At 37.9% G+C, this 63,688-nt stretch overlaps 1 long non-coding RNA gene and 1 pseudogene across 2 annotated transcripts; both read right to left on the bottom strand.

Moving 5' to 3' along the window:
* Positions 1-11,643: 11,643 nt before the first annotated feature.
* LOC112608316 lies at positions 11,644-31,559 on the bottom strand. Its single transcript, XR_003115975.1, has 2 exons — positions 31,426-31,559; positions 11,644-11,896 (listed from the first exon to the last, which is right to left on the bottom strand). It is a non-coding gene; the product is annotated as an uncharacterized LOC112608316 (long non-coding RNA).
* On the bottom strand, positions 20,469-21,112 carry LOC112608315 (annotated as a pseudogene). Its single transcript, XR_003115974.1, has one exon. The product of XR_003115974.1 is annotated as a breast carcinoma-amplified sequence 4 pseudogene (transcript).
* Positions 31,560-63,688: the final 32,129 nt, after the last annotated feature.

The following is a 63,688-nucleotide window of genomic DNA, read 5'->3' as shown; positions in this document are numbered from 1 at the left end:
CTTCCTTCCTTCCTTCCTTCCTTCCTTCCTTCCTTCCTTCCTTCCTTTGTTATGGCACACCTTTAATAGTTCTTGAATGAATGAGTAAATTTTCTCTTTCTTAGTCCTAATTCTTCACTGCAAAATGGTTATGATTAATAATAGCTCTCAATAATGAAATATATCACAATTTTGTGAAAGTAGACATTATTATCATTCCTATTTTATGATGACACTGAGACTGGAAAAAGGTTCAGCCATTTCATCAAATGTACTCATTTAGGAAAAGATAGAACCGAGTCTCAGAACTGGCCTTCACTGTCCAAGTGCTCTGTGCCTCGCCTTCTCCACGTTTTCTCCTCTGAAGTGTGGACTCTCTGATGAAATGTTCTTGTGTACTGGATGTTTTGCGACTGTAGACTCATGCTTTTCCGTAGACTACGTATTTCTTTATTTATTATAACAACTTGGAAATAAATATATCCAATTTAGTATTAGATAGAGGTAAAAGGCAGAGAGCTGAGTCACTGCAATGTTCAAAAGATTTTAAAAGCCATTTGCAGCTTGCAACATAGAAAAGTACAGGAAGAGAGACTTGACACATTGAAATTCAAATGTATCTTTCTGGCAGCAAACTATCTCTGGGTCCTGGGAAGCCTGAGTCTGGGTGAGCTGAGAAGTAATGAAGCCCTGCGTCTCATGTCATTGACTCTGGCATTTCAAGTACCACATTCATAACAGTAGATGCAAACTGCTGGGTCCCTCTCTACTCCACTAAATTGAAATGGTTCCACAGGGGAATATGGCAACAGGGAAGAAAGAAAAATAACATTTCTTTTTCCACTGTAAAAAGAGAAGGTGCGGATGATGTTTATTCAAAAGAGCAATGTCTGGAAATGGTGCTGGGACATGGTGACATTATGCCTAGCCATGCTTCAGTAAAACGTTCAACATCTTAGTGCAGACGCATGCTATCACGAGGTTGCTAGCTTGCTTGCTTCCTTCCTTCCTTCCTTCCCTCTCTTTCCTCTTTCTCTTTTTCTTTCTTTTCTTTTTTCTTTCTTTCTTCTTTCTTTCTTCTCTGTTTCTTTTCCTTCCATCCTTCCTTCTCTCTCTCTTTCCTTTCATTCTTTCTTCTTTCTTTCTTTCTTCTCTCTTTCTTTTCCTTCCTTCCTTCCTTCCTTTGTTCCTTCCTTCTCTCTCTCTTTCCTTCCTTCCTTCTTTCCTTCCTTCCTTCCTTCCTTCCTTCCTTTCTTTCTTTCTTTCTCTTTCTTTCTTTCTTTCTTTCTTTTTTTCTTTCTTTCTTTCTTTCTTTCTTTCTTTCTTTCTTTCTTTCTTTCTTTCTTTCTTTCTTTCCTTCTTTCCTTCCTTCCTTCCTTCCTTCCTTCCTTCCTTCCTTCCTTCCTTCCTTCCTTCCTTCCTTCCTTCTTTCTTTTCTTTCTTTCTTCTTGTAATGAGGACATTCTGGACTAAAGATGTTTCTCATTCCACCCCAATCATTCCCGCTATGTAACAGCATGGTCTTTTGGTTTCCATTAACAGAAACCCAGAAGCAAATTAGCTTAATTTAGGTTAAAAATATTTAACGGATCCCATGTTCCCAGAACCAAGGTTAGTATTTTCTGATGATGCTGGATATAGACGCACAAATCATATGATGAGAATTCATTATTTCCTTCCTAATCATGTATTTTTTCTCTATTTTGCCTCTATTTTCTTAGAGTTTTGTTTTCCCTTGGTTCTAATATTGCTTTCAGTATCTTCTGGGGTTACCTCTCTTTTAAATCTTATCTAACAGGAAAAAAAGGGTGAGTCTGCTTTTCTGATAGCTTAAAAAATATCCCAGAGTTTAGTCTCTTGTCTCTGATTAGCTTGACATAGCAACATATCTATCCCTGAAACAATCTCATTAGCAGTATGCAGCATTTTATTTCCTTAAACTCCCCTTAGAGCTACAAATGGACTCAACTGCAACAGAATATAGAGATTGAGAGTGGAGGAAAGATACCACTCTTCAAATGAAATCTGAGATTTTTGCAAAAGAAGAGTAAATGAATACTGAGTAACAAAAACAAACTATGTTCAATGCACAGGTCCTTCTATTAGACCCCAAAGACATAATAACTAATTAAATTCTAATCAACCACAGAACTGAAAGATCCATTACATCTCATGTAACACAGAGATTGCAAATTCATGGTTCAAGGAGTGGGTTTATTTTTAAAAATGTATATTTCTAAGATTTATATAGGTTGTTTCTTTATTGTAATGTGACTTGATACATTTTTTTCTGGAGATAAATAGTTGCTTTATTCTTTAACCAAAGATACATGCTTCAGTTCACCATATCTCAACTATTCTATATTGTCTCCTCAACACAGGAGACAAATTTAAGTAATCAGAATTCAATATATTTGTCCTGTTAACATTTTTGAAGAAGAAAAAAAAAAGTGTCTCTATTAAAATCGTGGTGGTGGTAGAATGAGTGTTTTATGTGCATCGAGAAAATGGAAGTAGATATGTTCTTTGGGGAAGTAAAGAATAGCCTTAAAAGTTTAATAAGCCAACACTTAAGGTACATAATTTATTTACATTTTAAAAAGTAGGCTTTTGCATTGGAACCCCATGTCAGTTTTATTCATCATTTTACGGAAGGTGAGACTAAGACTAAAGATGTTGGCATCTTGACAAGATCCCATACAGAAGTAATGGAGCTGAGATTATTGGGTCCACATGTTTTTCTCTCCTCCCGCACTTCTCAGCCCCCACCACATGCACCATGAACACATTGTAGAAAATTGGGAAAATAGAGGAAAAAACATTTTATTTAAGCTGTAAAATTGATGTAAATATTTGCAGGGAAAAGAATCTTGCTTATAATTTTACCACACTAAAAGCAAAAAGTTATTTTTTTCTTTTCTGTTACTCTTAATAACTATTATTTTATATTATAATTATGGTATGTATGCAACACTGTGTCCTGTTTTGTTAAAATGTTTTATATGCATTTATTTTTGTCATGATATAGTATTCATCACTATGAAATGTGCATATAATGATCCAATAACAAATGTGCTACAATTTTGTGACCCTTCCTTTTTTATTTCTTTGCACATTCCCCAAACTTTTCTTTCTCTTCTATTTTGAATTCCATTCCAACCACTCTTCCAATCAAATGAAAAATATTTCACAGGAATTCCCCAAAGCATTTAGACGAGCATTTAGTGGCAGGCTTAAGGAAGGGGTAAGAATCTTAATCTAGGATTCAGAAATTGGTAAATTAAGAAGGCAAATCCAAAGGGAACATTCCAGATTGGCAGGGAAGTAGGAGGGTCTAATGGTTTTTATTAGCAATAGTTCCATAATATGTAGAGGAACCCAAAGATATTACAGCCAGTTCTTGAGATTCTCATATATGGGAGATACAGAAGAAATACAGAGAGCAGGCATGCCCTGATTCAGGGCTCAAATGATTTGTCCATTAGATTCCTTCTCACACTTGTTCTTTGTCTATATATTGACTCTTCTATATCTTTAAACGGGTCCAGTCACAGTGTTCTGAAGAATGCTACTGCCAGTCCAGTTGACATTTTTGTATTACCATGACATCCAAGGAAAGAGCAATATTTCCAGGCAGAAAAGTCCCAGGGAAGCATGATAAGGCTTGGTTCATGTACCCATTTCCAAAATAATTATGGTGGTCAGGAAAATAGACTATTCATTCATTCTTCATTTATGCATTTGTTCATTTGTTTTGCACAGACCCATGTTATGTATTCACTCTCAGGAGATGAGTGTATGCAATCCATTAGCAGATGAAAGGGAATGAGATAGAAGCATGCTAGTATCTACTAGCTAGCACAATAGCTCAAAACTGGAGTGACAAGAAGAGTTAGAATTTGAGGGCTTATGGTAAAGGCAAAATATTAGAAATGGATAAACCATTCTACCAATATTTATTGATCCCTTGAGATTTTCTAAATCCATTGTATGAATTCAAATAATATTCAAATGGACTAAATTTTATTCTGGACCAGAAGGAATTATTTGCTCTTGAAGGCAACAAGAGAAGGAATGCAAGGTGTCACAAAATTGGATTCTGAAGGTGTCAACTAGGAGAGGCACTGATGGAGAAGAGATTGAACTGGAGACAGAAAAGCTTTATGGGGCAGATGAGCTTTTGAAGGATAAATAAGTAATTGTCAAATAGTTATGATGAGCACAGTGTGTGAGAAAGATGGGAAGGAACGTTCACGCTGGAATAGTGAGGAAAAGCAGGGAGTAAGTTTGGATAAGTGAGTAAAACTTACGTTGGGCATGAATTATTTTCATTGTGATGTCCGTTCAAAAGACTTAACCCCAACGCTTTTAAATTGTTTGGAAAAACTTTATATTGAAAGTTAAAATGCATCAGAATGAGAAAACCTAAAGGTATTATATAGTTATCAAAAGTAAACTATAAATAACCAGAAAAATATGAAAAGATGCCTACCAGTACTAATTAAAGGAGAGAAAGAAAAACATTTTTGTCAAAAGATTCCTAAGTCTAGTTTTAGCAAGGATATGGTTAAACAAGCATCCTTATACACTTTTGTTCTGACTATAATTTCCTAAAAAAAAAGAAATATATCCACATGACTTTAAATAAGAATTTTAATTTTAAGAATTTACATTAAGTAAATAATTAGTAGATGGGTGAATATGTTCAATATAATATTCAAATAAGAAAAAAAAGCAGCTAATATATCTAAAATCGAGGTGCCAATTTCATAAATGAATTGAAAATAATTCAATAGGCTATGACACAAAATCAGAAAATAATGTGGTTCTATATGTACTTTCTTAACAGGTGATTATAATTTATCAAATTTTAAACAAAAATTTGAAAATTTCAAAGAAATATATGCTGAACTGTGAACAGTGGTCATCTTAGAGGCTTGTAGTGTAAGAGAGTGAAATCATTTATACCTTACGTTATAAATGGTGGTGCTGTTTAAATTTTTTTGTAGCAAGAATTTATTTATTTACAGTCAACAAAACATGCACACATACGTTTAGCAAAAAGAAAGGAAATTATTAAAGAATAAGTGAGTCAGGCAGAAACTGATAACATGACTGACTTGAAAGAAGCAGTGAAAAACAGTAGAAAATGAACTGGCTGTCAAAGTCAAACTGATATGGTGGCAATTAGCTGATGAATTTGAGCAGTGGAAACATTGACTTGGACAGCTGAGATAAAATTCCACTTGAAAAAATATGTCTGGCTGATCTGTTTGGAAGATATCAGCCTGCATATCAATTCGTTCTATAGAAGAAATATCATAGAAGTATTTGACTATGCAATACGAGTAGGCTGAGTATTAAGAACACTGGAGATACCCAAATTATAATTTGCAAAACATTAATTAAGCCATTAAGATTCATATTACAAAGGCACTTTATGTATGTGTGTGTATATTTACATATGTATGTGTATATGTATATATAGAAACACATATATATGTGAGTCACCCTGGAGTTTTTTTAAATAACAAGTATTTCTAGCATAATTAAGAAGCAACTAAATTTACAAAACTTTCACTTACCAAAAGCTTGCCACAATCACAGCAGCTGCATGAAGCAAAGCTTATCTGTTGTTCCCCCTTTGATGATCTTTGATGATGTTTAACAGGAATTTCCATTTGGCTGTGACCTTGTGGATCTGGTCAAAATGTACTGCTAACCCTGGTTAGGTCCATCAGTGCAAATAAAATAAAATGGTTGACATTTATATGGTGAAATTGATCAATGTAGACAGGCACTGTGAATAAATCAACCTTTAAAAGTCATAAAATCTTGTTTTGTGTAATTTTATATACTTGGCAAAAGCATTTTTATAGAGTCACAATCTTTTAGAATTAGAAAGGCCTCCAATACTCATGTAACCCAGGTTTCTCATCTTATAACTTTAAGAAACAACGTCCGAAGACTTAGAAAACTTGCCTCAGGTACCCATTTCCATCAGCTGAAAATGGAGAACCAGAAATATGTCTGCTAAGTTCAACTGCAAAGTCTTTTCCCAATAAGCAATGTGTTATCTCATTTGTTTCTTAAGGTTACAACTTCAGTTCAAAATAGGTGAGGCAGAGAGTATGTTTACTACTGGTTCCTACTAGTAACTACTACTTACTCTAGTCAAGGGTCTATTAAATCTTTCCCTGGCCAGATAGACACACACACACACTCATACATACATTACAATATAAAAGTTTTCATCCTGCAAATCAAGACTTCCCTGTGACTTAAATGTCTTTTCTCCTTACTTGGGCTGTTATCTTTTTTAAAGACCTCACTCATTTCGCATCTGCAAAAAATGATCTGTCTCTATGTAGATGATCCTTGGACATTCATCTTCATCTCTGGCACTTTTATTCAGGCATCTGCTATGTATTTACAATTGTTTTATGTTTCTTCCCAGTTCTAGAGAAATTCTGAAGCCAACATACACAAGGAAATGTAGGTAAAAAAGAAACTTAGGTAGTAATAAAAGTGTTCCAAGGCATCTGATTGCCTGGACTCAGTTATGATTAAAATGAGCAAGATCTGTCCCTGCCTCTTCTGCACTTTGGATACTGAGTCAATGAATACTATCTTTCCCTTTAATTAAAATTGGGATTCTGCTATGTATACAACTGACTGGGATGAAGTATTATCTAATAAATACACATACAAACTCAACTATAGATGGATACAGCTACCTATATCTATATTAGTCTATCTAGCTATCATGTTTTGTATCTGATTCCAACTAGATATAGATATAAATATAGAGATAGAGATAAAGATACAGTGCAACTATCGATAGTGAAATATTGTGTTGTACAAAGGTGGCACAATGACACCTCTCATTCCACATGCTCTTCTGCAATGGAAACTGCCATTACTCCCTCAAAAGGTGGGGCCTATGTCTTCAACACCTTGAATATGGGTTGGTCTTGTGATTGTTTTGACTAATAGAATATGTTGGAAATGATATTGTGCCAGTTCTAAACAAATCTTTTAACTCTTTAGGCAACTTCTGCTATCTGTATCTTGGAATCCAGTCACCATGTAAAAAATATCACTGCCCTGAGACCACCCACCATGCTGTTCAGAAGCCCGAGCAAGTGAAGACACCGTATACTAGAACAGTAAGAAGTCATGTAAAGGCAGAGAAAGAGAGAGAGGGAGAGAAAGAAGGATGAGGAGGAGGGAGAAGAAGAAGAGGAGAAAAAAGTTAAAAGGAGAGGGGACAGGAGAGAAAAGAAAGGCAGGGAAGGGGAAGAGGAGGGGAAGGAAGGAGAGAGGAAGGGAGGGGAGGGGAGGGGAGGGCAAGAAGCACTGAGGTGCCAACCTGTGAGTTCAAAAGCCCTTGGACAGGCACGGTGGCTCATGCCTGTAATCCCAGCACTTTGGGAGGCTGAGGCGGGCAGATTACGAGGTCAGGAGATCGAGATTATCCCAGCTAACACAGTGAAACCCCATCTCTACAAAAAAAATACAAAAATTTAGCCAGGCGTGGTGGCAGGCACCTGTAGTCCCAGCTACTCGGGAGGCTGAGGCAGGAGAATGGTGTGAACCCGGGAGGTGGAGCTTGCAGTGAGTGGAGATCTTGCCAGTGCACTCCAGCCTGGGCAACAGAGCGAGACTCAGTCTCAAAAAATAAAAAATGATAGTAAAAAAAAAAGAAGCCCTCATCTTGGAAGTGCATCCTCCACCCTAAGCTGTCCCCAGTGGGTATCACATGGATCAGGGAAAAGCTGCCCAACCAAGCCCTTCAAAATTTCTAACACACAAAATTGTGAGAAAAGCCAATTGGCTGTTTTGCAGTATTAAAAGTTACAGGATAGCTTTTACACAGAAATAGATAATCAGGAAAAAATAATGTGGAGAAAATCACTTAGGCAAGAAACTTCAGAAAATGTTAAAAATATAGGTGGAAGGTTTTTTTCCTGGAGTAAGGAACATGGAAGGATGTTGTAGAAACAAAGCCTGCACGGGGCCGATTTGAGTGCCCTCGTGGATACTAAGTAGTATGGACATTGCTGTACCCGTAAGCTAGATCCCTGAATATTTTGATTATTGCAGTGGTTAACATTATCTGAGCTATGAGAGTTAACAGTCCAGACTGGAGAGCCAGACTGCCTCTGTTCTAACCCCATTCTCCTTCATACAAACTGTTAGCTTTAAGACAATTGCTTTGCCTCTATGTTTCAGTATATCCATCTATAAAATTGGTGTAATAATATTACCTACAGCATAAGGTGTTAGGAAGATTAAATGAATTAGTATTTGCATAGTGCTGAGGACAGTGACCAGCATAGAGATGCATTCAGTTTCAGTTAATCATTCAAAAATGATTGATTCAGACATCTCAGGATACATATATAGGACTCATTCATTTATTTTCTGGGGGAAGCGGTTGGGGTAGTTTTTATTTTTTGTTGTGGAAATATATATAACATAAAACTTACCATTGTAACCATTTTAAATTTATAGGCCAGTGGCATTAAGTATAATACATTTTTGTCATTGTGCAAACATCACCACCATTTATCTCCAGAACATTTTTATTTTCCCATACTGACACTCTATACCCGTTAAACAATAACCTCCCATTTCCTCCTCCCCTTCACCCCTACAAACCCCTATTCTATTTTCTGTCTATGAATTTGACTATTCTAAGTACTACATACAAATGCAACCAGAAGTATTCGCCCTTTTGTGACTGGATTATTTCACTTAGCATAACATTTTCAAGGTTCATCATGATGTAGCATTTGCCAGAATTTCTTTCCTTTTAAAGAATGAATAATATTCCGTTGTATGTATATATCATATTTTGTTTATTCATTGATCTTCATCCATCTGTGGACACTGGGTTGCTTTCATCTTTTGACTATTGTAAATGATGTTGCTATGAGCATAAGTGTAGAAATATTTTTTTCAAGTGCCTGCCTGTAATGTTTTTAGGTATATACTCATAAGTAAAATTACTTCTTTCATGGTAATTCAAGTGGTAATTCTACCTTTATTATTTTTTGAGGAAACACCACACTGTTTTCCACAGTGGCTGCACCATTTTGCAATATCACCAGCAATGTGAGATTGTAACAAGGGTTATAATTTCTCCACATCCTCACCAACATTTGTTATTTAATATTTTAAGTTAATAGTCATCATAATGGATGGCTATTCATTCGTTTAACAAGTAATGATTCGAAATCTACTATGTAAGAGACAATGCATTAGGAGCTAGCCATACAAAAGGCAGACCTGGCCAGCTTGGTTGGTGAGACAGAAAAGTAATTAAGTGTTAGAAAGCCATGTAATAAGTGCCATGAGGCAGTAACCTCTCAAAAGGCATAGAGGAATGACAGCAGGACACCTAACACTACCCAGAGGGTTTCTTATAATAGGTGGTATTATTCGGTGGAAAATCAACCAAGGGAGGGCATTGGCTATGTGACAGCCACAGTACACAGCCAATGAAAAGGCTCTGAGGAAGCAGAGGGGTCATGGAATCATCAGCTCACTAAAAATACTCTTATAGCCAGAGAGAAGAGTGTGGAGAGACTGGCGAGGAATAGGGCCTGAAGATAAACTGGGGTGGGTTCTGAAAAGCCACGTTTTAAATGTCCTCTTCCTGCCTAAATATATCTAGAAGTCCAAATTGCCAGTACCTCAACATGAGACCTTACTTGGAAATAGGATTATTGCAGATGTGATTAGTGAAGATGAGATCATACTGGAGGAGAGTGGGCCCCTAATTCAACACACATAGTGTTCTTATAAGAAGATGGTCCTGTGAAGACAGAGACATACAAGGAGAATGCCCTGAGATTATGAAGATTGGAATGATGCATTTACAAGCCAACCGTCGCTGACAACTGCTGGCAAGCTCCCAGGAGGTAGGAAGAGGCAAGGAAGTATTTCCCTAAAAGTTTCAGAGGGGCCATGCCCTGCCAATACCTTAATTTCAAACTTACAGCCTCCAGAACTGTGGAAAACATAAACTTCTGTTGTTTAAGTCACTAGGTTTGTGGCACTTTGTTGTGGAAGCTCTAGGAAACTAACACATGATGTAACAAACAGTGGAAGTTATCCTAGAAAAAGATGATGGGCCAGTGACGAAAGATTAGGAACAAGACAGAGAAACTGGTGAGGCTAGTTGGAAAGTCAGAGAGGTGTTTTACATAGTGAGTACAGGGACCGTGGACTCAGATAGACAAACGGAAGAGCTGTGAGATGTTTAGTCCAACAAACACTAGGATTCAGCCATAATAATAATACCAATAAGACTAAAATGATGGTGATGATAGTTAAGAACAAATATTTACTAACTACTTGCTCTTTGCCAAATACTGAGATAAACATTTAATTCTGAATTATTTATTTTGCAAAACACACCTACAATGTAGCACTATTTTTTACATCTGCCATTATAAGGAAAGCAAGTTTATTTTTTCCTTTTCATTTCTTTTATTTTTTGAGACAGGATCTTGGTCTGTCACCCAGGCTGGAGAGCAGTTGCTTAGTCATGGCTCACTGCAGACTTGAACCCCTGAGTTCAAGTGATCCTCCTGCCTCAGCCTCCTCAGTAGCTGGGATTACAGGCTCGCATCACCATCTCTGCTAATGAAAGCAAGTTTTGAAGAAGGCTTGTCTAAAAATAAATGGAGATGGATTCTGACTGAATCAGATTTTCTGCAGAGCCTGCATTCAGAGCCATTTATCTCTACTATTTTCATCAAAATGAATAATAGAGGGGCGAGAAAAAAGAATTAAGAATATATTTATATGGATAAATTAAAAATTGCTAAAGCTTAGAAAATTAGGTGAAGAAGAAATGGATGGTGTCATTCAAACAAACAAGAGTGTTGAAATTTGGAGCAGGTGCAGGCCCATGAAGAAGGAAACTGAGTCCTTCTCTTTCAGGGACAACAAATTGCATCATGTCCCCACCCCTGAATGAGCCTGCTCATTTCGTCTGGGTGTTGTGCCCCATCCTGTTTCAGCCACTCCATGAATGACGTGCAGCTGCACTCCCTTCCCCGTGTTCCAGGAAAGCATCTGGAAATAAACAGCACTTAGCCCTGCTGCAGAGACAAAGGCATTGTTTCTTTAATAACACGTCTCTTTGGAAACCGTCTCCAGACCTACTTCACAAGCCCGGCAGTGCTGACCCCGACATGATGTAGCTTGCTCAGTTCTTCTGGGAAAAGGAGCCTGTGGGAGACACAGCGGCTCCCTAAAGAGAAAGCAAGTTGAGATTTGGAGGGGAATTTGGTCCCCTTAGAATGCAACAGGCAGGTACTTACTTAAGAATGCAGATGGTGAGATCCACAGTTTATTTAACCGTGTGTGTGTGTGTGTGTGCGCGCGCGTGTTTGCAAGCATGCTGTTACCTGGAAACCCAGGAGAAGTGAAACATCACTCCAACCAGTGTAATAATGACAGCATACTCTGAAATAACACCTGCTGATATTTATATCATACAGGTGACACTGTTGGGAAGGTAGGAGGTACTGTTTATTGAGTACATGCTAGGCACATTGTTTATCTCATTTCCTGTATATGCTTCAGTTAACTGCTGCAAAAAAAAAAAAAAGAAAAGAAAAAAAAGAAAACATCAACCATGAAACCTCAGAGGCAAATAAAATAAACGCTCAAATTTATTCATGAGGCTAGAGTTATCTGGTCAGTTCTACTGTTCTGAGCTGATCTCGGTGGGGCTCAGTCAAGAGTGGTCAACAGTGTTTGCGCCAGGCAGCTATGCAGATCGGAGGAGGGTGCTTACATGTCTGAAGGCTTGGCTGGGATGACCAGGCTGATTGAGCACTGCTCCACTTGCCACTTTCTTCAGCAGTCTGTCTTAGGCATGTTCTCATGGGGAAGGCTGAGAAGTAAAAGAGGAAGCATTAACACATGAAGACATGTTGGAGTCTCTCCTTGTGTGACATTTTCTATGTCTCCATTGACCAAAGAAAGTTAAAGGGCTAAGGTAGAAGTCAGCATGGGTGGTGTGGTGGTTAATACTGAGTGTCAACTTAATTGGATTGAAGGATGCAAAGTATTGTTCCTGGGTGTGTCTGTGAGGGTGTTGCCAAAGGAGATTAACATTTGAGTTAGTGGACTGGGAGCGGCAGACCCACCCACAATCCAGGTAGGCACCATCTAATCAGCTGCCAGAGCATCCAGAATAAAAAGCAGGCAGAAGAACCTGGAGAGATTAGACTAGACTGGCTTAGCCTCCCAGCCTCCATCTTTCTCCCATGCTGGATGCTTCCTGCCCTTAAACATTTGACTCCAAGTTCTTCAGCTTTGGGACTCGGACTGGCTTCCTTGCTCCTCAGCTTGCTGATGGCCTATTGTAAGACTTTGTGATAATCTGAGTTAATACTCCTTAATAAGCTTGCCTTTATATATACATCTGTCCTATTAGTTCTGTTCTTCTAGAGAACCCTGATTAATATAGGAGGGCACAAAAGGTTACAGAGTGGGTCCAGATACCAGAGGCTGTGGATACATAGATGTCTTTAGTGGGATCACTGATGCAATCAAGCTACTGCTGTATAGTTTTACAATCAATCCTTACAAAAATTATGACAATTTTAGAAACAAGAAGCTCAGAAGCCATTTAATGTCATTATTTAACACCACACAGCAAGGATGTTAGAGAGCTGGGACTTTAAGTCATGATAATGCTTGCCTATCTGTCTGTCTGTTTGTATATTTGTTTGTCTCATTCCACGAAATGATAGGAAACTAGGATCTGACAGAATGAAGGTAGAGATGCTTGAAAGCAAGGGATACCAAGCCAGTGTGATGACCTGTAACCCAAGTGTTAGTTACGTCAGATTTGGTTAAATGTCATCTCCATACCCTAAGGTACTTCCAGAGCACTCTATACTTCTTCATAATACTCTTCATATCTGTACATTTTTTTTTCATTGTCTGTTTTCCCTCTAGAGCAAGGATTAGCCCACTTTTTCTAGATATGGTTGGATAATACCTATCATAGGCTTTGTGGACCACACAGTCTGTGTTGTTATTACTCCACTCTACCCCTTTACCAAAGAAGCAGCATTGAAAATAAACAAATGAATTTTTTTTTATAACACATGCCTGTATTATAGAAAACTATAAAAACAGGTGGTGGACTGAATTTGATTCATGGACCATCAATTGCTGACCCTTGTTCTAAGGTACAAACTCCAGGTGGATAAGGATTTTGTCCATGTTGTTTTCTCCTGGATTCCTGGAATCAGCATAATAATGGTACATATTGGGTATAAAATAGATATTTGTTCCACAAATCAAGAAGTGTAGTCTTACAGGCTGGGCCATTCTTGGACAATGAATGTGGAATGTCTATGATTTGCAGATGTCAGCATTTAAACTTAAGACTGTTATCACTTTACCATTCATGGAACCAAGGCTGCAGCATAGACAAGTTTTGTTTAGAAACTGTAGCAGACTTAAACCTCAGTTTAGGTGCCATAAAAAAAGTGAATGTAAGGACATCTAGGGAGAGCCGGGGATGGGAAATCTAGCATAGATTTCAGCTTGTCTGGATGTCTAAGTAGTCAAACTTATTGTATTTCTTTAACTGTCATAAAACATACCACAATGTCAGTGACTTAACACAAACATGTTATTCTACAGCTTATAGGTCAGAAGTCTGACATGATTTTCACTGGGTTAAAATCAAGATGTCAGGAAGGTTGTATTCCTATCTGGATCTGGCAGAACATCTGTGTCCTTGTTTTGTCCAGCTTCTAGAGACCACCTAATTTCTTAGTTTATGCCTCCCTTATTCCATCTTCAATGCCAATGATACTGCATCTTTCTGACCATTCTTCCATAGTCATAACTCTTTCTTATCACAGTCAGCAAATATTCTCTACTTTTAAGAACCCATGTAATTAGATTCGACCTACCCAGATAAGAATCTGATATTCAATCAAAGAACATAATTTAAACATTTTCTATAAATATGTAGCTACTAAAAAAATCTTACTTTCTGAAGATGCAGTGGTATTGGAATTTCCATTATTGATTGTTTGCTTTTTGTTAATATTATCCTTCCCTTGCAGAATCTAGGGTTATAAATCCCTTCATTCTCTCTCAAGAGAGCTCCCTGACACTTCTCTTTACTAACAAAACAAACCAGATATAGCACAACAGTACTGAAAATGCTGAATAGAAGAAGGAAGGATAACTGGAATCCACAGCTTTCAAAACACAGACTTCAGTGAGCTGAATGCAATGGTGCTGGCAGACTGAGCCTAGATAATTCCTGCGTCTCAAGATTTCTTAGCTGCAGATTGTGAGCTGCAGATAAGCCCAGTGCTTATACTGATGATTCCCTAGAGATGGAAGAGGCTGCATAGACATGAACTAGGATAGACAGAAATCAGAACTTATTTGATTGTATAAAATTTCCTAGAATTAACAGGAAATATTGAATGAAGACATTCAATATTTGTCTTGATGTTCTTGATTCATTACCTATAGTTTTGAATTTAATGTAGAAATCCATGGGCATTTTAGGAATAAGAGAGGAGATACCATTTGAAACTGAATTCCTAAGAAAGCTAGAATATTTTTTTTAAATCAAGAAAAACTGGGTTACTGTGTTTAAGTCTCAGTTTCTGCTTTTATTATGATTGGATTTTTATTATCTCTACTGACCTCCATGGATCTTAGTTCCTTCAATAATCAAATAAGAATAATACCAATACTTACCTCATAGATTTGCTATAAAAATTAAATTATGTCTGTTAAGTATTTAGCATCAAATCATTTTTCAATAAATATTGGTAATTCTAATTACATATTAATTAAAAGGACCCAGGGTACCAGGTTAGCATAAGAGTGCATCAAATTCAGACATTCAGGTTTCCCAGGGGTAGCTTGAAGGTATTTGCATTAAGAAAGTAAGCCTCAGAAGAAAAAAGCTGAGAAAGTGGAGTGAGCACATTGATAAACAGTTCTACATGGAAGCAATTCCAGCTTGAGAGCCCTTAGGCTGTCTTCTCTCTCTTTGGTTGACTATCAAACACCAGAGATACGGCTTTTTACAGCAACAGACAGAGACAAATTATGCTCTGGATGAGGTAGGGTTTTCTTTAACTACAGTTGAAGTCAAGGTGGGTCAACTTACTGTCAGAATAAAGCCCAAGAAAACTTGATACATTTAAAGTAAAAGACAAATTGCAGCATGTGTGTGCACACGTGTGTGTACATGCATGTGTGCACAAATACATGCATGCATGTTTGTATATAGTCCAAGTAAAACAGATGTATTTGTGGAAGATAAATCCTGCCCTGTCTTTCCTTTCTAGTATGTATTAAGTCAACCAGGCACTTTTCCAACTCACTTCATTCTCCATTGCCCATTTATTCCACTTATTGAATCTTTAGGGGATCTCCAGAGAGCACCCACCAATTGTGTCGATCATGCCTAGGGCTGCACAACTGTCTATTAAGAACGTAATACCATAAACTCCATTCAGATCCATTACAAAGTACTTCTTTCTTCTAAATGACTTATGGTGGTAACTGGTTTGAAAAAACAGCTTAGGAAAGGTATTTAGCCAATTTTTGAGATTTAAATTTGAAACAATAAAATAAAGAAAGCATAAAAAAATTTCCTGCATTAAAATAGTGTACTTTTGGCACACACTCTAAAAATTTATCAAATCAATTAACACATTTTTAATTGTAATAGTTCTTAGAATTTTATAGTGGTTTTCTCATAAACATAAACCTAACTGAAGAGAAAAATAATCCCAACTCTAGGTAAGACAGATGCAATTATACACATTTAACAAATGAAAAAAATTATAACCATACCTATCTAAATATTCCGAGGGTACTTTGTACTGACTTTATATTTTCTAAATTCACCTCCTCTATATATGACTCTCATGAGACCAAGACAACCTAAGAATTGAATCCAGGACACTGGAGCTCTAATTACAACCCTTGTAGTTATTTCACAAGGTAGTTTCACTGCAAGAAAGGGCTATTAATGGCTGTCAATTTAGGTGGTAAATCTCTCCCAAATGCATTTGGAAATGCATACGGGTGCCTTCTCCATAGTTATGCTACTACTATTCAATAGGAAATTAATATTGGGGGACCAAAAATTGGTAAGTTATCTGCAATGAATGACTTGTACAGTACAAGCTGGAATCACCCTGCAAAATTTGCCAACATCTCACCCAGTGAGAATCTTTGGAGTAAGTCATGCATATGGTGATTTGGAGTGCTCATATGCAACTCCGTGACTTGAGCACTTGCTTTTAACAACAGGGAAAAGGATTACTTCATAAAATGGGCCTATAAGATACAAGCAAAAGGTCAGGGTGTGAAGTCCAAAGAAAATGCATACTCAGAATAGCCTCTTGAGAAAAGTGTTAATTGTAAGGTTCACAGAGGTCAATTCCACATATTAACACTGGTAGATGTTAATTAGCACATTCAGATTTCATGAGAATTTTACTGCCAATGCTACTTTGAGTTTCGTTAGTTTGGTGGAATGTATGTGTCCAGAAAGTAATGGTTAGTAGAATAGCTGGGAGGGGAGGGCTTGTTGAAATCCTTCAACGCACCTACTGAAATATTTCATGGGAGCCCTCTGTAACTATGGCATACTGGAAGAACCAAGCACTATGGTCCCCACAGTAAGAGGCAGTGAATTGAAAGAGTGATTTAGGGCCTGTTAACACAAATGAGAGAAGACAGCCTGCCCTATGTGTGACAGCCTCTCTACAAAGTTTAGACAAGGCAAAGATGTTTCTTTTCTCTCTGTCATCCTCTCTCTGCAGCCAGCAGATGAGTATTTCATAGTGGAATAATTCAAAGTGAAAGAACCCATGGGTAATGCACCAACAGTCATCGAACGTTCCTTAAACCACTTGATCTCACTGGAGCATCCACATGCCACATCTGCCCTTTTGTAGACAAATTTCAGGCATTCAATTGGATTTAAATCTTTCTCTCCATCCTGTCTTTCTCTGTCCCTAGATCCTGATAGGATTATCTAGCATTGGGCAAGGCACTAGCATAAGTTTTAAAAAAGACTCTTTCACATTCTGCTTCAGTGCTTAAGTCAGAATCTGACCAGTCTCACACTCAGAATTTCATATCCCTTTATTCATCAAGGCCTAAGTAGTTGTACATATACTTAAGGATGTTGCAGCCAAATGCCTTCTCCACAAAAGTAAACTTTTAAAATAAATGATATTGACACGTATTATAACACTTAAATATGTATTGCAAAAACATATAGTATACAAGACATTGTGCATATTAGGTCTTCAACAAATGCCTTTGCAATAAATAAAATTTCTTTGAATTTATGCTTTATTTGACTAGTAAGTAATGAGCTAAGAAACAAATCTCATCAGTTAAGTAATAGAGAAAAATCTGAACATCCAAGACTCATGAAGAAACATCTTCCTAAATGATGGGAATCAAACATTACATCTGTTTGTATTACTTAAAACATTTCCAATTATGGAGGCAAAACAATGAATCAAATTGTTATATTTTAATGCTGTGACATGCACTCTACTTTTAATCTATATGCATTCAGTTTTCTATTATACATTCCAGACTGGCTCATGTGCTTGGTAAAAATCAAATTCTATTTGGATTCTTGGACAAGCCATTAATGCCTTACCATACCCACAGAAAATCACATTCAGCACCATGGACAACACAGAATTGCTCCTTTCTGAACCACAGCTGTTTGCTGAATGATTTTTTTTTCTCCTACTAAAACATCCAGACACACGTCTGTCTCTTAATTGCAGGAGGGGTTGTTACAAGACATCTTGAATTTTAACAACCAATTTTAAAATGAAGAAAATGCACTAAAAAGAGAACTAAGGGAAATCTTAATTACTTTTGCAGAATTCAAAAATTGACACCCCAGAAAGTATAAAAAGGCCTTCCGAGGCAGACATCGATACTTTACAGATGGAAAAAAAAATGAGGGGTGGGGGCAGATAGTTATCAATGACTAACAAACAGAAGATATTAGAGGAGGTACTCAGACAATTATGAAAGAATGGGAAAACGAGACTGACAGTGTTATCATTGTAAATGCATGAAGGCACACTGGAGGAAGTAAAATTTACATATGGGGTAGCAAAAATAGTTTGAGAATTTGGTCTCATAAGGGAAGAAGGAATCCCCATGGTTTTCTAATACAAAAATCATAAATAGTAGCAAACTTGTGGTCAGTTCTTCAGTTTTTATTAAAGAGACAGGAGGCGAAAGACAACTCAATAGTAGAGTTTCTTCATGAATAATGCCTTAGAAATAGTAATTACAAAATATTTCAGATTAGTTTGTAACAAACATAAAATCTTGATTTTAAAATGTGTGATGTTCACTTCCTCTATCCATTCCATTCCCTGTGGATAAGGTAGTCACTTGTTTTTAGATTTCTGTTGATTTCTTTATGAATACATGCATTTGTCAAATATTTATTAAATGCTTCCTATATTTTAGGAAGTTTGATAGGTAATAAGTACACAAGAGTGTTCAGGACATAGTGCATATCCTATAGAAACTCAACTGTTGGAAAAATGCAGACAATCATGTTGGTCAAGAGCAACACATTCTCATGGTAGAAAGTAAATAAATACTGATTTTCTTCTGATTTTCGTTTGCATGCATTATGTACAAAATGTATGCTGTGCCTAGTTTCATTGAATTGTATAACCTCCTTCTGCACACCTGAGTAGCTTTTTAATGTCTGTATAGTTCAAAGTCCCTCTCCCTGTTTCAACAGAATTGATTTCTTTTCTACTTTCTGCTAAGAATAATATGGCATCCTGCTTTCTGCTAAGAATAATATGCTTGTTATTGTTTATTTTATATTTAATATATGTTTAGATATGCTTTTTTGTTTATGATATCAATATATGATGAGAAATTTTTAAGAGAAAAGATGATCAACTGAGGAAGAAGCTTTAAGTTTTATTAAAATACAAAATACTGCAAAATATTTTTAAAGTTTATTAATTAAGCAATTCCTTCCAGATAATTTGTGCTTTTTATGAAGTCTAAAAACCTTAAATTCAAAATAATTGTGGTGATTTTTATAAATAGTTGTTATTATAGTGGTACTATATGAGGATATTCTTGCATTGCTATAAAGAAAAACCTGAGGCTGGGCGCCGTGGCTCACGCCTGTAATCCCAGCACTTTGGGAGGCCCAGGAGAGTGGATGACGAGGTCAGGAGATCGAGACCATACTGGCTAATACGGGGAGAGCCCGTCTCTACTAAAAAATGCAGAAAAAAAAAATCAGCTTGGTGCGGTGGCGGGCGCCTGTGATCCCAGCTACTCGTGAGGCTGAGGCAGGAGAATGGCGTGAATCCGGGAGGCGGAGCTTGCAGTGAGCTGAGATCGCACCACTGCACTCCAGCCTGGGCGACAGAGCAAGATTCCATCTGTCTCAAAAAACAAAAACAAAAACAAAAACCTGAGACTGGGTAATTTATAAAGAAAAGAGGTTTAATTGACCTCACAATTCTGTAGGCTTTATAGAAAGCATGGTGCTGGCATCTGCTTGGCTTCTGGTGACGCCCAGGGAGCTTTCAATCACGGCAGAAGGTGAGGGCAACAGGCACATCACTTGTTGAAAGCAGCAGCAAGAGACAGGGCGAGAGATATCACACACTTTTAAACAATCAGATTTCCTGTGAACTCAGAGCAAGAGCTTGCTTATCACCAAGGGGTTGGCCCAAGACATTCATGAGGGATCCACCCCCATGATCAAAGCACCTCTCACCATGCCCCACTCCCAGCACTGGAGGTTGTATTTCAAAATGAGATGGGAGTGAGGACAAATATCCAAACTATATCAGGTAGTAACAGGTAATAAAAAATACCCTTTGACCGCTATATGCAATGTAATATATTAAGTGCTTTACTTGCTCTATCTTACTTAATTTTTTTTTTTTTTTTTTTTTTGAGTTCTCGACACCTTTATTGGAAGGATCCTCAAGGCTGTGGGCACCGAGGTCTAGAGGCAACACATCCAGCACCCATCCACCCATCCACCCATCCACCCACCACAGTGGCAGAGCGCACCCCGTGCAAAACCCCATCACAGAGAGGACCATGGAGCCGCTACAAAGCCATCATGGAGAGAAGGAAAGTCCCCGCTGTCCATCAGCCCCGGCCAGGCCTGGCCCCTCAACTCCTGTAGAACCCCAGGCAGGCCAACGTGGGAGGCACCACACGTGGGTTCCAACTGCTTCTCCAAACCCTGTAGTCTCACATGAGACAGGGAGGAAATCTGAAAATGGCAGCAGCCTGGGCACGGAGGATGCTGCCCGTGATCCCACCACTTCGAAAGGCCGAGGCAGGTTTGGATCACTTGAGCCCAGGAGTTTGAGATCAGCCTGGACAACATAGTGAGAGCCCATCTCGACATTTAAAAAATATCTTTAAAATATAAAATAAACAGCAATACAAAGAAAAAACCCCCCAAGCTGCAGCATGTACACAATGTCACTTTTCCAGCATTCCTGATGGGAAGACCACAAAGCTCACAAAGGCCGAGGGCAGGTGCGGGGGTGGTGCTGTGCCTCCCTGGCGTTCGCAGGAAAATAGTCCTCCGTCCTGTACAGTGTGGGCAGCTCATTCGTCACGGGTACTGGTGCAGGCGACTTGTTCCTGAAGGAGGGGAGCCCTGCGGATCCCAGCCACCTCCGCAGGGCCTGCGGGAAGGCCCCATGGTCCCGCTCAGTCTGAAGTACGTCCGCTTCCAGGAACGCGACATGGTGTCCGACCATCTTGACGAAGGCCTCTAGCCGGTCCACTTTGGCGTAGATGCCACGCATTTCTGTCAGTTTGGCCTTAAGGACTGGGATGTTTTCCTGCAGGATCTGTGACGTATCACTCCTGATCAGGTCAGCCAGGCTGCAAAACTCTTCCAGCCTGAGGAGCATGCCCTCGATGGTCTCCTCCACCTCCTTCGCCTCGGCCCCAGGCTCGGGGGTCAGGAACAGCGCTAGCTCCCGCGCTCAGCTGCGCACGGGCTCGGATCGGCGTTCACGAGCAGCATCAGGAGGGCGGCGGGGTCCGGTTAACGCAGGCTGCCTGGGAGCCCGTGGTTGCGCCCGGGCCTCCACTTAATCTTTATTTAATCATCACACTTTGTGAGGCACGTATTTTTCTATTTTTATGTCATAAATATGAGAACTGGGACTTATAGAGCTTATGTAATTTACCCAAAGTCAAGCAGTTGGTAAATGTCTCAGTCCATTTGAGCAACTAGAAAAATATACCTTAGGCTAGATAATTCATAAACAATAGAATTTTTTCTCATTGTTCTGTTGGCTGGAGAGTTCAAGATCAAGGTTTTGGTAGATTTGGTGTCTGGAAAGAACTTGCTTTCTACTTCAACATGGAACTGTCTTGCTGAGTCATCTGGAGGAGAAGAGATGAACACTGTGTCCTCAAATGGCAGAAGGGCAAAAAGAAACAAACTCACTTCCCCAGGCCCTTTAAAAGGGGACTGGTCCCATCCATGAGGGCTTTGCCATCATGGCTTCATCATCTATCAAAGGCTCACTTCTGAATACCAACACCTTTGGGTTTAAGTTCTAACACAGGGATTTTAAAAAGATGCATCTATTCAAACCATAGTGGTATGGATGTTATTTTAAAATTATTATTAAATACTTTATTTATTAGATCAATTTTAGTTCCCAGCAAAATTGAGATGAAGGTATATAGATTTCCCACATATCCCTTGACTCCATACATGTATGGCCTCCCTCATTATCAACATCTGCCACCAGAGTGGTACATTGATGACAATTGAACTGTTGTTGACACCATGAACATTCAAAGTTCATAACTTATATTAGGGTTTAATATTAGTGTTGTACATTATATGGGTTTGAACAAATGTATAATGACATGTATTTACAATTGTAATATCATACAGATCATTTATGTTATCTGCCCTAAAAATCACCTGTGCTCTGCCTATTTTTCCTCTCCACTGTCCAACCACAACAACCACTAATCTTTTTACTGTTTCCATGGTTTTACATTCTCCAGAATGTCATATTGTTGGAATCATATAGTATGCAGCCTTTTCATCTCGGTTTCTTTCACTTAGTAATATGCATTTAAGATTTGTATTAGTCAGGATTCTCTAAAGAGACAGGACTAATAGGACAGATGTATACACGAAGGAGAGTTTATTAAGGAGTATTGACCCATATGATCACGAGTTCAAGTCCCACAATAGGCCATCTGCAAACTGACGAGCAAGGAAGCCAGTCTGAGTTCCAAAACCTCAAAAGTAGGAAAGCCGACAGCGCAACCTTCAGTGAGTGGCTGAAGGCTCCAGAGCCCCTGGCAAACCACTGGTGTAGGTCCAAGTGTCCAAAAGCTGATGAACTTGGAGTCCAATGTTGAGGGCAGGAAGCATCCAGTATGGGAGAAAGATGGAGGCCAGAAGACTTAGCCAGTCTAGTCCTTCCACATTTCTCTGTCTGCTTTTATCCTAGTTGCACTGGCAGCTGATTAGATGGTTCCCACCCAGATTGAGGGTGGGTCTGACTCTCCTAGTTCACTGACTCAAATGTTAATCTCCTTTGACAACACCCTCACAGACACACCCAGGAACAATGTGTGTCAAGTTGACACATGATATTAACCATCACAAGGTTCTTCCATGTCTTTTTATAGCTTGATTGCTCATTTTTTTTTTTTTTGGCACTGAATAATATTCCATTATCTAAGTGTACCATAGATATAACTCCCAAAATGAAATACTTAGGTATAAATGGAATAAATATGTATGTGATCTATATGAGGAAAACTACAAAACTACAAAAATTGGAGAAAATAAATCAGAGAACTAAATAAATGGAGAAATATTTTATGTTCATGGATAGGACAATTCAATATGGCCAAGATGTCAGTTCTTCCAAATTTGATCTACAGATTCAATGCAATTCCATTTAAAATTCCAGTAAGTAATATTTTTAGATATTGACCAACTGATTCCCAAGCTTAGATGGAGAGGGAAAACACACAGTATAGCTGATCCAATATTGAGTGAGAAGAAACTTGGAGGACTGATACTACCTGACTTCAAGTCTTACTATGAAGGGACTTTAGTCAAGGCAGTGCGGTATTTATGAACTAGATAAATAGATCAATGGAACAGATAAGAGAGCTCTTAGTCAACTGGTTCTTGAACAAAGGAGAAAAGGCAATACAACGGAGCAGAGCAAAAATAATGTTTTCAATAAATGGTGCTGGAACAACTGGACATCTACATGCAAAAAAAAAAAAAAAAAAAGAGACAAACTCTCTCCCTCAAGCCCTTTTATAAGGTCACTAATCCCATCTATGAGGGCTTTGCTATCATGGCTTATCAGCTCTCAAAGACTCACTTCTGAATACCAGTACCTTTGGGTTTAAGGTTAAGACCTAACAATTTTCACAAAAATTGGATCATATATCTAAGTGTAAAATCAAAACTTGAAAACTACTAGAAGATATCAAAGAAGAAAATTTAGATGTCCTTGGATATGGGGTTAGCTTTTGAAATACAATACCCAAAGCACAATTCATGAAAGAAATAATAGATGATCTGAATTTTATTAAAATTAAGAACTTTTGCTCTGCAAAAGATGTAAAGAAAATGAGAAGACAAGCAACAGACTAGAAGAAAATATTTGTAAAAGACACATCTGATAAAAGATTCTTATCCAAAATATACAGAGAACTTTTAAAACTCAAAAATAAAATAAAAACAAATTAAAAAATGAGCCAAAGACCTTAACAGATACCTCACCAAAGAGGATATAGAGATAGCAAGTAAACATATGAAAAGATATTCCACATCATATGCAAATTAAAACAACAACGAGTTACCACAACACATCTATTAGAATGGCCAATAGCCAGAACACAGACAATACCAAATGCTGATAAGGATGTGGAGTAACAGGAACTGTCATTCATTCCTGCTGGAAATGTAAAATGGTACAAGACACATTGGAAGAGTTTGGGAGTTTCTTGCAAAACTAAACATACTCTTACCATATGATTCAGCAATTGTGTTTTTATATATTTACCTAAAGGAGCTGAAAATGTCCCCACAAAAATCTGCACATGAATGCATAAACTTTATACAAAATTGTCAAAAGTGGAGAGCAATCAAGATGTCCTTCAGTAGAGGAATGAATAAATAAATTGTGTCATTTGTGTGTTTTAACAAACGCTTTTGTCAAATTATATTTACTATTTGTCAAGAATTGTTTTAAATAATTTATAATTATAAAATTTCTTATTTTGTTAGTATTGTTGTTATAGTCTTTTTTTTTTTAAGATGGAATCTTGCTTAGTCGCCAAGCTGTAGTGCAGTGGAGCAATCTCAGCTCACTGCAACGTCTGACTTCCTGGTTCAAGCCATTCTCCTGCCTCAGCCTCCCAAGTAGCTGGGATTACAGGCATGCATCACCATGCCCAGCTAATTTTTTTGTGTTTTTAGTAGAGATGGGGTTTCACCATGTTGGTCAGGATGGTCTTGATCTCCTGACCTTGTGATCCGCCCACCTTGGCCTTCCTACAGTCATCTTACAGATGTGTTATAGTCATCTTATTGAAGGATAAGACCTATACTTCTATACATCCATAGATGTATAGATTCTATAAATCTGTATATTGAAGGATAAGACTTATACTTCTATACATCCATAGATGTATTTATAGAATCTATTTATAGAATCTATACATCTGTACTTATACTTCTATACATCTTATAGAAGTATGAGACATACTTCTATACATCTTATAAGTATAATCTTATACTTCTACAGGATGACTATTGTTGTTATAGTCATCTTAAAGAAGCAACATAAGGTTTAATTAACTTCCCTAAGACCCATATTTGCAAAAAGATGAAACTGAAACTCAAATCTAGGCAGCCTGTCTTTAAAGCTCATTCATAGTCCTAAGTAATATCCTGAGCCTTCGGGAAAGGTTGTTTTATTTTATTTTTTTTAATTTTTTTATTTTTTTTGAGACTGAGTCTGGCTCTGTCGCCCAGGCTGGAGTGCAGTGGCCGGATCTCAGCTCACCGCAAGCTCCGCCTCCCGGGTTTACGCCATTCACCTGCCTCAGCCTCCCGAGTAACTGGGACCACAGGCGCCCACCACCTCGCTCGGCTAGTTTTTTGTATTTTTTAGTAGAGACGGGATTTCACCGTGTTAGCCAGGATGGTCTCGATTTCCTGACCTAGTGATCCGCCTGTCTTGGCCTCCCAAAGTGCGGGAAAGGTTGTTTTACATAATCTCTTAAACGACATGAGTTAACTAATTATTTTTTGGTTTATATCCATCCTATATATCTCTTTTAATTTTGAGGACTTTGAACCATTACTTTACCATTGTGTATAATACATTTTCTGTCACATTAAATTCTCATTTTTTTTTAGAAATTTGCAAATTCACTTCATTGCTTTCAAAAGGATTTGGAATCTCAGACTGAATTGTCCTGAAATCTAAAGGGCAGTTGACACAGTTTTTGCCTCTCATCCTGAGCATCCTTATCCACCATTAAAATACAAGTCTTTTCACCCATCTGTACTCTCACAACACAGACACACATAGAGTTACACATCCCACCTTAACTTGTCATTTAAAATCTATGCTTTCTGGTTTCTGAAAATTTCCTTGACCTTTATTTCTGTGCCAGTTATAACCTAATCTCCATTATAAATGCCTCCTTTATATCAGGAACCTTGTCACCAAATGTTCCTTCTCCTCTTGTCTTTATAAAGCCAAGTCTCCTCTGACAACTGTTTCTTAAGCCTGCTTATTCTTTCCCACCTCATGGTCTCTGAGGTTATGTCATGATTCTCTAGTATGTCTTTGCTTCTATTACAAATATTTTTCATGCATTCATGTAAAAACAAAACTCTTCTTTGTGTTTCATAATCTCCAGCTGTACATTTTATTGAATTATGGACCGCTTTTACTATCTTAGGTGAGAAATTGTCCCATTTCTTTCCAAAATGCAAAAATATCTTTTTCTTTCTTTTATCTTTTTTTTTTTTTTTTTTTTTTTTTTTTTTTTTTTTTTTTTTTTTTTACATAGGGTCTCAGCTCTGTCACCCAGGCTGGAGTGTGGAGTGCAGTGCTGTGACAATGGCTCACTGCAGCCTCAACCTCCAGGGCTCAGGCAATTCTTCCACATTAGCTCCTTGACTAGCTGGGAGTACAGGTGCATAGCACCATATCTGGCTATTTTTTATTTTTTATGGAGATGGGTTCTCGTTATGTTACCAAGGCTGGACTCAAACTCTAAGGCTCAAGGGATCCTCTCACCTTGGTCTCCCAAAGTGTTGGGATTACAGGTGTGAACCACCATGCATGGCCCAGAAATAATGTTGTTTTAAACAATATTTGAGCTTCTAGTTATAAATTCAAAAGTCTCACAATATTTCCATGGACCTTTGAATAGACCACTTGAGCACTAAGCAACCCTTATCACTCATTAATATCATATATGGAACACTGTTTCACTACACACACTTTTTTAGCATCTGAATTCCTGTTTTCCTTTGAACTTGCCTCCCACCTTCAACACAAGCACACTAGTACAACCAATACAACTTCAGTACAGCCACGCTACATTAAGCATTTCTTTATCTGCTTCACATAGCCTTCAAAAACACTTCCTTAAGCAATCCACATTAGACCATAACAATATCCAACCATTCCAACATCAAATACTTATTGATTTCCAATTATATATGGGAGATATGTCAATAATAACATTTATTGATGCAAAATAAGACCAGCAGCTTAAATCTATTAACTCTTAATCCTCATCATGATTTCTGTTACATTTTCTAGTTTTGAACTAAGAAGTTAAGCCCAGATTGGTTAAATTATCTGTCGAAGTTTATACACCTATTCATAGAACGAAAGTTGGAACTTAAACTAAAAAATATGGCTGTTGCACCCGTGTTCCCAAATGTCAGTATTATACAAGCTTTGATTCTTAGCCCGAGGAAACATGTGGTTTAATAGTAAATTCAGATAAGTAGAGAAGTCAATTATGCTAGATAAATAAACAATCTAATCACTATTCAGGGTGCTTGTAGGGCGATATGCCTAATACAGCCTAAAAGATAGAAGGCAATCATAAATATTATTTACTTTTCTTTCCACATTCTTCAGGGCAATCCACATAATAATTAACTGAGGGGGAAAAAAAGGAGCTATCAGTAATTATTTGGACACTGAAATATGGATTTTGGGTGTTTGAAGATTTTTGACGTGCATATTTTAGGTCTTCAATTCTATGTGCAGAGATTTATACACAGTATATCATATCTCTGCCAGATTGAAATTTCTCATCCAAGCCCCATTTGTTGAGAATCTGAAACACTGAAAATGTTTTCTTTGACAAAAATCCCAACAGCTCTTAAATTACCTATCCTCAAGGAAAGTGAAATAGAAGGGACACATTGGAGGCATGAAGGAGAAATAGCATTCTGAGAGACAGAATCCCCAAGGATATTGGACTGCTCTCCTAAAGTGAATGCATCAGCCCCTTGCGATGCTCCTTTTGCTATCATCATATATTGTTTACTCTGCTCTTCTATTCCTTGTCCCCGGCAGGAAATTTGGTATTGTGCTTACCTTTTAAATGATTTCAAAACTTCTATTCACTAGCACTCTTAACTGTTCCACCTACTACTGCCTGATGTGTCATCTGTAAGTACCACTCTACACTGCCACTTTTTTTCTCACAGGCTCTCTAAGACTTCAGAATACATACAGAAAATAAAATTACTTAGCGTGGCATTCAAAACCCAGAAAATCTGAAGACTTCCTATATTTTCCAAATGTTCCAACATAACAGAATATAAATTTACCACAAAAGACAGACTTGCTTACTCATTTGTTTCCATCTTTCTTTACATTGTTTGACCAATAGAATTACCAAAGCTTAAAGGTTATATTTTTTTCTTTTTTTTTTTTGAGACAGTCTCACTCTGTCACCCAGGCTGGAGTGCAGTGGCACAATCTCGGCTCACTGCAACCTTTGCCTCTTGGCTTCAAGCAATTCTCTTGCCTCAGCCTCGCAAGTAGCTGGAACTACAGGCGCATGCCACCGTGTACAGCTAATTTTTTTTTTTTTGATTTTTACTTTTAGTACAGTCGGGGTTTCACCATGTTAACCAGGATGGTCTCTATCTCCTGACCTCGTGATCCGCCCACTTTGGCCTCCCAAAGTGCTGGGATTACAGGCATGAGCCACCATACCCAGCCTGTTTCCATCTTTCTTTACATTGTTTAGCCAATCATATTACCAAACCTTAAAGGCTCTTTTTGTTATTGTTGGTAATACTATCTTTCTACATGGACTTCAAATCTCAACCATTCCTTAAATATCGCAACTTAAGATTTGCAGCCTGGAGCTGCAGTCTGAATTACAGATTCCTCTACATAACTTCCTTGTTCGTATTTCCACTTCCATGATACTTGCTATTTGCTCTAAGCTTTGTTACTTTAACTCTCTTTACTTTGGTTTCCTCTTTTTTCAAATGGAGAGACTAGTCATATCTCACATATGAAGCTGTTTTGAAGATTAAGACAGCCAACGTCTGTAAAATGCAGAGAATGTTTGACATATAGTACTGTGTAAGCATTGCCACTATGGCTATTTTCATGTTTAATGTTGCAATTATACTATGTCGAACTGCAGTATGTGACCATCACCAACAAAACATACAAGCATCATTTCTAATCCAATCATCTCTTGAAATAATACTCTCCACAGTTAGGTATTGTTTTGATTTTTAAATTTTTTTCTCTTGCATTTATCTTTTCACCAATTTTTGTCTATGATAACTTAGAAAACCATATCACATTCATTTACTTCTTCCATTCTCCACTTCTACCACCATATGAAAGTCATCATCACCTGGCCAGGTGCAGTGGCTCACGCCTGCAATCCCAGCACTTGGGAGGCCGAGGCGGTTGGATCACAAGGTCAAGAGTTTGAGACCAACCTGGCCAACATGGTGAAACTCCGTCTCTACTAAAAATACAAAAAAAAAAAAAAAAAAAAAAAAAATTAGCCGGCCACGGTGGCGCATGCCTGTAGTCCCAGCTACTAAAGAAGCTGAGGCAGAAGAATTGCTTGAACCCAGGAATTGGAGGTTTCAGTGAGCCGAGATCATGCCACTGCACTCCAGCCTGGGTGACAAAGCAAGACTCCAACTCAAAAAAAAAAAAAAAAAAAAAAAGAAAGAAAGTCATCTTCACCTGTCATATGGACCACTGCAATGCCTCACTAGTAGTTTTATCTGCTTTCATTCTTTCCACTTTTGTTCATGAGACAGCCAGAGTGACCATTTAAAACATAAATTTTAATTTTAAAAAGTCCATGTGGATTTTCATTATTTTTAGAATAAAAACTCATGCATTTTGCTATGACCTAGGTAATTATCATAGATTTTTTAAAAAATCTGTCTCTGACTTCATTTGATGCCATTTTTCCCTGAATCTCATAGAATTCTAGATTCATCAACCTCCTTCATCTTCCTGCATTATTCAAAGGTCTTTTTTACATAGGTTACATATTTTGTTTAATTTGTTTGGAAAGTGAGTTTATATATCTTTTTGTACATCTGCCCAATTTGTAGTATTCAAACCTTATGCAAAATACCATGTCCTCAAAGGTAATTTCTCTAATTATTCCCTTTAAAGTGGACTCTTTCGGCTATACGTTAACTCATCATCTTATCTATTGTTTTCAGAGCACATAGTTCACCTGTAGTGATCTTGTTGATTTGCAGTGTTCCTTTTGCTGTATGTCTTTTCCTTTAGAATATAAATTCCATTAGGACAGGGGTCTTATTTGTCTTCTTCATTGATACATTCCAACATTTGCCTTCAATGAATATTTGTTAAGTGAATGAAGGATCCATGTTACTTTTTCTTTTAAACATCCTTTGTGCCACTTCAGTAAGTAAACTAATTTTTTATACTGTGCAGTGCATTACAACTTTCCCAATTTCAATTGATTGCTCACTTTTTCATTCCTCTTCCATATTCTAAGGCTCCTGATAATATGGACTCTTGTCTCATTATAGTATCAATGGCAAATACATGGCCTGATATGCCATTGACGCTCAGTAAATGATAAATCAGTAAATGATTAGCCTGTGTTTGTAATAAGGAATATGTGTTCAGCCAATCAACATCTATTAAGCACAATATATGTCAAATAAAGTCTAGGCCCTGGGGAAACGGAAATGTTTAAAGAAGGCATGGCTTCCACCTAGATCACGGTGCTTACAGTCTAGGCCATGGTTTCTCAAATATTGACACTGTTGCCATTTTGGTTTGGGTAATGCTGTATTATGAGAAAGTGTCTTGTGCATTATAGGATGTTTATAAGCATCCCTGGCCTCTACCAACTAGATGCCAGTAATATTCCCTTCCCTGGCATACAATTTTAACAGCAAAACATAACCTCAGACATTGGCAAATCTCCCCGGAAGGAAAATTCAACTCTGGCTGATTCACTAGTCTAGTGAAAGAGAGAAATATGTATATATCTGCAGATATACATATAAGTACAAATTGTGATCAATGTTATAGAGAAAGGTAAAAGCTGAAATGTCAGCATATAACTGGGAGACTGATTTATATTGGTGTGTAGGGGTTGTCAATAGAATGAAATGTTGCTGACAAAAAAAGTGAAATTTAGGCTTTAGTCGATAGAATAAGCCAGATGTCATGTGAAGGTGGGAGGAAGAAGGTTTCAGGCAGAAAGAGTAACCTGTATGGAGGGCCTGAAACTCGACAAAGTTTGTTTTATGTTGAAAACTAGTGCAAAGTAGAACAGAAGGGGGCTAGAAAGTTAAACAGGGGCAAGGTCATGCAGGGTACCATAAGCTATTGTGCCTTCGAATTTTATCTTAAAATTAATGGGAAAAAGAGTTTAACCAACAGGGATGTTAAGTGGGAATACAAAATGGACTTCTATTTCTATAAACCAATTGTGGTGGCTGCGTTCTGGAGAAGGAGGCTGTTAAAGCAATTAAACCGAGAGACCATGGTGATTTAATCTAGAGACATGGTTTTGAACATGGAGGAAAGTGGATGGCTGATGGTCACCTTCTTGTATACATGGATAGTTGGGTGGATTTATATATTTCCCAGTGGAAAATATCCTCTAATGGGAAGAAAATCTGTGTTGAGAATGCCATGGTGATGTTTTCTTGGGAAGCTTTATAGTATATTTATTGGCTTACCTACTTGGTCTCTTTCACATTCAGTCCAACTCCTGAGTCAGCCTAAGGGGTTCTCTCTGGTAAACATCCCAGATGATTCCTACCTTTTCTCTATTCTGAAGAGGCCATTCCTTCATGCCTCCTCTTCCTCTTCTGCCAGGTGTGAACATGTGTATGTGATCAGCGTGGAGAGTGGGGATCAAGTCGAGTAGAATGAGTCCCAAAGTCCAGGGACCTGAGGGAGAATGAACACAGGAAGGAAACATTGAGGGCTCTTTCCTTTAACCATCCACCTGCTTTGAGTGGTGAGTTAGTTAGCAATAGGAGTGGAAGTTGACGGCCCTGGAAAGGAGCAGTAACGCAGTGGGAGGTGAGGTAAAGCAGTCTTGCTGGGAAAGCTGTTTCTGATTTATAGATACACCTGGTTATTACGATGGTGCCAATTTGAGATTTCATAGTGAAGGATCTGTCAGTTGTCCTCATCTAAACCCCTTGTTTTCACAGGTTTCTAACACAATGAAAGGAACTCACCACAGCACCAAACTCAGCATACAAATCAGGTTTTGTTTTTAAACATTAAAAAGAAAAAAAAAATCTGTTAGATTCACATTCACAAGGAAATAAAGCCAGGTTATTGAATGAGTTCATCTGAAGGTTATTTATGGTGTTTTTGCTTGTTTGTTTTAAATCACAGACCATATAGTGTCTTAATTGGAATGGGCAATAAAGACGAACTGCTTCAGCCCTCTTGGTAAAATGGTGGGTGGGGTGATACTCATAGCTGAGATTTGAAGAAATACTTTCATTCATTTTCATCCGGCAATCATTTGTCAAACGATTATTCACCACTGAACCATGGACCAGAAAAGGGGCAGACAGAAAGAAGAATAAGGCAACGTTGTCCTCTTGAAGTAGTTTGAAGTTTAGAGGGACACACATTTAATCATTAAATCTTCAGTAAGAAAAAAACATAACATGTCTTGGCTGGGCGTGGTGGCTCACGCCTGTAATCCCTGCACTTTGGGAGGCCAAGACGGCCAGATCATGAGGTCAGGAGTTCAAGAAAAACCTGGCCAGTATAGTGAAATCCCATGTCTATTAAAAATACAGAAAATTAGTCGGGCTTGGTGGCGGATGCCTGTAATCCTAGCTACTCAGGAGGCTGAAGCAGGAGAATCCCTTGAACCTGAGGGGTGGAGCTTGCAATGAGCCGAGATTGCATCACTGCACACCAGCTGGGCAACAGGGCGAAACTTCGTTTCAAAAAAAAAAAAGAAAGAAAGAAAAAGAAAAGAAAATAAATAACATGTCTTGTAGCACAAATTAATTTCTACAAAGGTTGCAGTAAATTTTACTTGGCTATTTTAGCTTGTTAAATGTGAGGTTTTTTTCTGTACCAAATCAAACTTCAAATACAACCTAAGGAAAAGGGAAATGTGTGTACAATATTGTTGAGGGTACCAGAGAGAAAAGCGACTGACATCAATGGGACTTCCATGGAGAAAAAGAGGAAAATGCAAGACAGATGTGAAAGAAGAAAAGAAAAAGAAAGGCAAGAAGGAAAGAAAGGTGGAGTAATCCATATTTTCTTTTTCTTTCTTTCTTTCTTTCTTTCTTTCTTTCTTTCTTTCTTTCTTTCTTTCTTTCTTTCTTTCTTTCTTTCTTTCTTTCTCTCTCTCTCTCTCTCTCTTCCTTCCTTCCTTCCTTCCTTCCTTCCTTCCTTTCTTCCTTTCTTTCTTTTGTCCTTCTCTCTCTCTTTCTTTCTTTCTTTTTTGTGGTAAGAACATTTAAAGTCCACATTTACGATCTAAGAGTAAACCAATTTTGCTTCCATATTAATGCGCTCAGCGTAATAATAGTGAGTTGAGATTCAAATTTTTATCCTGATATAGAAACTTAACTGTTTCCTTATTGCCCTAGAGTAGAAATCATGGAGAAATAGAAATGGGCAGAAAACTGACTTAGAACAGAGTTCAGAACCCCGTCACTCCCCCGAAGAAGCAGAGATCAGACTGCTTTTGGTTTTGTTTCTTATTTCTTCTTAAGAGTAACTCCTCCTGTCCCTGAAAGAAGGGGAAAGACATTTCAGCTATTATTGATTATTTTAACTTGGGTTATGTCCAGGCTCTTTTTGATTACTTGCTAAAGGTAATATTGAGAAATAAAAAGAAAAAATATACATAACATTTTTGAATTTATAAAATCTCTTGGCCAAGAGGCTTGGTGAAGACAGGGAGGGATATTTAGGAAGTCTGAATATCAGGCAAATGTTCAGAATTGAGACAATAGATTCTAAGTGGAATGGCTGTCCAGGAAGAAATGAGCTTGGAGGCTGGGCAAAGATTTCCTAGAAGCCCAAGATTTAAGATCAGTATCCGTATTGGCACAATGACCTTGTTAGCTGGTGGCTCCTTTCTTACATGATTTAGGGTGCTTACAACTCAAAACCCTGCTTCTTGTACCAGTTAGATATTTAGACTAATCATGGGAGCATCTCATTCAATTTATATCAAGTATACTTACTATTATCCAACGGCAAAGAGGATAACTGATGCCCAATCCATGAGCTTTAATCTACCACCCTTGGTCTAGCTGGTAAAAAATATCTCCCTATAATGCTTCCAAATATGACAGTAGATTAAAAGGAAGCCCTGGACGTAAAGTGAGGAGGAATTCCTACAGTTAAACCTAGGAACAGGAGGTAAAACTGAGCATGCCAGAATACCTGAGACTGCGGGGAAGGTTAGAATTTTTGCAGCTTTTAATATTAATCAAGTTCTCACTACTTACCAGGCACTGTTCATCATTACAAGCATTATCTTATCTAGTGCTCTTAAATTCCTTTGTTATTCCAACCATATACTTAAGAAAACTGAGACACATAGAGATCAACTTTTCTAAAGGTCATATACCCATTTAGGAATAGATAATTCAAATTAAATATTCTACTACAATATCAATATTTTTCCCATTTTCTTTGCAATAGTTTAACTTTCTGTATCATTCTATCTTCTTTTTAAAATGATAAAATTAAGTATTCTTAGCCTTTCTTTGAACAGCTTCCCTTTTCTTAGAATAATGCTTTCCAAAAGTATATTCCTTAGAATATTTATGCAAAGGAATATTAATAACCATTCTGTTGGAGGTTAGAACAGGTACAAAGGTATCTATAATCTCAAAATCTTAAAACGTGGTGGGTCAGGGAAGGCAAGGAATCATATTTTTGTAACTGCAGAACTCCTCACAACCTTTAAGTTTACTGTTTGTTTGTTTTTGAGACAGAGTTTCAATCTGTCACCCAGGCTGGAGTACAGTGGCATGATCTGCTTCCCGGGTTCAGGCCATTCTCTCTCCTCAGCCTCTGGAGTAGCTGAAACTACAGGTGCGAGTCACCATACCTGGCTAATTTTCGTATGTTTAGTAGAGAACGGATTTCACCATGTTGGCCAGGCTAGTCTCAAACTCCTGGCCTCAAGTGATCTGCCTGCCTTGGCCTCCCAAATTGCTGGGATTAAAGGTGTGAGTCATTACGCCCAGCCACAACCTTGAAGTTTCTAGTGTGAATTAAGCATGTTAGAAGTGGCAGATGCTAAGAATTTAAAACAGCATTGACAAACATATTTGACCACAGAATTCTCATTTTTATTGTTTTCTTGTGTATTTATGATATGTGTTTGCTGTGGAATACATTTGGGGGTAGACTGGTGGAAAAGATGAAGTTCATATTTATAATTAACAAAGTTTATAAATTATACTCTCTTCCCTCAAACTCTAGTCTCTGCCATCTTATCTTTCCTTATCATTTACTGCAAACACAAATACACACATGTGTACAGCCCTCCTTCTTTTATTCCACTCTCTCCAACACAGATGCACACAGGCTGTCTGAGCTCCTCGAAGGCTTTGGTCTGTTTATCATGCCCACATGTTTTCATAGAACACACTCTTCCTAGACTCTGCCTTTCAGTCTCCTATTACCATCTCTGTGACAAGTATTTGTTCAGCTTCCTGTGACTCTGATCAAATGTTATCTCCTCTTGAACCTGCTTTTGAGAAATATTGACATAATCTCATGCTGTCTCTTTTCCCAGTATGCATTTTTTATATTTTGGTAACACGCCAGTGAAAACCACACTCTGCTAGGAATTAATGGCTTGGCTTGATACCTGAACCCTTAGTAAGATGTTTGTCAAGATCCTACATAAATTTTGGAGGGTAATTTCTATGTATAAAGGCACCAGGGTATTAGAAGTGCTAAAGATGCACAGGAAGTCTAATTAGATACTTGTTTTCTCACTGCCATTAAACAAAGGACACTTTTTCAAACAACCCCATAACCTGTCTAATATGATCATAACTGACCTGTTTCCCAAATCTAATTCTATCCTTATAACCTTGCCCCCAGTCTAATGTTATCCTAGACATTATATTACTAAATCAATCCCATCCTTATAACCCTTTGGCCCATTAATATACTTCTAATCATCCATTTATAAAACATAACCCACCCAAACAGCCCTATAACCTTTCTAATGGATTCAGAACCAGCCAATTACCAAACTTGATCTAATCTGCATAGTTCCCATCACCTTTTAATGAGCTCTAACTGGCCCTGCAAGTTTCACCATTAACAAAAAACTATTTTATTCAATTTGTGGCCTTTTATTTGATTTTTTTAAAACATCAAATACTGTACCATTTATTAGAAGTCCATTCTTTCCAACTTAAATTATCGTATTTCTTGTTGGAGAAAATTGTAGTATTTCCCAGTATTTTAGTTCATTATCTTTCCCAAAAGAATTTGAGATGGGTTTTACAAAATGCATAATGTTTTCAGCTTCCACTACCAAATTTACATTCCCCATTGGGTTTCATAGAGGCTTTCTCTGTGTGACCAGGGGAAGGCTCTGATGAATTTACTTCAGTGAATGCTTATAAGAACCCTACCTTAAGGTTGCACACAGACTTATGGACCTTTCCACACAAATGGATCTGAGCTCAGAGCATTGCATGAGAAATATTCTTTCCATTGCTATTATAACAAACCAGATAGAGCTAGGAAGAAGGAGGAGGAAGAAGAAAAAGGAAGAGGAGGAGGAGGAGAAAGAAAAGACAAACCTGCATATATAGGAGGCAGATGGCAAGTTAGCATCTTCATTAAAAAATTTATTTTTTTACAATTTTAATTAACACTACGGACTTTCATTTATGGAGGTAAGGATTGGCATGTGGTACTTTTATTCATGTGTTTATCTGACAAACATTTACTGAGTATTTGCTGTTTTAGTCAGCTCATGCTGCCATAATAAAGTACCATACGCTAAATGGCTTAAACAACAGACATTTATTTCTCACAATTCTAGAGGCTTGGAAATCCAAAATCAACATGCCAGCCAAATCAATTCCTGGTGAGGTCCTTCTTCCTGGCTTTTAGATGGTTGCCTTCATATTGTGACTTCTTTACGTGGCAAAAAGAGAGAGAACTCTGGTTTCTTCTTCTTCTTCTAAGGATACAAATAACATGTTGGCCCCAACCTCATGACTTTATCAAAACCTAATTACCTCCCAAGGCCCCACCTCCAAATCCTATCACATAGGGGGTTAAAGCTTTAACATACGAATTTTAAGGAGAGACAAACATTCAGTGCATAACACCTGTGTTATGGTGATGAGGCTATGTGAATCTGGGGCAGTGAATTCTATTCATCTTGTGGCACATCTTTATTGCTTTGCCATGTTTTCCATAACCTCCTGGACTTTTGTAGGGGTAAAAGTGCACAAATGTAAATATTTGATTACTTAATCGCATACATATTGGTGTGTATTAAGTTATACATGTAAAAGTTCAGTTATGTAGCAAATATGTACTGAAGACTGTGTCCCAACTAGCATACCCAGTGCCCTGTAAAGAATGTGTTATTATTCTCACTTGTTTTTAGTTGAGGGAAGCAATGCTCTACAAACTCAGGAAGCTTGTTCAAGACCTCCCAAATGGCTGAGCAGAACTTGAATCCTTGGGTCTCTTAATTAAAAGCCTAAATTCTCTCATTCCACACTACATATCAAGCAGAGTCATTTCAGTGACATTAGACTATTCAAAATTTTTTATATTATTTGTGAAAACACTAAGGCCAGAGAAAGGAAACGATTTTCTCCAGGCTTCATATGTACATCTGTACATAGAAAGATGGTTCATCTGGAGAAGAAGACAGTTTCCCTTGTGAGCACAGCATCCTGTCATTTCAGACGGGCTCTGTCCATCAGCACAGCAAGAAGACAGAGTGAATACCCCAATCCTCAATCCCTGCAAATGGCCCTTCAGTAATTGATTTGCTGAGGCCTAGGCCCCCTGGGGGAAGGATGCATTGTACATGATATGGACCCAGCCATGCTATGTTTACAATTATGAAGTACCACACATCAAAATTAGCATTTGTGCAAATGATCACACAATTCCATCAGGGCTGCTCTGTCCCTTTAATAGGCCCATCTTTCAATTATGAAGTAAAAATCAGTCAATGTTCTTCTAAAATCTCATTCTGTTTGTTATTTTGACAGTAAAGAAGGAGGTTGTTTTTTTCTTTCACTTGAAGTCAGGCCCATCAACATGAGATGGTTATCGAATCTATAGCAGAGAAAATAGATATTTTGAATTTGTACTTATATCTCAGAAGTGGAACACCTTTGAAATGCTCATGAATAGGAATACAAACATCCATATTTAAGACTTTATCTCCTTAAGTACATCTGATTAGTCTAATTCTACCTTCCATTGCTCAGGGAATCATAAAATGTTAAGTATTCCAGTTCGAGGAGAATTTAGAAATCAGGCTTTCCTTCATTTCTACTTCATCTATCTGTTTTCCCACATCTTTAACAGGTTATCCCACTGACTAGCTCAAGCAGATCTTACTATAGGGAACTCACTATCTTACAAAGCAGTATTTCTCTTAGGCAACTATCTCTTTTTGAATCAAAATTGAATATAAATATAATCTTCAATCAATTGGTTTACCATCTGTGCCTAGAGAAATAAATACAATCACTTTTTCATCAAAAAGAACTGCAACTATTTGAAAATGTAACTATTATCTGATTTGTAACCCACATTAGGCAATCTTAATGATATTTTGGTAGTTCTTTTCCTGTTTATTAAATGACCTGTGCATTCAACACATGGCTCAGTACTCTTATGGCATGGCTCACTAATATTTGTATATCTAAAATCAAACAAATTACCAAAGCACTCTGTGCATATGAATTAGCTCATGCATATGGAGAGTCGAGAAGAGTTGATCAATTGCCTACTGCCATCATTCTGTAACGGATACCATCAGGCAATGCACCAGCTGAGTTGGAAAAATGTGTACTTGATATTACCAGAGAAAGTAATTTTTAACTTTTACTTTTTTCTCTACTGTTTTTTAAAAATTTGAAGTAATTTTAAACTTCTTAAAAAAATCATAAGAATAGTGTAAAGGTATCTTTATTTTCCTTGAAGCATTTGAGAGTGAGTTGTGGATATGATGTCCCATCACTCTTAAACGTTTTAGTGTGTAAAGCCTATGAACATTAATATTTTGCAACATAACCACAATACTAGCTCCAAAATTAGGAAATTAACATGGATACATTACTAATACCCAATTCTGCAATCCCTCTCAAGGGTATTTACTTTCCCAGAAATGTTCTTTATAGAAAGATGGCCCAACTCAAAATTATGTGTTGAAGTTAATTTTTGTATTTTTTTAGTATTGTTCAATCAGGAATGGTTCCTTGGCCTTTACTTGTCTTTAATGACTCTGACGCTTTTGACTATCATAGACCAATTATTTGGTAGAATGTCACTCAATTTGAATCTGTTTTGATATTTGTTTATGATTAGATTTAAATTATGAATCCTTGGCAAAAACATAAAGCAAGAGGTCCTGTGTTCTCATTGTATCCTGTCAGGTGGTACACAATTTCAGTTGTCTCACTGCTAACTTTGATTGCCTGATTTAGGTTGTTTCTGTCAGGTTTCTCCACTATAAAGCTACTTTCATAATTAATATTATATGGGAGTCATTTTGAGACTAGGCAAACATTCTATTCCTTATCAAACTTCCACTAATTTTAGCATCCATTGATATTAGTTGGAGAAATGAATTATTACAATGGTTGCCAAATGTTGATTTCCTGTGGCCAACCATCTTTCTCCATTTATTAGTTGGTATTTACTTATCCCTATTTATTTACTAGCATATCAGAATGTACTCTCAAATATCTATTTTATTCAATGGGTTATAATGCATTACCATAATTATTTAATTTGACATCAGGCTTATTTCACTGGGAGGTCCTTGAGGCTGGTTACTTTGCTTTTTGATACCACACCACTGTTCTTTGCACTTGTGTATTTTCTGGTATACTGAGATATATCAGGCTTATTTGATACTTTTGCTCCCACAACATTGAAATCAGCAATCATTTTAGGAATCATTACTTTCTCCTTTCTTTCTTTTTCCTTCTTTCTTTCCTTCTCTTTTCTTTTTTCTTTTCTTTTGAGACGGAGTCTCGCTCTGTCGCCCAGGCTGGAGTGCAGTGGCCGGATCTCAGCTCACTGCAAGCTCCGCCTCCCGGGTTTACGCCATTCTCCTGCCTCAGCCTCCCGAGTAGCTGGGACTACAGGCGCCTGCCACCACGCCCAGCTAATTTTTTGTATTTTTAGTAGAGACGGGGTTTCAGCGTGTTAGCCAGGATGGTCTCGATCTCCTGACCTCGTGATCCGCCCGTCTCGGCCTCCCAAAGTGCAGGGATTACAGGCTTGAGCCACCGCGCCCGGCCCCTTTTCTTCTCTTCTCTTCTCTTCTCTTCTCTTCTCTTCTCTTCTCTTCTCTTCTCTTCTCTTCTCTTCTCTTCTCTTCTCTTCTCTTCTCTTCTCTTCTCTTCTCTTCTCTTCCTTCTTTTGTTTGTTCTTCTTTCTTTTTTCTCTCTTTCTCTCTTTTTATTTCCTTCCTTCCTTCCTTCTTTTGTTTTTCTTTTCCTTTTCTCCTCTCCTCTCTTTTCCCCCTCCCCTCCCCTCCCCTTCCCTTCCCTTCCCTGTCTTGCTCTGTTACCCAGGCTGAAGTGCAGTAATGTGATTTCGACTCACTGCAACCTTGACTTCCTGGGCTCAAGCGATTCTCACACTTCAGCCTCTTGAATAGCTGGGACCACAAGCACAGACCACCACAACTGGTTATTTTTTTTATTTTATTTTTTTACAGACATAGGATTTCACCATATTGCCCAGGCTGGTCTCAACCTCCTGGGCTCAAGTGATCCACCCGCCTCAGCCTCCCAAAGTGCTGGGATTAAAGGCATGAGCCACTGTCCCTGACCCTGTAGGGGAAAATATTATTGAAAGACAAAGATGTACATCTTAGATGTGTTCATTGCTATGAGTTTTCTCTGTTTCTAAGACCTCTCAATGAAGAGATATAGAATATGTATGTATATACATACAGAAATTACATACATATGCATTCTGGCACCAGCCACTCTCCCCTAAACATTCTTCTCACTCGTTCAGGTTCCAACACACCCCTCAGGCATTGACCTTCCTTGGAGAATGTAAACCTTTTTACTAGATAATTTATGCAGGAATAGATGCAGAAAAAAAAAGAAAAGGAGGGAGAAAATGAAGAAAGTTAACACTGAAGGGAAGGAAGAAAAGAAGAAAACTGGAAGGAAGGCAGGCTGTCTATTCCAGTTAAATGTTATTAAAATTTCTTCATGAAACTAAGGCACCTTGAAGCATTTCTTATACAAGTAGTAATGAATCATTCAATATTCACATGCTGAATGTCGGAATTTAAAAAAAGCGATTAATACAGTTATATCAATCTTTTGGCTACCATTATATTGGCTTCATACTATTAGGCCTAATATTGGAGAAATAAATTAGATGTTTCTATGATCTAAGCTCTTCCTGAAACCTCCTCTCAGAGAAATATTCAGGTTACCAACCCTCTTCTAAAATATATCGTCACAAACTGCCCATATATCTATATTTTTCCCTTCCCTTCCGTTCCCTTTTCCTTTCCTTCTCTCCTGTCCTTCCTGTTATTCCTTCCTTCCTTCCTTCCTTCCTTCCTTCCTTCCTTCCTTCCTACCACCCCTCCCTTCTTCACTTCCTCCCCGCCCCCGCCTTTCTTTCTCTTTCTCCTCTTTCTTTATCTTCCCCTTCCTTGACCTGCTGGGCTTAAGTGATCCTCCCATCTCAGCCTGCCTGGTAGCTGGGGCTGTAGGCACATGCTACCATGCCCAGCTAATTTTTTAAACAATTTGTTTTACTTTGGGAGGGGTAATATGGGGCCTTATTATGTTACCCAGGCTGGTCTTGCACTCCTGGACTCAAGAGATCCTCTAGCCTCAGCCTTCTAAAGTGCTGGGATTACACTCATGAGTCACTGTGCCTGGCCCTGTTTTTCGTATAGGTGAAAAATACAATACAATTACAGCAATTTCAACTTGACAACGAATCTTTTACTTTTTAACAACATGGCTAGATATTATATTATCGGTTTTATATATGTAATAGAATGTTCAAATGCAAATTTTGACTGAGGCATATTCTCAAATAAGGTTCTAAACCAAGAAGCGCACATTTCAAAATAGTGGATTAGAATCTATCTGACAATACTTCAACCCTGATCTCTCTTTAAGGCTATAAAGTACTCAGTAATTGAAGACTAAAGAAATAAGTCTGGAGACAGCTCTGTATAAGTTCTAAGTCTCACGCTCCTGCCAGGAAACAAGTAAAGGAAGCTTCCCTATTTATCTCATATCAATACACATGATTTTAGGAAAACCATTTGAAAAGTTTATTAAATATTTTTTGTAATCTGACACCTGAGTCATATCTCAGAAATATAAAAGTCAAGACCCTGGATAAAGTGACCTATGTTCTCAGAATGAAGAGCTGTGGTTTGAGAAATAACCTTCCCCACCAAGTTTATTAGAGCAAAGGATATTTGGCCTTCCCTACAAGCCAGCTCTGGGTCATGAGATAAAGAGCACAGATTTAGAATTGCCTAGCAGTGTCTAAGGGTTACATGGAGAAGCATGAGGAACAGAGGATAGCTGAAGGTTGTGCACTGAGTCAGAGGGGGTAATCTAGAATAGAAATGCATCATGAAAACTTTAAATGAGAGACACTCAGAATTGGGGATGTTAGAATCAGAAAACCTAAGAGAGACATGGACAGCATTAAACAGCTTTCACGCACAAAGAGCACTGAAGCTAAATCCACAGCCAGTGCAATGAGAACTTTTATGCTTGCTTCCTGACATAGCCTCCTGAATGCTTGCTCCAATAATGGAATGTTTAGAAGTCAAGACAAAAAGAAAGGTGTGCCACTATCCACATGCTCTCTTTCCCCTACAGACTACTAGACTGAAGAGGGCCTATATGAGAGGCGGAGAGAAGCTTTCACTTTATATCTAGTTACAAGTTGTGAGACTGCATTGGACAGAACATAATAATTATTAAATTAAAGTAGAGTTTTATAACTTAGTTACCTTAGAATATTTTATATGATGACCAGGGTAGAAAAGGTACCTGTTTAAAGGCAGAGAAGCAGCTAATCTCTTAGAATAGTTTGGAAGTTGCTTTGTTATTACATCTCAAAATATATACATGTTTAATGTAAGACTATCTATGTATTTTATCATTTAATCTAAACAGAAACATCCCAATTTAATAAAATTAAATGTTATCAATTTAATAATAAATTTCATAAATTATAGTACATTTATGTAAATATATAAATGCATTAATAATTTACGAACTTATTATTTTATTTATTAATGTGGCAAGTAACTCTCAGAAAGGCAAATAATTTTTATTACATTGCAAAGTATTTTAGTGGCAGAATAAGAATTTGAATTTAGGTAGTAACTGATACTTCAAATTCAAATTCTTGGGCCCAACACTAGGCCCAAATTACATTTAGCTGATACTTAAGCCCAACTACTCTGAGCTACTCCGTATGAATTTGTGTCATCTGAACACAGATAAATATGATTTGATCATTTCATCAAATTTTTGAATTAATACATGAGACAGACATTACTGAAACCCAAACCTTTAAGAAACGAGAAAATCCTCTTTCTGTGGACATAAAATAAACAAACAAAAACCTTTTAGGAACTCCACTTAATAATAAAACGTTCAATTGCTTAGGAAATCTATGCCCTTTCCAAAAATCCTAAACATTTACTAGACCAACTATACATAAGTGTACTAACAGTATTATACTAATTATACTATACTACCGAAATATAACTATAGTAACATTCAGTTGTTACAATTGTTTTTGAAATATTGAGGTGCTTTTTAAAAATGTTTCATTGGAATCCACATGCATCCTCTCCTGTCACCCCTTGGTCAATTAGTAAAATTCAATTATGTAAACAAACCACAATCATAAAATACAAATGAGAATTCATCCTCTACTCAAACTAGATTGGAGTTTTTAGTATCTTGTACTCTCCATTTAGTTTCTATCTCCACAGCATGTCCTTCCTCGCTCCTTTCTCTTTCCTTCATTTTTTCCCTCAAATCTTTTCCTATGCTATGGAAATCAAAGAATTCTTGGTGTCAGAGAAAGCTATATAATTCTACCTTGGGAAATGATGCAATAGTTATTACCCAATCACATCATGCTTGTAAAGTAACCTAAGTGCCTAGCCTAAAACTTGTCCCTACGTTCACAACAAAAGTCTCTACAGATAATAAATGTTGTAATATATGAAAATACCTGGTACAAAGTGGGTGTTCCAAAATTGCAGCCCCCATGAATACATATTCATATGTCTTACTATCTTATCTATCTTTCAATGTCAAATTTGAATCGTATGTTCTCTATGAGGCCTAGTCTGGTAAGTCCTGTCTCCATGAAGAGATCTCCCTCCTGTTGTTCCCTTTCACACTTTTATCAGTCTTTCATTTGTTATCTTTCAAAATAAGCTTTATTCTGCATTATGTTATTTTAAAAATTCACAAGACCTTATAGAACCATTTTTTCAAGCTCCTCAACAATTTAAGATTTTAGGCCAAAGGAATTAAGACACTTTCCCCTAGTCACACTAAGTTAAAGGCAAACATTTGTTCTAGTTCACCATTAGTGCTTAATTATCTCATTGAAAGCTCCACAAGGACTAAAATTATGCTATCTCCTTTTATTATCTTTACTCCCTGAAGCTAACAGTTAGTGGTAGCATCACCAAGTAGGCACTCAATGCACTCTTGATACATTAAATTATACTGATTTTACATCCAGGAGGGATTTCTGAATGTGGCCAAGCACAGGATTCACCTGAGGGCTTGATAAAATATATAGAATCTTGTCTTTACTCCCAGATTCTGACTGTATCTCTGCAGTGGGCCCCAGGAATCTGTATTTTTAACAGATTCTCCAACCGAGTAGATCTTAATGGTTCAAGAAGTAGTGCTTAAGAATCACTGACTAGGACACATACCCTATTCTGGAATGTTTCCAGAGGAAAAATTCCACAGTTTTGCTTAGTAACATGTTTGGTGTCTAATAGACCTTATAGTTAAAGAAAAATTTTTTTATAATGCTGTTAACTAAATTCTCATGACTGCAATTTCTTCCCTACTAACCTGAGTGGAAATGGGTAACAGCTGGTCCTTCAATAACCCTTGAAGATTGTTATTAAGTTACTCATCCACCTTCTCTTCCCTCAGCTAAATAGTTCCAATCTTTCTCAAATATCCAACAGGCACTATTTCCCAAGCCCTCTTTTCTCTCAGAGTTGTCTAAGTTTTGAATTAACACTAATAGCCTATGATTGTGCTGTATTAGATAAGATGTAATGAAAAGCATTTTAAAAATTTGGAGAAGTAGCATACAAGTGGTAGGATTTGGTTTGCGAGGGATATTTTTATATGTCTTGTCTGCACACATCTCTATAGCTTTTTTTTTTTTTTTTTAAATATTTCTAAGCAGATACAGAGGCAGTACAGTGCCAAGGACTTCATATAGCCAGGGCAGGGCACTAGGGCTTCCACTAACAGGGTATGTATCTTGGAACAAGTTATTTTCCCTTTAATATTGTTTGTTTCCTTACAAGGAAGACAATCTATGCTCTACCTAAACTCTAGCAGTTATCGTGAAGCTCCAATCAGAGCAGCCGAAGGAACTTTGAAACATACAGAGTCCAGTCTGTATCTAGACTTCAGGATTAGACACAAAGGAGGCTGGTTTAATGGAAAGTGATAAAGAATTGATCCATTCATGTTCACGTGAATGCTAGAAAGTTAGTAGCACGGGGATAAATATTGCAGGATTACTCAACAACGTCAGCTGTCTGAGATACAGCTCAGACAAGTCAGCAGGCAAATTCATGGCTAGTTGAGCCAAAGTTCAAATGGGAGTGTTCCTCCTCCAACAACTAACCAGTGATTTTCTTGAAAGGCAGATGGTTTTCTGAGCTCTGATAATTGTATCTGCCCACCCTGGACCTAATTTCTCAGCAGGATCTTCCTCATGATGGCCCAGCTGTGGTATCACTCCTGCTGTGGTATCTCTATTGCAATTCAGCCAAAGCCATTCTATTGTAAACTGTGATGGTTATACATGGGTTCATAGCAGAGCAATACCCATTTGCAAAGAAGAAATCGGATGTAGAGTGTCAGCTGTAGGAGAAAGACTGATTCAGCATCATCATCACCTACCACCCTGGTCAGTCATTATTCAATAATAGCTATCATTTACTAAGCATTATTAAATAGCTCGTTGACCTAGGTGATGATGATGCTAGTTCTCTGTTGTAAATGATGCAGTATATTATCTCATGTAATCATCATATGGTAATATGAGTTAGCAATTATCCCACCTTACTGATTAAGAAACTGAAGTAGAAAGAGATGAAATCATTTGACTGAGATGCCATAGTCACCTGATCCTCAAAATCAGACTACGGGATATCTGAACCAATGCTCTTGAACACCAGTCTTCATCAGTTTGGCCTGCTATAGCAAAGTGCCATAGACTGGGTGGCTTATAAATAATAGAAATTTATTTCTCTCAGTTCTGGAGGCTGGAAGGCTGAGATCATAGTGCCAACATGGTCGGGTTCTGGTGAGGGCCCTCTTCTGGGTTACACACTGCCAGCTTCTTACTGTATCCTTGCATGGAGAAAAGAGGATGTAGTCAGTCCATTTCAAGCATGCTACACAATTTTAAGGTTGGACATGGAACTAGGGCCTGATAAAAATAAATGATGACATTGCATCCTGCTTGAGGAAACCTTCTGGTAACTTTATTATTAGAGATTGAAGTCATAACTTATTGGCGAAGCATCTAAGACTTTTCAACCTCTAGATCCAAATTTTTCTCAGTCATATTCCCTGACAGTACCCCCATCACACCCCATATTCAAAGACAAACAAAAATGTCTCCTGCCTGCTGCTCCACTTTAAGCTCCCCAACCTCACAACCTTTGTTTTCACTGCTCTCCCTAACTCTAATAGTCTTTACAAAATTATCATGGCCAAATACTAACCTTTCTTCAACAAACAATTTCAGCATTCCTGCTTCATTTCCTTATTTCTAATCTAAACAAGCAGATGTTATTTTTGAACTCCTATCTTTTTTATTCCTAGAATTTTCTGCTCTATAATGTTGCGTGATAATATCTTATCACTCTCAAAAATCAGTAATTTTTGAGGGCATGTACTGGGGGCTAAAGACAATGTCACATACTTTCCTAACCTTCACATCAATCCTATGGTGCTGGTGTTATCATTTTCATTTTATGAGAAGGAATTCAGATTTGCATAAGGAACACAAGGTCTCAACACCTGGGTTTACATCCAGATATCTCTCAATGTGAAACCTGTGTTATCCATAACCACACTGTACTATCTCCTTATTGTTAGTAAACTCATAAAAACAAAATCTGCATCTTGCTTATATTTGATTCCCTACACATTGCACATGACAGGCACCATGCTTTTTTTTTATTCCTTTGCAAATTGATTTAAATTAAATTCTGCCTTAGAGCATAAGCTTTCTTGAAGCTGTATATTCACTCCAAACACAAAACAACCTGAGACCTTCTTCGCCTTTGTTCATCATTGATGAATGTTTGCTTGTTCTTTTAGTTACATTAAACTCTTTTATTCATTTTTACTTTATACTGGCTCCCCACGTTCTTGTTGCTGAACTGACAATCCTTCATTTTAGCTGTTTGACAGCTTTTACGCCCTGCCTGCCAGCATCAATATTTACTAATGGACCCTTTATCTTACAAAAGCTGTTTTCAATCAAGAAAGATAATGAAGAAATTACGTGACCCTAGACATGTAGCGACCAGTAACCACGGCCTGTGTCATTTGGCTTTTTTGCCATCTGTGCCCAAGCAACAGGGCAGGGCAAGGAAAGGATAGAGGAGCAGAGATAGCAGAGGAGAACTCCAAGGAGAGAGAAGATTGATGATTCAGAAGCAGGAAAGGAACAAGTTTTTTGAGTCTGTTTCTATCGCCCAGACATTTTACATGCATGTTCCTATTTAATTCTCAAAACAATGCTAAGAGATTATGGCTAGCCCTTTTAATTTTTTCTTAAATGAAGAAAAATTGAGGATCAAAGACAAATGATTGGCTCAAAGGAAAAGAAATAGAAATGAGAGAAACTGTTTATTATGTTAATTTAAGTCCCTGAAATTTGGAACTGTCCAGAACAGATTTGAATCCAGACATTATCCATAGGATTAGGTAATCTTGAACAAGTTGTTTGTGTGTGCATAAGTGTGTGTGTGTGTGTTTGTGCATGCGTGTATGCATGTACAGCAAATTTCCTTTTTCCCCCCCAAGGCTTATAGTTTTGTATTTTTAAATTTTTCTACTTTTATCTTAGGTTCAGGGAGTAATGTGCAGGTATATTACATGGGTAAATTGGATGATGCTGACACTTGGTGTATATGAATAATCTATCACCAAGGTAGTGAGCATAGTACCTGATAAGTAGCCTTCTAAACCACACCTGCCTCCTACCCTCCCACTTTGTTTACTGTTCCCATGTTTATGTCCACATGTATTTAATGTTTAGTTCCCATTCGTAAGTGAGAACATACAGTATTTCATTTTCTGTTCCTGTGTTAGTTCGTTAGTTCATTTAGGATAATGGCCTCCAGCTGCATCCATTTTGCTGTAAAGGACATGATTTCATTATTTTATATGGCTATGTAGTATTCCACAGTGTATATATATCATTTTCTTGTTATCCAGTTCACTGTTAATGGGAATCTTAGATGATTCCATGCTTTTGCTGTAATGAACATATGAGTGCACGTGCCTTTTTGGTAGAATGATTTGTTTTCCTTTTGAGTATATACCCAATAGTGGGATCACTAGGTCAAATGTTAGCTCTGTTTTAAATTCTCTTAGAAATCCCCACACTGCTTTTTGTAGTGGTGGAACTAATTTTTATTCCAACCAGCAGTGTGTGTTTCCTTTTCTCTGCAACCTCACCAGTATTTGTTGAATTTTGACTTTCATAACAGCCATTCTGATAGTTGAGAGATGGTATCGTATTGTGGTTTCGATTTGCATTTCTCTAATGATTAGTGAGTATGAACAGTTTTTCATGTATTTTTTGGCCACAAGTATGTCTTCTTTTGAGAAGTGTCTGCTCATGTCTTTTGCCCATTTATTAATGGGGTTATTTGTTTTTGTTTGCTGATTTGTTTTAGTTCCTTATTCTGACTATTTGACCTTTGTCAGATGCATAGTTTGCAAACACTTTCTCTCCTCTGTAGGTTGCCTCTTTGTTGATAGTTCCTTTGGCAGTGCAGAAGTTCTTTAGTTTAGTTTGGTACCACTTGTCAATTTTTGTTTTTATTGCAATTGCTATTGAGGACTCAGTCATAAATTCTTTGTCAAGGCTGAAGTCCAGAATGGTATTTTCTAGGTTTTTTTCTAGAGTTTGTCTTGTTTTAGGCTTTACATTTAAGTGTTTAATCTATCTTGAGTTTATTTTTGTATATAGTGAAAAGAAGGGGTCTAGTTTCAGTCTTCTGTATATGGCTAGCTAGTTATTCCAGCACTGTGTATTGAATAGGGAGTCATTTCCTCATTGCTTGTTATTGTTGACCTTGTCAAAAATCAGGTGGTTGTAGATGTGTGACTTTATTTCTGGGTTCTCTATCCTCTTCCATTTGTTGATGTGTTTGTTTTTGTACCAGTACTATGCTGTTTCAGTTATGGTAGCCTTGTAGTATAGTTTGAAGTCAAGTAGTGTGATATCCTCTGCTTTGTTCTTTTTGCTTAGGATTTCTTTGGTGAATCAGGGTTTTTCGGTTCTGCATGAATTTTAGAATAGTATTTCTAATTCTCTGTGAAATATCACTGGTAGTTTGATAGGAATACCACTGAATCTATAAATAGCTTTGGGCAGTATGTCCATTTTAGCAATATTGACTCTTCCTATAAGTGAGCATGGAATGGTTTTTCTTTTGATTGTCTCGTGTCTGATTTCTTTCAGCAGTTTTTCCTAATTCTTGTAGAAATCTTTCATCCCCATTGTTCACTGTATTCTGAGGTATTTTATTCTCTTTTGTGGCCATTATAAATGGGATTGTTTTCTTGACTGAGTTTGGATCATACTAGTATATAGAAATGCTACTGATTTTTGTACATAGATTTTGTATCATGAAACTGCTGAAGTCATTTATTAGTTCTAGAAGCCTTCTGGTGGAGTCTATGGGGTTTTCTTGGTATAGAATCATATTGTCTAAAAAGAGATATTCTGACTTCCTCGCTTCCTGTTTGGATGCCTTGTATTCTTTCTCTTGCCTGAGTGCTCTGGCTAAGACTTCCAGTACTATGTTGAATAAGAGTGGTGACAGTGAACATCTTTGTCTCATTCTGATTCTCAAGGGGAATGCTTCCAGCTTTTGCCCATTTGGTATGATGTTGGCTACTGGTTTGTCATAGATGACTGTTATTATTTTGAGATATGTTTATCCAATTCCTAATTTGTTGATTGCTTTCAAAATGAAGGATTATTGAATTTTATTGAAGGATTTTTCTGTATCTATTGTGATGATCATGTGAATTTGGTTGTTAATTCTATTTATGAGGTAAATCACATAACCAATCCTGCATCCTAGGAATAAAAACTACTTGATTGTTGTGAATTAGCTTTTTGATGTGCTGTTGGATTTGATTTGCTAGTTGTATTTTGTTGAACATTTTTGCAACTGTGTTCACCAGAGATATCAGCATAAAGTTTTCTCTTCTTTGCTGTTTCTTTGTCAGGATTTGGTATCAGAATAATGATGGCTACATAGAGTGAGTTAGGGAGGATTCCCATCGTCTTGATTTTTTTGAATAATTTCAGTAGGATTTGTACTGGGTCTTCTTTATATTTCTGGTTGAATTCAGCTGTGAAGCCATATGGTCCAGGACTTTGTTTGTTTGGTAGGCTTTTTGTTACTGATTCAATTTTGGAATTTGTTATTTGTCTGTGCAGGATTTTAACTTCTTCCTGGCTTCATCTTGGGAGGTTGAGTCCATCCAGGAATTCTTCCATTTCTTCTACGTTTTCTACTTTTTGTGTATACGGTGTTTGTAATAGTGTCTGATAATTTTTTTTTTTTTTTTTTTTTTGGTATTTTTGTGTGGTTGGTGGTAATGTCCCCTTTGTCATTTCTGACTGTGTGTATTTGTATCTTTTCTCTTAATTTTTTTTATTAATCTAGTTAGTCCATCAATCTTGTTTAGTCTTTCAAAGAACCTACTTTTGATTTCACTAATGTTTTGTATAGTTTTTTTTTTATTTCAATTTTGTTCAATTAAGCTCTGATTTTGTTTATTTCTTTTATTCTGCTAGCTTTGTGATTGGTTTGCTCCTGTTTTTCTAGCTCCTCTAGGTGACACAGTAAGTTGTAAATTTGAGATTTGTCTAACTTCTTGATGTTGGGGTTTAGTATTATGAATTTTCCTCTTAATATTGCTTTACCTATGTTCCAAAGATTCAGGTATGTTGTGAGTCTGTTTTCATTAGTTTCAAAGAATATTTTTATTTTTACCTTAATTTCATTCTTTATCCAAGAGTAATTCAGAAGCAAGTTGTTTAATTTCCATAAATTATTGTATGATATTAATAGATCTTTTTGGTATTGATTTATATTTTTGTTGCTCTGTGGTCTGAGAATGTGGTTGGTATGATTTTGATATTTTTGAATTTGCTGAGACTTGCTTTATATCTAAGCTGTGATCAGTCTTAGAGTCTTATATGTGTCATGTGCAGATGAGAAGAATGTATATTCTGTTGTTGTCAAGTGGAGTATTCTGTATCTATTAGATGTAACTGTTCAAGTGTTTAGTTTAAGTCCAGAATATCCTTGTTAGTTTTCTACCTTGATTATCTGTCTAATGCTGTCAGTGGGATGTTCACGTCCACCAGTATTGTGTGATTGTCCATATTTCTTAATAGATGTCTAAGAATTTGTTTTATGAATCTTGGTGCACTAATGTTGGTTGCATATATATTTAGTATAGTTCAGTCTTCTTGTTGGTTTGAGCCCTTTATCATTATGTAATGCCTTTTTCCTTTTTGATCATTGTTGTTTTGATGTCTATTTAATCTGATATAAAAATAGCAACTCCTGATCTATTTTGTTTTCCATTTACCTGATAGATCTTTCTCCATCCCTTTACTTTGAGCCTATGGGTGTCATTACTTGTGAGATGAATCTCTTGAAGACAGTAGAGAGTTGGGTCTTGTTTCTTTGTTCAATTTGTCACTATATGCCTTTTAAGTGGGGGCATTTAGCCCATTTACATTCAGGTCAATTGATATGTAAAAATTTGATCCTGTCATTGTGCTGTTAGCTGGTTATTATGCAGACTTGATTGTATAGCTCCTTTATCATGTCATTGGGCTTTGTGCTTAAGTGCGTTTTTGTGATGGCAAGTATCGTTCTTTCAATCCCATGTTTAGCACTCCCTTTATGACTTCTTGTAAGGTAGGTCTAGTGGTAAATCATCCCCTAGGCATTTGCCTGTCTGAAATTAACTTCATTTCTTCTTCACTTATGAGGATTAATTTGATGGCATATGAAATTTTGGCTGGAATTTCTTTTCCATACGGATATTAAAAATATGTCCCCAATTTCTTCTGGTTTATAATTTCTGCTGTAAGGTCTACTGTTAGCCTAATGGGGTTCCCTTTATAAGTGACCCATCTCTTCTCTCTAGCTGCCTTTAAGATTTTTTTCCTTTGCTTTGACCTTGGGGGATCTCATAATTATGTGTCTTGGAGATGGTCATCTTGCACAGTATCTCACAAGGGTGTTCTGAATTTACTAAATTTGTTTGTTGACCTCTAGAGGGATTGGGAAAATTTTCATGGACTATATCTTCAAATATGTTTTATAAGTTGCTTGCTCTTTTTCCTTTTCTTTTAGGAATGTCAATGAGTGATTGGTTTGGTCCCCACATAATCCCAATTTTTTCAGAGGTTTTATTCTTGTTTTAGGTTCTTTTTTATTTTATTTTTGTCTGCCTGTGTTGCTTTGAAGGAGCAGCCTACCGCTTCTGAGAGTCTTTCCTGAGCTTGGTCTATTATTTTGATAAAGTTTCCAATTATATTTTGAAATTCCTGTAGTAAATTTTTCATTTCCAGAAATTTAGTTTTGTTCTTTCTTAAAATGGTTATCTCATTATTCAACATTTGGATCATTTCACTGATCCTTTGGATTAGGTTTCAATCTTTTCTTATATCTATCTTAATGAACTTCATTGCCATCTAGATTCTAAAATCTATGTCTGGCATTTCAATCATTTCAATCTTCTTGAGAGCCATTGCTAGGGAGCTAGTGTGATCATTTGCACGTAAAAAGACACTGGCATTTAGAGTTGTCAAAGTTATTGTGCTGGTTCTTTTTCATCTATGAGGGCTGATGTTCCTTTATCCTTTAAAGTTACTGTTCTTCCAGTAGGGCTTTTTGGTTTTTTGTTTTTATGATCTTTATTGCCCTTGAGTTTCCTTTTTTCTTTTATTTTTGAGACAGGATCTTACTCTGACACCCAGGCTGTAGTACAGTAGCATGATCATGGCTCACTGAAGCCTTGACTTCCTGGGCTCAACCGATCCTCCCAGCTCAGCCTCCCAAGTAGCTGGGACTGCAGGCATGTGCCACCATGCCTGGCTAATTAAAAAAAAAAAAATTTGTAGAGATGGAGTCTCACTATGTTGCTCAGGCTAGTCTCAAACTCCTGGTCTCAAGTGATTTTCCCACCTTGACTTCCCAACGTGCTAGGATTACACATGTGAATCATCATGCCCAGTCTTGAGAGTTTGTGGTGCAAGCTTGGTGTAATTGAATGACTTTATTTCTGGATGTTTTCAGGGGGCTCAGGCTCAGCTCTGTACTCCCAGGTTGTCTACTCTAACCCTGGGTGGCTAGGATCAGGTCTGCAGCTTTGTCCTTTAGCCCATCAAGGTTGAGTGTTGCCTGAGCTTGATGGGCTAGGATGCTCCCAGACTGCTGGCAACAGCACTCTGTAGGGGTGAGTGGGGGGTCATGGGTGTAAGTGCTCCAGCAGGGGTGGTAGGGGCACCATAGATGTGAAGCATGGTAGCGGTGGCAGGGGCACTGGGGGCAGGAAGCACTCCAGCAGGGGCAGAAGGGGTGCTACAGGCAGGGAGTGCTTAACGTGAGCATCAGGGGTGCCATAGGCAAATGTGCTCCAACAAGGTAGGGACAGGGTTGCAGGAGAACACATTCAGTGGGGAGGCTGTCAGCAAAGGTGCTCTGGTAGGGCAGCAGGGAGGCTAGGACAAAACCACTGTGGTGGTGGACACTGGCAAAAGTGCTCTGGTGGAGTAGTTAAAGCTGTGCTGCATGCAGACATGGCTAGGCAGGGACTCTGAAAGGGGCTGGCGGACAGTGGGATTCACAGGTCAGATTCATCCTGGTCCTGTAGGAAAGAGAGCCCTGCTCCCTCCAGGTCTAGTGACTTACGTAACTCAGAGCCATTATATCCTTATGAGCCATTCAGGGCCTGGAACATGTCCCATATTCAGCAACCCCATGAAGGATTCCCAGTTTCCTCTCCCTTTCATCCTGCTATCTGGGTTGTCTCTCTAATATCTTTTAGTCCATTCTTTCAGGTGATCTGTTCTGAGTATGCTGATTTACTGGATATTTTGGTCTGTTTTGGTGGAAGACGTTCCTCCTGTCAGTATCTAGTTAGCTGTCTTGTCTTGGATACACTGTCCAAATTTTTAATTTCCAAGCATATAAAATGAGAATAATAGAAGATAAACTCTGATCGTTTACTATGAGGATTAAATGAGATAATAGATATACAGTTTTTAGCCCAGTTTCAGATACAAAACAACTGCTGCAAATATAACAAGCTTTTATATTTTTATTCTTATTAGTACTAAAATGAAATAATGGCTCCAACATTTAAACGTGAGCCCATTTCCCTTTGAATTCTATGTTATTTCCATGCTATCATGAAGTCTGGACAAGTCAGTAAATAAAAGGAATAAGAAAGAAAGGGCAAGAATAATATATTAAAAAGCTCTCTCTACCTGTAAAACAGGCTTCATCATGTTGATTAGACTATAGGAAGAGTTCTCTCCAGCCCAGATTAGTACTTCCAAAATTTCAGAATTCACCAAGCTTAGTCATTCTCCAGTTTTCTGGGTAATGTAATGGTACTTTATTGCCATGCTCAAGTTGATTCCTTTATATTCATATTGCAGTTTTATAGTAAAATTTGCTCTTTATCAACACATACAGCATATTTATTGTGTTGATAAAGGAGCAGAATACAATGTATTTGAAGCAGAATACAACCTATTTAAGTGAGAGAAATATGTTCATACTTTATTCATGCTACTCTAAAATCATAGAATCCTCAATTTTTATAGTTCCCATAGGAAAAATTGTTTATAACGTTAATCCTTTGAAGATGAAAGAATGTTAAAAACTTAAAAAAATATAATCCTGATAGCCTGGACATCTGTATTCTACTTCAAACTCAACCTTGTACTGTGCAACCTTGCTTAATCTGTCTGTTGGTGTTTGCAAAGCTTTGGAAATAAGGAAAATAAAGCTTTTATTTTTTATATTCACCTATGATAAAATGTTTTGTACAGCACTAATTCGTATATTTGATGAACAGGTGTTCTCTTTCATTTCTGCTTTTTTATAAACATGACCTGGTCTATTAGTCAAACAATGGTCTTAGTCTGTAAAAGGTGGATGCATAATCAGTATTTAATTACTAGGCATGTTATTGTCATTGATTCCTGGAAAAAGTGAGAATAGCTACATATCTTCACTTTTTACAAAAATGCACATGAACACATGCTGACACAATCAGGACTGAATTTCAGCAGAAGCGTGTACTCCCTACAACCCACCCATGAATGGGTCCACACCACTAAGATTCAGTTTCCCTCTACTTTTCTAGTCCAGACACCCACCACGAGCCTAACATGTCAGTTTTTCAACAGTAAGTGAGCTAGCCCCTTTATCTGACATCAGCTTTATCAAGAGCTGGAACATTGTCTTTGAAAAAGAGCGAGTATGATTTCACTGAGAAGCCAGAAGAAAGAAATGAGGTAGAAGAGCCTGATTGCTGTAGGCATGAGAGGTGGCAGCACAGCGTAAAGCTCTCTGCACCACTCTGTCTAATGACAGAGTTCTACCACCTCTCTAGGGACAAACTGGGACAGGACAAACTGGGACGGGTTCTCCCTACAGCAACCAAGCGTGCTATTCTCTGTCCTTTTATTAGCAAGGCAACTTCCACTGAAACCCTCCCCTGCCCAGTGCCATGTACTATCCTAGAAGAGAAAGACTCTGGACCTGGACTCCAGCCCTTTCTCTATGTTGAATTTTAGGATCTTCATGACTTACCAGATGAGATGGTTTTACAAATGAGATGCATCTGTGAATTGTCAGAGTGGCTGGCACAGAGTTGATGATAAAAACAACACAACAACAAAAAACCACTAGTTTTCTTTTGAGTCTTTTTTTCTGATGATCTCCTTAAAATATTTTCCCACCTTCTTGTATATTGCCTCATAACTCTTTATCAGATTTCATGACCCTTATATCTTTACATAGCTGCCTTTCTGTATTCTAACAGTATACTCCAAGCATGATGCAAAAGGTCTGTGGTATAGTTGCTTGAAAATGAAGGATGAGTGAATAAAGCAATAAATGAAAAACTAAAAGTATAAATAGAATTGTACTAATGTATGTACCTATGCCTGATACTTAAGTTATAGAAAACTCTGGGTGAGTGTTCCTTCCTCAGGAAAGTTTACCTCGATCACATAATGTAGCATTTGCAGAAAGTTATGATTATATTTTTGTGTTTGTTTCTTTCTTATAAAGGCAAAAGACAGTAATGTTTAATCTTGTACTTTTGTTTTTGTTTTTGTTCAGTTAGGAAGAAAGTTTACTCCTGGAACAAACATTGTACCTGGGTCAAATATTAGTCTTCAATGTATATGAGTAGAACAAATGAGTCACTCACTTCTCTCTCCTACCTCCTATTTCTCCTTATTCTCCCCTTCATCTTTCCTCGTATCCTTTTTCTTTTCTTTTTTCTGAGATGGAGTCCCACTCTGTCACCCAGGCTGGAGTGCAGTGGTGCCATCTCGACTCACTGCAACCTCCGCCTCCCGGGTTCACGCCATTCTCCTGCCTCAGCCTCCGGAGTAACTGGGACTACAGGCGCCCGCCACCACGCCCGGTTATTTTTTTTTTTTTTTGTATTTTTAGTAAAGACGGGGTTTCACTGTGTTAGCCAGAATGGTCTCGATCTCCTGACCTTGTGATCCACCCGCCTCGGCTTCCCAAAGTGCTGGGATCACAAACATGAGTCACCGTGCCCGGCCTTCCTTGTATCCTTTTTATTCTGCTTTCCCTGATTCTCACATTTATACACCTCTTCTCTCTTTTTCACTCATTTAAAAAAATTTTGCATATGACCTTCCATCTTTCCTGCAAAATATAAACACATTGTGCTTGATGAAAATGATCATAAAGAATGTGATGATGACGATAGTAATAACCTAAAGTGTGTAATATGCCAGACATTATTCTAAGCATTTTACCTAAATTAACTCACTCAACCATCCCAGAAATCCTATGAATCGGGTGCTCCTCTAGTCCCCAGTTTACAGAAGAGAAAACTGAGGCTTGGAGAAGGTAACGAGCTACTCCAGGTTTTGGAACTAAGAAGTGTCAGAAATGGCTGCAAATCAGAGGGTTTAACTTCAGAGTGTAAGGTCTTTAACCATTTAGATACGCTACCTCCCTAAAACTTCAATTGTCTCAAGTAATGTGTTTTAGGAATCTCTGGAGAGCTTTGGATTTTAGGATAAAATAAGATAGCTTTTAAATTTTCTTTGTTACTCTTTCACCAGTTTCTAAGAAAATTCACTTCACATTATCATTCTGAAAATAGATCTGACTGGATTGAAACTCTGAACCACTCTGGCCTCCCCTGCTGTCAACGGCAGCCTGACAGTCTCCATAGTTCTTGATCTGGGGAATTATGGGAGAATCTTGAACCTGTCAGGATGCTTGACCAAGTCCTTGTCCAGTGGGTGAATGACAGCAGCAACATTTCTGTGTCTACTCTATGTGCCGTCTGGGAGCAGCCAAATCTCAGAGTTCTGTGCAGGATATCTGCAACTAAAGCCCCCAGTAAAATGCTATGTTGTGAAGGAAAGTGGGCGTGAGGTCAGAATGAAGGCACTGGCTGGGAGTCAGCATACCTGAGCTGTAATCTTTCCTCAAGATCCCCAGCTGTGTGATATGGGGCAAGCCACTTAACATTTTCAAACTTCATTTCTCTAGTTATTATACAAAGAGGTTTGGCTAGTACATCTTTCAAGGTCCCATTTATCTATAAAATTCTCCAAAACTCATTTAAAACAACACACAAAAGAAGAAAAGCAAAATAATGAATTGTCAGTTCAGGCAATTTGACCCCGAGGCTGCAACTCTGAAATTTAAATCAGAGCCTATATGAAACTATCTTCTTCCCCTCTCCAAAGGACCTCCCTACTGAGTATTAGAATACCAAAAAAAAAAAAAAAAAAAAAAAAGAGAGAGAGTAATAACTGATGGCTTATGAAGAGAGGTAAAACAAATGAAAATCAGCTGTGAAGGTGAGTCAGGTGCTGGGAGGTGGTAGAGATCTGTAAGAAGGGGCATTAAAATAAGAACAATAAAAAGAAAAATGGACCTGATGTGATCTGAGAGATGGAGTCGGAGACTTTATGTCGGAAGAAGGTGGTGAGTGAAGCAGAACTTACCTGAGTCTGAGACTGAAAGTGTTGTTAAATTTGGCTTTTAGGAATAGTCCTCTCAAAGTGATTCAAACAACAAAGATGACTTATTCATGACCTCATAAAGTGGAAGGTCTTCAGTATGTTTCATTCAGTCGCTCAGTGATCTCTCTAAGCAAGTAGCTTTCTTCTGTCTCTCTACTCTGCCTTCCTTTGTGCCAATTTCAACATTATTATAAGGCTGGCTTCACTCCTGGGGTCAAGATTATTAAGCTACTTCTTGTACTACAATTTCCCAGTATCTACTAGTGGGTTGGTTTTGGATAGCTTACCCGGAAGGGCAAGTAACTATTTCTATAAAGCCTTTAGAAAATCTTCTCCCATGAGTCATTGATTCAACTTTAATCACATACACAATTTTATATCAATGTCACTGACCATGGGCATGATGTCCTCTGACTGGCTGAAGCCTCTATTACCCAAATTAATCACTATAGCAATGGGGTGGGGTGTTCCTTACGGGATTATATAAATTTTAAATAGTACAAGAAGAGCTGGGGCACTTAATCTCCTCTACACCCAGGGCTGCTTTGCAGTGGAAAAGGAGAAACATGAATATTGGGAGGCAGCAACCATGGCTATGTCATGAAAAGTCAAAACAAAGCAAGAACAAATGCTTAAAAGGAATGACAATGCGGTTTACCCTGAGAACTAGTTTTGATTGATTGGAGTACAATAGGCACTTAGAAAGGCAGCCTGAATGCCATGTGTTTGCAACTCTTGATTTAGCAGAAAAGTAGATTAAAAAGAAGAAACAGATGTTGCCTGATTTCTGAAGTCCAGTTATTTAGAATCCGGAAGAGACAAGGCATTGCTAGGTAGCCTTCAGACTGCATTTGGTCCTGTATCTGCATCATAATATCCTGTACTACTAAAAGTTGGGTTTACTTAATAGGCTTTTCAAATTCTGCAATTTTTGCCTATAGACTCAGCAGAGTAAATGAAAAAATTAAGACAAAATTAACACAACAAATGAAATGAGATGCAACTGAATTTGATGCATAAAGTCGTTATTACATCTAGGAGGAAATAAAAGGAGCAAACTGCATAGAACACAGTCTACAACCCATGATTATCCTGAACGTGTCTCCTGGTCATTAGTACATGGGCATCAGAGAATAGATGGAGATATTGCTTATTCAGTTTTCCAGGCTTAGATTCAGCCTCACAAGGGGGGGAAGGGACAGGCAGAAGTTGGTAATTCATTGTGTACAAATATTGAATTCAATAAATATGTGTTTAGCATTACTTAAGTACATATTTTTCTATAAGAAAATCTAGTAAATGTAGATATATGTTCTATTTAAAATAAATTTCCAGTCTACCTGGAATGTGGGTAGGAGTGGCCTGTGTTAATGAAGGTTCAATCAGGAAAATAAAAACTATTCTGAGAGGAAATCTAGTACAAAGAATTTATTACACAAGTGATGGAAGAGATGAGAAGACAATGGGGGCCTGGGAAGCACCCCAAGATTATCAACAGCTGAACTATACAACCATTCCTAAGTTTTAAAAGGAAAGGAGAAGAATTGTGATATTGCTGGATTCTGAGACAAGGTTTCACAGAACCACAAGAAATTTGTCCAATGGACTAAACAGAGAAACAAAGGAGAACCAGCCACAAGTACAGACATCACCTAAGGTGGAAGTGGAAGTGGATGTTCAGGGGCAGATACTCTGGACTTTCCCTTCCTCTCACCCTCCAATACCATTTCAGTGCTCCTATTGTTTGAATATCTATGTATCTCTTCAAATGAGATTCTGGATCATGCAGTATACAGGGCTATATTCCACAGAACAGAGATAAGGAAAAACAAATAATTAACCTTGTGAAAACCAGACAGGACTGACACAGAAACAGTCATAATAGCTATAATTTATTACTTACTATGTGCTAAAGGAGGATGCTAAATATTTTTCATCCTATTTTATCTCATCCTCCCAACAGACTCATGAGATAAGTTCTATTATCAGTCTTATTTTTTCAATGAGGAAACTTGCTTGGAACAGTTAAAGAAAACAAAAGAAAATTATATGGCTTATGAGAGGCTGAGCCAAGATTCAAATCCATGTCTGTCAGTCTGTCAAGCCCAGGTTTTCCACCCTAAGTTGATGACACAGACTACCATAGCAGGCAGGCTGTAAGATGTATCATAATGTGCTCGAGTTCTTAATGCAGATAGTAGGAGTTTGCATTGGGTATATCTAAGAAGCAATTATAAAGGCTAGGACATTGGAGTTATTTCTTCAAAAATGAGAGCACAGAAATGACATGGGCAAAAATAAGATATGGTGATAATTGGCGAAGCAGTGCTGGAGATACTAGGGCAAATGGGAGAGATAGCATAGGTATGAACAATGACAGGAAACTGCAGGACATTTTAAAGAAGGGTGTGTGTGTGTGTGTGGGTGTGTGTGTGAGAGACAGAGAGAGAGAAAGAGAGAGAGGAGAGAGAGACAGACAGAGAGAGAGAGATATCTAGTTTAAATGTTGTACAGAATAACATTCAAAATATAGTTTAGAACCTGAGGTTAGAAGACCTCTGATTTACACTAAGGGTGCATTTTAAAAGAAAATAAAAACATATAATTTATAATAATTTTTTAATACTTGCATAATTTATAAAGCTTTTTCAAATCCATTATTCTCCAACCAGCCTTGATATAACTCAAGACTATTTTTGCTGATCGTACGTGATGGCATTGAGACTCAAGAAAGGTAATCAACTTTCCAACTATTGCATACTGATAGAGTTTGGATAATTGTTCCTGCCCAAATCTCATGTTGAAATATAATCCCTAATGTTGGAGGTGGGGCCTGGTGGGATGTGTTTGGGTCATGGATGTGGATCCCTTATGCCTTGGTGCTGTCCTTGTGGTGGTGCATAAGTTCTTGAAAGATCTGCTTGTTGTAAAGTGTGGACCTCCCCATCCACTTTCTCTCTTACTCCTGCTTTTGCCATGTGATGTGCTTACCCCTACTTTTACCATTCCCGATGAGCAAAATCTCCCTGAGACCTCTTCAGAAACCAAGAAGATGCCTGTGCCATGCTAGCACAGCTTGCAGAACCATGAGCCAATGACATCTCTTTTTTTTAATAAATTACCCAGTCTCAGGCATTTCTCTGTAGTAATGCAAGAATGGCCTAATACAGAAAATTAGTACTGAGGAGTAGCACATTGCTATAAAGATACCTGAAAATGTGGAAACAATTTTGGAACTGGAAAACGGGAAGCTGGAAGAGTTTGGAAGGTTCAGGAGAAGATAAGAAGATGAGGGGAAGCTTGGAACTTCTTAGAGACTGGTTAAATGGTTGTGACCAAAATACTGATAATAATATAGACAGTGAAGGCCAGGCTGATGAAATCTCAGACAGAAATAAGAAAGTTACTGGGAACTGGAATAAAGGTCACCCTTGTTATGCCTTAGCAAACAGCTTGACTAGCAAAGAGCTTGGCTGCATTCTGCCTATGCCCTAGGGAATCTGTGAAAATTTGAACTTGAAAGTGATGATTTACGGTATGTGATGGAAGAAATTTCTAAGGAGCAGAGTATTTAAGAAGTGGCAAGGCTGCTTCTGACAACATATACTCAGATGTGGAAGCAAATAAATGACTTAAGTTGGAAGGTATATTTAAGGGAAAAGAAGAGTGTACAAGTTTGGAAATTTTGCAGCCTTGTCATATGGCAGAGAAAGAGAAAACTTCTTCAGGAGACGAATTCTTGCAGGCTGTGGAGCAACCACTTACTATAAGATTTATGCAATACAAAAGCTAGGTGCTGATAGCCACATATATGGCAAAAAGGCCTTGAAGGCATTTCAAAGATATCTGAGGCACTCCCTTCCATCACAAGCCTGGAGGCCTAGGAGGACTAAATGGTTTTGTGGACCAGGGCCAGGGTGGTGCTGTCCTGCACAGCCTTGAGACACTGCTCCCTGCATCCAGGCAGCTTCAGCTTCATCTGTGGCTCAAAGGGCTCCAGTACAGCTAGGGCTGCTTCTTTGGAAAAGGCAAACCACCATAATTCTTGGTAGCTTCCATGTAATATTAAGTCTGTCAGTCCATAAAATGCAAGAGTGAATGGAGTTTGGCAACCTCTGCTTAGCTATCAGAGGATGTATGAGAAACCCTGGGTGCCCAAACAAAAGCCTGCTGCAAATGCAGGCTCTCACTGATAACCTCTATTAGGGCAGTCTGGAGGAGAAATGTGACCTTGGAACCATGACACAGAGTCATCACTGGGGCACTGCCTAGTAGAGCTGTGAGAAGGGGGCCACTTTCCTCCAGACCCCAAAATGGTAGATCCACTGGCAGTTTGCACCCTGTGCTTGGAAAAATCTTTAGGCACCTGTGAGAGCAGCTGCAAGGGCTGAACCCTGCAAAACCACAGGGGTGGAGTTGCCCAAGGCCTTGAGAGCTCACCCTTTGCACCAGTGTACCCTGGATGTGGGACATTAAGTCAAAAGAGATTATTTTGGAGCTTTAAGATGTAATGACTACCCTGGGATTCAAACTTGCATGGGACCTATAGCCCCTTTCTTGTGGCCAATTTCTCCCTTTTGGCACAGGAATGTTTACCCAATGCGTGTACCACCAATGCATCAGGGAAGTAGCTAACTTGTTTTTGATTTTACAAGCTCATAGGTGGAAGGAGTTTACCTTGTCTCGGATGAGACTTTGGACTTTTGAAGGAATTCTGGAATGATTTAAGACTATGGAGGAAGGTATGATTCTACTTTATAATGGGAGAAGGATGAGATTTGGGGGTACAGGGAGTATAATGGTATAGTTTGGATATATCTCTTGCTCAAATCTCATGTTAAATTGTGATCCCCAGTGTTGGAGGTGGGGTCTGGTGGGAGGAGTTTGAGTCATGGGGAAGGATCTCTTATAGTTTGGTGCTGTCCTCACCAAAGTGAGTTTTCACATGGTCCAGTCATTTAAAAGTGTGTGGCACCTCCCCGCAACCCCTTGCT

Source organism: Theropithecus gelada, chromosome 15 (assembly GCF_003255815.1).
Source record: "Theropithecus gelada isolate Dixy chromosome 15, Tgel_1.0, whole genome shotgun sequence".
Taxonomy (NCBI): Eukaryota; Metazoa; Chordata; class Mammalia; order Primates; family Cercopithecidae; genus Theropithecus; species Theropithecus gelada.
This window is presented reverse-complemented; position numbering and strand designations above follow the sequence as displayed.